At 44.4% G+C, this 60,948-nt stretch overlaps 9 protein-coding genes across 14 annotated transcripts; 3 read left to right on the top strand and 6 right to left on the bottom strand.

The window, feature by feature from the left end:
• Positions 1-1,651: 1,651 nt before the first annotated feature.
• Positions 1,652-5,072, bottom strand: LOC120895985 (esterase B1-like). Its single transcript, XM_040299756.1, has 3 exons — positions 4,935-5,072; positions 3,286-3,789; positions 1,652-3,213 (listed from the first exon to the last, which is right to left on the bottom strand). Exons 1-3 carry the CDS (start codon positions 5,013-5,015, stop codon positions 1,981-1,983), a joined length of 1,818 nt encoding a protein of 605 aa, XP_040155690.1. The 5' UTR covers positions 5,016-5,072; the 3' UTR covers positions 1,652-1,980.
• Positions 5,073-5,754: 682 nt separating this feature from the next.
• Positions 5,755-15,264, bottom strand: LOC120894713. The gene is made up of 11 exons (XM_040297477.1): positions 15,146-15,264; positions 14,378-14,748; positions 13,313-14,302; positions 12,932-13,239; positions 9,703-10,500; positions 9,155-9,623; positions 8,844-9,087; positions 7,834-8,148; positions 6,900-7,731; positions 6,341-6,809; positions 5,755-6,257 (listed from the first exon to the last, which is right to left on the bottom strand). Exons 1-11 carry the CDS (start codon positions 15,221-15,223, stop codon positions 5,846-5,848), a joined length of 5,286 nt encoding a protein of 1,761 aa, XP_040153411.1. The 5' UTR covers positions 15,224-15,264; the 3' UTR covers positions 5,755-5,845.
• On the bottom strand, positions 8,312-15,370 carry LOC120897782 (cholinesterase 1-like). Of its 4 annotated transcripts, none has more exons than XM_040302872.1 (4): positions 15,034-15,121; positions 9,703-10,500; positions 9,155-9,623; positions 8,312-9,087 (listed from the first exon to the last, which is right to left on the bottom strand). In XM_040302872.1, exons 2-4 carry the CDS (start codon positions 10,490-10,492, stop codon positions 8,652-8,654), a joined length of 1,695 nt encoding a protein of 564 aa, XP_040158806.1. In that variant the 5' UTR covers positions 10,493-10,500; positions 15,034-15,121; the 3' UTR covers positions 8,312-8,651. The 4 variants fall into 4 exon arrangements, with proteins under 4 accessions (XP_040158806.1, XP_040158804.1, XP_040158807.1 ...); XM_040302870.1 differs by lacking the exon at positions 15,034-15,121 and adding an exon at positions 10,655-10,776; XM_040302873.1 differs by lacking the exon at positions 15,034-15,121 and adding an exon at positions 10,685-10,747.
• On the top strand, positions 10,963-12,904 carry LOC120897783 (esterase B1-like). The gene is made up of 3 exons (XM_040302874.1): positions 10,963-12,208; positions 12,289-12,411; positions 12,498-12,904. The coding sequence occupies exons 1-3, from the start codon at positions 10,989-10,991 to the stop codon at positions 12,799-12,801; spliced, it is 1,647 nt and encodes a 548-aa protein (XP_040158808.1). The 5' UTR covers positions 10,963-10,988; the 3' UTR covers positions 12,802-12,904.
• A 627-nt stretch (positions 15,371-15,997) lies between the features above and the next one.
• Positions 15,998-18,110, top strand: LOC120897781 (acetylcholinesterase-like). The gene is made up of 4 exons (XM_040302868.1): positions 15,998-16,206; positions 16,276-16,643; positions 16,715-17,698; positions 17,770-18,110. The coding sequence occupies exons 1-4, from the start codon at positions 16,135-16,137 to the stop codon at positions 18,080-18,082; spliced, it is 1,737 nt and encodes a 578-aa protein (XP_040158802.1). The 5' UTR covers positions 15,998-16,134; the 3' UTR covers positions 18,083-18,110.
• On the bottom strand, positions 18,073-20,125 carry LOC120897784 (ester hydrolase C11orf54 homolog). Its single transcript, XM_040302875.1, has 3 exons — positions 19,544-20,125; positions 19,376-19,474; positions 18,073-19,310 (listed from the first exon to the last, which is right to left on the bottom strand). Exons 1-3 carry the CDS (start codon positions 19,620-19,622, stop codon positions 18,523-18,525), a joined length of 966 nt encoding a protein of 321 aa, XP_040158809.1. The 5' UTR covers positions 19,623-20,125; the 3' UTR covers positions 18,073-18,522.
• Positions 20,126-21,616: 1,491 nt separating this feature from the next.
• LOC120897780 (dentin sialophosphoprotein) lies at positions 21,617-26,110 on the bottom strand. Its single transcript, XM_040302867.1, has 5 exons — positions 25,405-26,110; positions 25,086-25,319; positions 23,386-25,018; positions 23,172-23,311; positions 21,617-23,100 (listed from the first exon to the last, which is right to left on the bottom strand). The coding sequence occupies exons 1-5, from the start codon at positions 25,640-25,642 to the stop codon at positions 22,925-22,927; spliced, it is 2,421 nt and encodes an 806-aa protein (XP_040158801.1). The 5' UTR covers positions 25,643-26,110; the 3' UTR covers positions 21,617-22,924.
• A 3,156-nt stretch (positions 26,111-29,266) lies between these two features.
• Positions 29,267-37,470, bottom strand: LOC120896172 (DE-cadherin-like). Of its 3 annotated transcripts, none has more exons than XR_005738404.1 (3): positions 37,397-37,470; positions 30,719-35,239; positions 29,267-30,613 (listed from the first exon to the last, which is right to left on the bottom strand). XR_005738404.1 is itself a non-coding variant. In XM_040300117.1 (3 exons), exons 2-3 carry the CDS (start codon positions 35,194-35,196, stop codon positions 31,765-31,767), a joined length of 3,366 nt encoding a protein of 1,121 aa, XP_040156051.1. In that variant the 5' UTR covers positions 35,197-35,239; positions 37,397-37,470; the 3' UTR covers positions 29,267-31,764. The 3 variants fall into 3 exon arrangements, 2 of the variants coding, with proteins under 2 accessions (XP_040156051.1, XP_040156050.1); XM_040300117.1 differs by having other exon boundaries at positions 29,267-34,886; positions 34,953-35,239; XM_040300116.1 differs by having other exon boundaries at positions 29,267-35,239.
• A 7,833-nt stretch (positions 37,471-45,303) lies between these two features.
• Positions 45,304-55,245, top strand: LOC120896173 (DE-cadherin-like). Its single transcript, XM_040300119.1, has 2 exons — positions 45,304-45,446; positions 51,526-55,245. The coding sequence occupies exon 2, from the start codon at positions 51,571-51,573 to the stop codon at positions 54,679-54,681; it is 3,111 nt and encodes a 1,036-aa protein (XP_040156053.1). The 5' UTR covers positions 45,304-45,446; positions 51,526-51,570; the 3' UTR covers positions 54,682-55,245.
• Positions 55,246-60,948: the final 5,703 nt, after the last annotated feature.

The following is a 60,948-nucleotide window of genomic DNA, read 5'->3' as shown; positions in this document are numbered from 1 at the left end:
GATATTACTTTGTTCACAGTTTGAGTTAAACTTAACAGCAACTACAACAGAACAGGAGAAAAAAAACCAACAAATTGACTAAAAGGCTTCCCACTAGCTGCACTCAATCCTGCTGATGGTTCCAATATCCACTCAAGCGTTAAAGGTTTGCACACACAGAAAAGACACGCACCCAAACCCTCCCCCGGGGGACAGTATCTAACGAGCCCCGGAGCCGCTGGAATCATTGAAGCAGCAAAACAAATCAATTATTACTCGAAACTTTGTGCATTATTTAACGCCGGATAAGACGCTTCCAGACCGGGAGCGTCTCCGCCTTTCCGTTTCACTCAAGCTCGCTCAAGTCTTGTATGAATCCGTAATTAGTTCCGCTGCGGAAGCGGCCAGAACAGCCGCTTCATTACTTCGCACGGGCCGCACCGTCGTCGGCATGAGTTTGAGTTTCGATGCTTTCGCTAATTCACTGAACCGTAATTGTGTTTGTCCGCTATTTGCTCAATCGAGTGAGGATGCTTGGTGTAGTGGGGCGAGTCCAGCTGCGAGATGCATTAGGAATCAAAGTGTGGGCATAAAATTTGATGCGCTATTTTGTTGGTTCATTAAGCTAAAGATTTCCCCCCACTCTACCACGACTTCACATTCGGGGTTTGTTTCTAACCCATGCAGAGACGTGAGGCCAGACTAAAAATTAAGTCATTTACACTCCTGTTCGTTCGTAAGCAGCAGCGGCGTTCAACGAGCACCTGCCACCGTTGTAAAGCCAGGTGGAAGCAGTCGTGTACGCAACGACCGCCACACACCTGCCAATGACATGTTAATTATTTAGCCTCCACCAAGCGGCCCGAATGCGTTTGAGCCCCGTTTCACTCTAATAACTGCTCGGTCCACAGTGGAAAGCAACAGTTGAAAGTGCAACAGCATGGGGTTCGTCCACTGTTTTTTTTACACAATTTGTCGTGCAATAATAACAGAAGACTAAAGTGGAACAAATAGTGAGTATGAAGAAAAGGATCATCTAATCATGGTCTCATTAATCATTAATACTAATAATAATACTAGTATCAATGAAAAATAAAAAAGACAATAGTTTGCTATAATAATAATAATAATAATAATAATAACAATAATAATAATAATAATAATAATAATAATAATAATAATAATAATAATAATAATAATAATAATAATAATAATAATAATAAAAATAATAATAATAATAATAATAATAATAATCATAATAATAATAATAATAATAATAATAATAATAATAATAATAATAATACAAATAATTATAATAATAATAATAATAATATTAATTATTATTATTAATAATAATAATAATAATAATAATAATAATAATAATAATAACTATCATAATAATAATAATAATAATGATTTTATTAATACGATCAGTGCCCCTTAAGATAAGTGTTTATGAGGTATAATTTTATAGAAATTGACAGATTGATATATAAAGATTTTAAAAAGTTTGTACATCATACTCCAGAAAAAAAAAACAAAGAAAGAGCAACAAAAAGGAGAAGAAAAAGAATAAGAATACGAATAAGAAGAAAAACCAAGAACACTTAAATAACAGCAACAATATGAGTAATAATGAAACATTATTTTAAAAACGCATTATTTTTTTAAATGTGTTTGGTCCTTCGAGACGGATTTATTTTTGCTAACACGTCAAATGTTGGACATTAGTCTACATTCTAGTGATATCCAACAAATGAAATGAAATTTACACTCCATTCATACCATTTGGGGGGCATAATTTGCTGCTCGACTGCTATAGCAATTACAGTTTATTTGAATGCCTACCTTCTACTGCATGAACAAAGCACAATTCCATCTCATTTCGTTTCCTACAGTGACCCACTGCATCACACCGGGCCACGAACTGTGTATTAATTATAAATTTATTACACCATTTCAATTGCGGAAGTGCAAACGCGGTACAAAATTAATCAAACATTAACCAATCGACTGCTGCTTTTCCCGCCCACCGGTTGTTGGCCGAGAATCGATGCGCGGTATGACGAAGTTATCGATCGTACCGTTGCACCGTTTTGTCACCTCCAGAAACTTGCCCATTCGCTCCAGCTCCGGCAGCGTACTCATCGTTAGCTCCTTGCCTATCGAAAACACGGTATAGTTTGTCGGCTGTCCATCCGTCCCCGGGACCGCTCGCATCGGTTCCCACTGGCATGGAAGAACGGGTTCATCCTCGGTCGGTGGCGTTGGGTTCGAATGCTTTGCAAAGTTTGTCCACATGCGTACCATGCGCTGCCGCATGCGGTAAGCCGGATCGGACGGTGGGATCTCCGTGCGCAGCAGTGGTGAGCTGAACAGGTAGTACACCTCATCGATATGACACGCGCCCGGCAGGTGTTGAAACTTGAGCAACTCCTTGCCCTTGTTGAGCGATCCCTCGTAAGCGAAGCGGTACGAGTACAGTGGTGTCGCTGTCTGATGTTCGCTCCACAGCATGCACAGCACATAGTACCCGACCACGAACCGATCGGTAAGCAGATCGACCAATCGGTCCAGGTTGGCACGACTAATCGACGCTTCGCCAAAGTAATGCCGCCTCATCTCTTCACCCAGCGCCCGTGCGGCCGGACTAAAGTAGTCGACGTCAAACGAGCGGCAGATAAACTTCTCCGGCCGTGCGTTGTACACCGAAAGGTTCTTTATCATATCCACCAGCTCCAGCATGCCCTCCTTATCGTTGTACCCACACAGCACCGGCACGCGCATTCGATTCGGCTCGCGCAGATATTCCATGGGCGTTTTCACCAGCACCGGATCGGTCGACTGTTCCCGCTCGATGACGGCCGTGAAGGGAAACTGGAAGATCTGTTCGTACTCGCGCTCGCGATCGGAAAGCACCAGGAACTGAGCTTCGTACAGACGCCTCGCCGGGACGTCCCGTAGCGTCGCGAGGACGCCCTCATCCGAGGTGCCCTCGTAGCCGAAGATGCGTGCCAGCGAGCGGGCCCGCTCTTCCGGCTCCGTTTGGTAGATTAGATCCGCAAAGATGGTGGCGCTCTGGGCGATCGCCTTGTGGAAGTACGGTTGTGAGAGATGGGAAAAGCAATGCATCAGAACGTTGCTGCCACCGGAGCTTGCACCGAACAGTGTGACATTGTTCGGATCGCCACCAAATGTGGAAACATTCTGACGGATCCACTGAAGTGCTAAGCGCTGGGAATGAGAAACAAAGATAGCCCGCACGATTTAAGATAACTACACAATTGCTTCAAAATTGCATCCTACCTGATCCTTCAATCCAGCATTTCCTTCTATACCCGCTTGCGGTAAACAGAGGAATCCAAGCACACCGAGTCGATAGTTCACCGTGGCCACCACGACCCCTTCCTGCACGAGATAGTCCGGCAGGTACATGCTACTATCCCCATTGCCCCCGGTCATGCCACCACCGTGAAAGAACACCATCACCGGCGCGAGTGGTGTCCCCGTCGAGCTGACCTCTCTGCCCAGGGCCGGCGTGTACACGTTCACAAACAGTCCATCCTCGGAGCCGGTGATCTCGCGCGTGATCACATCCCTTCCCAGGCAGCTGCTCCGCTCGCGGCTACAGTCCAGATAGGACACCGGGTAGCGATCGATCGGCTCGGGAGAGGCGAAGCGTAGCTTCCCTACCGGTGGCTTAGCGTACGGTATGCCTTTGAAGCAGTAGTATGGCTTCCCGTTCGGTAAACGATCCTTGGTGCCGTAGATTGAACCCTGCAGCACTTTTACCATAATGCGGGCGGAGGGCTGCAAATGATGGATTCGTTAGGGATTGTGTGACTGATGGTTGACGCTTGGTATCGGAACTACCCGATTCTGATTCCGTGTTCAGAATCGATTCCGATTTTGGAGTCAATTTCGCAATCGATTATGAAACTGATTCCGGAATCGACTTTGCAACTGATTTCGAAATCGATTCTGGAACAGATTTTAGAATTGATTCTGGAACTGACTTTGAAATCGATTCCGGAAATGACCCCAGAATCGAATCCGGAGCTGGTTTGTTTCAGGTATCGATTCTGAAATTCTACAACCCATGCCGGAAACAATTATGGAATAAATTCCCATTCCTATATATAATCAGCTTCGATTTGATTCGATTCGATGGACTCGGTTCAAAAATTGACTCTGTAGTCGGTCCCGAGATCTAAAAGGTTCGGCAATTGTTTCCATACTGGATTAATTGTGGACACAATTTGGTAAATTAATCGAAATTGTTTCCATACTGGGTATAAATAAGTACCCAGCGTACTTGCAAACGTTCCATTTTCCTAAAGATCTACTGACTTATGATTCAAAGAAAATTCACAATTCTACGCAAATCTCCAATTTCTTTCAACTATTTTTAATCTATTTGATAGAAGCTGGACATTTATTTTCCACAGCTTCCGATCAACTTCAAAGCGGGCATCTGTTGCATAAAAGTGTTTTGTTACGTTAAGTGTTACGATATGAAATTGATTCTGATTCCGGAATCGTTTACCATTCCAGTTCCGATTTCGACTCCGAAACCTGATTCCGGACCTACTCCGTAAACGATTTCGATTCCGATTTCAGAATTGATTACAGTTCCAACTCCGGAATTATTTCCAGCACCGATACCGTGGCAGATTTCATTTCCAAAATCAGATTCCGGACCTACTCTCAGTAAATAATTCCGACTCCGATTCCAAAATCCATAACAATTCCAACTCCGGAACTATTTCCAAAACCGATACCGTGGTTGATTTGAGTCCAAGAATCTGTTTTCGGAACTACTCTCAGTAAACAAACCGACTCCAATTTCCATTCTGAAATCGTTTCCAAATCTGATTCCGGAACATCCCCCTGGAATCGATTCCCACCAAAACTACAATTTCCCCCTTCACTACTTCCACCGTCCTCTTACTTACGTCATAATCTTGAGCGGCCTGTCCCCTGCCCAAACCGGCCTGAGACATTGCCGGATACTTGCGAACATTTCGCATCACCATGTTTGAACGCGATCACTAAACTTACTGCGGCCGTGCGCACAACTGTACTGTCCCAAGTGAGCAGTAGGAATCTTTTTATAAAAATGTCCCCAGCACGCAAACCAAACAAGAACAAAACGGCCAGACACACCCCCTCTCTGGCACCTCATTAGAAGGGTCGATGACGTGCTAGCAGCGATTAGTTTGCGATGCAACTGCACACGATCATTAGCATACGATTATTGCTGCTTAGCGCGTACTTCGCCGTGTATGCCCCGCTGGCCGGGGCTGGCTGACGAAACATGAAGAAGAACCAAGAACCAAGACGCAGTATGTGCTAATGTCACCTAACCCAACGGGCCCGGCTTTGCCAAAGTGCAAGCGATTACGAAGCTGATTTTGTTGGAGCCGCCGGTGACTACACCGATTGCTTAAGCCCCAGCTCGCTTTTATAGGCCGATGACGCAGAGTTCGAACGGGTTGGGCATGAATTGATTCTACGAACACCTGCCTTGTTTTACGCTTTGGGTGTAGAGCTGGTTGGCATTAACCGAAGCGACAACCAAACCGACGGCTTACGATTAAGATGTACACATACCCAAAAAAAACAAAGGCAAACTTCCCTGTGTGTTTTACCCCTTTGCTGGCTTATCTATATGACCACCTGCAATGTCTGCTGCCATTTCGGATATCGTGCTAGGAGATACGCACAAACACACACACACACACACACACACACACACACATACCCGTTGCAGAATGTTATCTTACAGTAACCCTTTGCGCGAAAGGTCTATGCATTTCTAAGCTCTATGAATGAAGATATGATATTGGTAGTAATCCGTCCGCCCTCACGCCACCAGATTGGGATTGAAGCGTTCGGCCAGCGACCTCCAAAACTGTATCCGCTCCTGCATCGGATTCTCCACCACCTGCACCTGCTCGTTCAGGTCGAGGGCGCGCAGCACGAACGGTTCCCCGGCAGCGGTCGGTGGCAGCGGGTCCCACTGGAAGCCAACATCGTCACCCTCCGGCGTAGGCTGGCCGAACTTGGCAAAGTTGGTCCACAGACGGCAGAGCAACGTTCGAGCCCGATCCGCCACCGAGCCAGCCTCGACCGGGACAGTAATTTGACTGCCATTGAACAGATAGGATAGCTCGTCGGCATGGGCCGCTCCCGGTGTACCGTCCGGTACGCTGAACTGCTTGCGCAGCTGGTTCAGCTCGCTCTCGTACGAGAAGCGGTAGAAGTACAGTGGTGCCCTGGAAGCATACAGACAAAATAATAATATTTTAATAAGCTCAGCAAACAACAAATCGCCCCCCATGAGCGCTGCACTACATACTCCTGCTGGAAGCGCGAATGCAGCTCCGCCGCTGCGTACACCGGGAAGTAAAAGCCAACGTCTCCCACCAGATCGAGCAGGTGGCCCAGTCCATCCCGCTCGATCGGTTTGTCCTGGAAGTAGAACTGGCGTATCTCCTCGATCACGGCCGGCGCAAAGTCACGCGGTATGCCGAGATCGAGCGGCAGCAGGCTGGCCAGATTGGTCGTAACCTCGTCGAACCGCTGCTGCAGCAGTCCATAAAACACCAAACCCTCCCCACTGGTGACACCGTGAATCAGCGGCACATTGGTCACGTTCGGTTGCTTCAGCAGCTCCTCGCCACGCTGCGGAATGATTGCGTCCTCCGAGCTGGGATCCTCAATGCACGGAATGAACGGCGAAATGCAGTAGAGGCTGTTCTCCCACTCTTCGAACGCTTTCGTGGAGTTGGACACCAACTCTTCGGCCGATGCGTTTTGCAGCGTTGCTGAAAAAGCAAAACAAAACAAAAAAAAGGGAATATAAGCCACACTTTCTATAAGAGTCAACATTTTACAAAAGTGTCTCCCAAACTTACCCAAAACACCTGCATCGTCCTCGCCTTCGTAGCCCAACACGGCGGCCAGCTTGCGCGCCCTACCCTCCGGCTGGTACTGCAACCCCCAGGGACAAAACACCGATCCCGACTGGCAAATCGCTTTGTGGAAGTATTGGCGCGACTTCGGGCACAGATAGTGCCAGTTAACCGACGCACTGCCAGCACTCTCCCCAAACAGGGTCACGTTCGAGGGATCACCACCGAACCGTGCAATGTTCTCCTGCACCCAGCGCAGCGCCAACTGTTGATCCTTCAGCCCCTGGTTACCATGGATACCGACCGACGGTAGGGCAAGAAATCCAAGCGGCCCTAGCCGATAGTTCAGCGTCACCAAGACGACACCGTGCTGCAGCAGATAGTCCGGCCCGAAGAAGTCCGTATTGCCGCTGCCGGTGTAGTAGCCACCGCCGTGTATCCACACCATCACAGGTTTCAGCATGCCGAGCGCTTCGCCCGGACCGCTCGTCGTGTACACGTTCAGGTACAGACAGTCTTCAACGCCCGCGGGCCCCTCGGGAAGTGCCATAATCGCCAGACAGTGGCCACGCTCCGACCCGCACTGAAGCGGCTGCTCGTCGAACTGGTCCAGCGGAACGGGCGGCTTAAAGCGCAGCTCACCGACCGGCGGCTTGGCGTACGGGATGCCCTGGTAAGAGTAGTACTCCGATCCGTTCGGGAGTGGCTTCCGGCGGCCAACAATTTTCCCCGCCACTACATCCAACTCCACTGCGTCGGCAAACACTAGCGGTGGTCCGTTCGAGGCACCGCTTCCTTCCGGCTCGACGATGATCGGCACATCTTCTGCTGGAGGCTGTGAAAACACACAGAGCAGGCAAGTTATCAATGGTTACGTAATTGTGTTTGCTTTCTTTCGCTCTCTTCTCACACCGATTGTGGAGGCGGCGCGCCTTACCTGATAAGCGGTAGCCGGTGGCATACCGTTCGGATCCACAACCGACGGTGCCATAAAGTTCGGATCCACGACCGACGGTGCCATGAAGTTCGGATCCACGACCGACGGTGCCATGAAGCTCGGATCCACGACCGGCGGCTGGGCCGGATTCGTCTTGGCGACCGTCGGCGGAACGTACAGCTTGCGGATAACCATCCTGATCGGAAGTTTGCTGCGGACTGAGCCGGCCCACCCCAAACGGGCGCGCGCGTAGGCGATTAAAGCGTTTAGCGGTGGTTTGCTATCATCGAGCGCCGGGAGATAAGATTGCTGCAGTTATTTCTAGATTTAAACAAACGGCAAACACCGAAACTTCGCTCCACGCAGCTTTGAAGATGTTCCGCCCAAAGACCGCGGGACCAAACAATATCTAAACATTGGACAGGTAATGTTCATCGAAGAGTTGCAAAGAGTTCCCTGCAAGGACAACACTTATCTCTGAACGCTCGTTTTTTTTTATTAATATACAGTTACCTACATGTTTTGACTATAATTTTAGGAATCTCTGTCTCTACACCGTAAATGGCATTGCTATCAATTACGATAAAAGTTCTTATCGAAGGCGTTCGAAGAGTACGCTTACAGGCAGATTAACCAATCAAAAAATCTGATTACAGGGACATTAAATAATAACTGAGGTCGGTTCAGTAAGGTTTCAACACATTTCGGGTGTGGCCCTGATGATGTCTTTCTTCATCGCCTCACACTCTAATTGCTGGCAATCAGAATGTTTTCATAAATTTGATGATAAATCAGATCGGAATTGCTGTTCAATGATTTTATGGCATATCTACGGGTTTCACCCCCCTTCCGAGCAGGTCCCCATTATACTTTTTAAACAGGTCTCTCCAAAAACCGACACGATCAGCGAGGTGATTCGACATCATCCTCATGCCGCACTGGTGGTCTATGTTTAGTGCCGTTAAATTAAATGTTTCCGTGGTCGGTTGCTCCAACGGTGTCCATAACACCTCCTCAGAGTTCAACCGTGGCACTCCCCGGCGGGCAAAGCTAGTCCACAGGCGGCACATTGCCTTTCGTAACTTCCAGGCCGGCGAATCCTGCTCCACCGCATCCGTATGGAAGAAGCTCGCGCTGAACAGGTAGCACACGTCATCCGCATGGCTTGCGCCACGATATTCCGCTGGCACTTTCCACTGCTGGCGAAACTTGTTCAGCTCCGTCTCGGCGCCAAAATGGTAGAAAAAGATATCGCTGAGGAATGAATGTGTACGAAAGTGTCGAGTTAATCAATTTGAGCAGCGAGATAGCAATGTCTTACCTTTTGCTACGACGAAGATGCAGCTCTGCCGCCTGTACGGTCGGAATTAGGTACATGGTGTCGGTAAAAATGCGACTCAGCTCGAACTCTTTCTCCAGCGTCACCTCGGTCGTACCGCAGTAGAACGCTAAAATGCGATTGGCCACCTCCGATCGCTCGCCTGCCGGGACGTTCAGCAAATCCGGAATGAAGCGATCCTTATCGTCCCTGTACCGTTGCAGGTGCTGCCGGAAGGTGTTGATCTTGTACAGTGCCTCCTCGCTGACCACTCCCAGTATCATCGGCTTGCCCGGCCGGTTGAAGCTGCGCAGCAAATCAAACGCATTTTCCGTAACGATCGGATCGATCGCATCGGACGGCTCCACCACCGGCCGAAAGGCGTACACCGAGTCGAGCGTTTTCTCGTGTGCCGAGAGAGCCTCCTTTTGCGATTTGGCCAACTGCTCGGGTGCAACATTCAAAAGAGTATCTGTTAAAATGCAATTATAACGAGAAAAAAAGGTTTTAGTTAATAAGAAAGCTCAAATTAAATATCAAATCAATCATACTCAACACTTGGCGATCGGAAGCATCGGGCGGACACCCGAAATGCTCCGCCAGACGGCGCGCTTTCTGCTCCGGATGCTTCTGAAAGGTGATCGACGCAGTCGCCACCCCGGACTGGCATATGAGCTTGTGGAACAGCTGGTACGTTCCCACCGAAAGGTAATGTAGATGGGCCGAAACGCCACCGGCACTCTCCCCGAACAGTGTCACATTGTGCGCGTCCCCTCCGAACCGGCCAATGTTTGCCCTCACCCACTGCAACGCCAGCCGCTGATCCTTCAGTCCCATATTGCCGTAAATGCCTGCCGACGGTAGGCACAGGAATCCGGCCGGTCCGAGCCGATAGTTTACCGTCACGACGACGGCGGGCCCCATCGCCACCAACCACTCGGGATGGTAAATGGACGAGTCGCCACTACCGGTGCAGAAGGCGCCACCGTGCAGCCACACCATTACGGGCAGATCGGAGGAACCGTCCAAAGGGGTTGGGTTTTTCGGTGTGTAAACATTCAAATACAAACAGTCTTCGGAGGCGAGGGGCGGGTTCGGTGGAAGGTAGCTGCTGGCCAAACTCACCGCACGCTCTCGCGTACAGTCCAGCACGACTTGCCCGTCGTCCGAGTGGTGTGTTAGCGGCTGTGGCGGTTGAAAGCGTAACGGTCCGACGGGCGGGACAGCATACGGGATGCCTTTGAAGGTGTAGCATGGGCCGGAACCATCGGGAAGGGGTGTTACCGTGCCACGGATGGGGCCGGATGTTATATTCACGTTGCAGGAGGATGCTTCAGCCATTTGGTTAACTGTAAAAGAAAAGAAAGAGAGCGAAAAGAGACAGACATTAGGAATTTGCAAATAAACGGCCAAACGTCCAGCGTTCAATCTTGCTCTGTGGATGCAGCAAATTTTCGGGAGGTCAAGCACAAGGTTACGGCGAAGGCTCGTCGAACAAATTACCGCCAATCGCAGTTCGTTAGCGATGCTGACCGGCCGAAAATCACGGTCACACACAGAAGATGCAAGCGCCGTGCTCGCTGTATGCCGTCCGTTCCGATTATCTCGCAAATTCATTCCAGTTTCTCTACATGCGTGTGTATGTGTGAGTACCAACCGCTCGAGCTTCATCGGACAGCCGTGGTGGGGAGATACATCTTCTGCCGATAAGCGCACCAAGCTCAGTTTGCATTGCGTTATTGCACGATCAACACATCGCTGCACAGTAAACAGTACTCCCTCTACCACCCACCACCAGAGCAAACGGCGTTATCGGACACCGACCACAGATCACAGCATGACAGAGAGCAAGATAACCGTCTCGATTCGTCCCGGCAACATTGTGGGCCTGAAGCGCGCCCTACCCAACGGGACCGATTGGTACGTTTTCAAGGGAATCCCGTACGCCCAGCCTCCGGTCGGATCGCTCCGTTTCAAGCCCCCGGTACCGCTGGACACTCTCCCGACGAGCCCGCTGGAATGCTTCGTCGACGGGCCGAGCTGCTACTCGGAAGATGTGCGCTTCCAGCGGATGTCCGAAGACTGTCTCTACCTGAACGTGTACAGCCCACAGCTGCAGCCGAAAACCCCCCTGCCGGTCATGGTGTGGATACACGGCGGTGGGTTCTACACCGGAACTGGTGATTCCTCCCTCTACGAACCACCGTACCTGGTGCAGCAGGGTGCCGTTGTCGTGTGCATCAACTATCGGCTCGGGCCGCTCGGATTTCTCTCCCTCCCATCGGTCGGTATCGAGGGCAACATGGGCCTGAAGGACCAGCGGATGAGTCTGCGCTGGGTGCGGGACAACATTGCCCAGTTCGGGGGCGATCCGCACAATGTGACGCTGTTTGGCGAAAGTGCCGGCGGTGCCTCGGTCCATCTGCACTATCTGAGTGAGGCGTCGCGGGCGTATTTCCATCGTGCGATCGCTCAAAGTGGTACCGCGTTTAACGAGTGGCTGTGGCAGCGCGAACCGGCCGACCGGGCACGCAAACTGGCCCGCCTGCTCGGTGGCGAGGAGTCCGACACGGACGAAGCGGTGCTTGCCACGCTGATGGGTGCGAATGCGGAACGGATGACGGCACTGCAGAACCAGTGCATGAGCGATCGGGACCAAACGATGTTGGTACGGTTCCCCTTCACGCCCGTGATTGAGCGGGTGGGTGCGGTCGATGCGATCATTACGGAACATCCGGCCCGTGCGGCGGAGAAGACGTTCGCGAAGCCGATTCCGCTCATGCTGGGAAGTACCAACGACGAGGGATTAGTGCTGTGGGAGTTTGTGAAGGAAAAGCTGCCCCTGTTCCAAACCGACCCGACGAGGCTGATCCCAGCCACGCTCGCTGTGGGCAGCGAGGACCAGGAGCGGAGCGCGTGTGAAGCGATTCAGAAGTTTTTCTTCCAACATCGCCCAATTGCGGAGGAAACCATGCGCACGATTACCACGGCATTGGGTGACAATTTTAACACGCTGCCGGGATACATTGCGGCGGAACTGCACGCCCGATTCCAGAGGTAAAACGGGACCGGCCGGCTGTAAGCTCCCTTGATTGATTTAAATTGATCGTTTGCGTTTTGCGTCTTCCCAATTCTAGCGCTCCACTGTACATGTACATCTTTTCGCACATGGGCGCGCTGAACAAGTATCGTGAGGAATACAAGGTCCCGCCGGAGGAGGTCGGTGCGTGCCATGCGGATGAGCTGTACTATCTGTTCAGGTTCGCTGTTTGATGTGCCCTTTTTTTTGTTTTCGCGCAAAATTTGTTCTCAATTAAGCGTTTTTTTTCTTCTTCTTTTGCTGTAGCTCTTCCCTGTACAACACGGCCGCAGTGCAGGACCACACCGAGAGCGGCAGGTTCCGGGAGTACTGCTGCAACCTGTGGGTTAACTTTGCCCGCTTTGGCAATCCACACGCAACGCTCGTCGACTGGACGCCGGTCGAACGGCCGGCAGAGGGAGCCGAGGACAGTTTCTATCCAGCGGCAATGAATTTGAAGAACATTGGGGATTGTACAATGACCACCGAGTTCTTCTACGAGCGGTTCCAGTTTTGGAAGGACCTTTACCGCAAGTACAACGGTTCGCATCTGCTGCCAAAGGTGGAGTAACGGCTTCGGATCGTGGCGCCTTCTTCGACGATGATGAATTCATGTAAACTGTCCCGCTTTTTATTAAACTGTGCAATGATGTATTCCCTCAACCGAGCAATAAGTCCAGCGTGTGTGTGTGGTGCGCTTTATAGCTTCACTTTGAGGAAATCATCATTCCATCGCTTGTAAACAGTGCGCCAAAAATCGATTCGCTCCTTTGCCGGGTCGGTGATAATTTTCGGGTCTGCCGCTATATCTAAACACTGCAACCGGAACGATTCGCTGGCAGCGCTTGGGGCGATTTTGTCTACCGGCTGCCAGCGGAAGGGAAGACTCTCATCGTTGGCCGGTGTCGGATGGCCATGCTTGGCAAAGTTGGTCCACAGCCGACACATGAGCTGCCGAACGCGACCCGCCTCCGTGTCCGGTTTGACGTCATAATTTGCCAGTCTCATCCTACAAATGCAGAAAACACAAAATGCCTGTTATCTTTCAGTGGTTCGGCGGAATAAGCTAGCTTCGAACTTACAGGAACAGGTACGACAGCTCGTCCGCATGGCACGCGCCGGGAATGGACAGCTGCAGCAGCTTTTTGTACATATTGAGCTCGCCGTCATAACTAAACTGGTAGTAAAACATGGGCGAGTTCGGTTGATAGCGCGCGTGCAGCTCCGCACACGTGTTCGCCAGTATCCCGAAGTGATAATCCGTCATCAAATCGGCCAGCTGGTTCGCCGTTTCCTTCGTAACGCCCTGCGCACCACAGTAGAACTGTTTCACCTCGCTCGCCAGCTGCTCGCAGGCGGCACTGCCCGGCGCCACGTTAACCGTGCGCGGAATCATCCGTGCCATATCGTTATCATACAGGTCGAGCTTTTTGATCGCATCCATCATCATGATGGTGCCCTCGCGGTCATTGTTTCCGAAAATGATTGGCATCGTGCCGGTACGATCGCGCTGCTGCATCGCCACGAACGGATGCACCGGCACGACAGTGTCCGGACCCGGTTCACCCTCCTCCACCACCGGTTTAAAAGGCATTGGCAGACCACGCCGTTTCTCGTCGGCCGACAGTGTGTGCAGCATTAGCCCCATCAGCTGGGCCTTGTCCGCGGCCAACAGCGTCCGGTACACCTGCTCGTCCGTCTTTGCGTCGGGATCGATGTGCCGGGCCAGCGACCGGGTACGGTTGATCGAATCGCGCTGCATCACCCACTCCATGACGGAGGCCCCACTCTGACAGATCGCCCGGTGGAAGTACTGCCGCGAAACGGGCGACAGCATGTGCAGATGGACGGAGGCAGCACCGGCACTCTCGCCGAACAGGGTCACATTGTGCGGATCGCCGTTAAATGCGGCAATGTTCTGCTGCACCCAGCGCAGCACCGCCAGCTGATCCTTGAGGCCCGCGTTGCCCTCAATGCCCTGGCTGGGCAGATGCAGAAAGCCAAGCGCACCGAGCCGATAGTTTAGCGTGACCACAATCACCTCCTCCTGGAGCAGGTATTCGGGCGAGTAGCTAAAAGTAAATCGATTATCTGTTAGTGGGCTTACGCGAGACGGCGTTGATCAGTCAATCGTAGCGTAATCCTACCAATCGCCATTGCCACTGCCAAACAGAAACGCTCCACCGTGAATGAATACCATCACCGGCAGCGGTTGGCCAGCCTTTTCCCCGGCTCCGGGCGTGTACACGTTCAGATGCAGACAGTCTTCCGATCCTTCCAGCTCCTGGGTGAACATGTTTCTGCTAAAGCAAACGTCCCGCTCGACACTGCAGTCCAGCACCGGGTAGGGGAATCGGTCCAGCGGCTGCGGGGCCCGGAAGCGCAGCTCACCGACCGGTGGCTTCGCGTACGGGATGCCCCGGAAGGCACAGAAAACGCCCCCATTCGGGAGCTGCTCCTTCACGCCACTCACCGTACCTTGGTGGACCTTTACGTTCACCCGATCGATGTTACGCATCTGTGAATTTTAGCAAATAATTGTGCGGTAAGAGCAAATGAGCCGGATTAGTGAAAAACTATTCAATTTGGAACAAGCAATGTGCCGCGTTTCGTACTGTTGACTTGACTTATTGACGCACGCAAGTACCACAAGCTGCTGAACTGCCGATTTGCCACAAACAACAGTCCGCAGGGGTGCCAACAACCCGTCCTATCGGACAATAAACCACGCAACCCGCAGATAAAGCCACGGACGATTAAATGTGCCAACTCATGAACTGTAGCTTCTAATCGACAATCTTACCCACTCGTGATATGTTAACGCGCTACATTAGCGGGGTGGGAGGCAGCTACATGTACGAAGGTCAAAAATGAAAAGAAGGGATGGAGGTCTCACACACGCACGCAATACTTGCCCATCGGACGCTGGAAGCGAGAGGAACTTGGGCCGAGCATAGACGTTTGGAGCCGAATAGTTGTGCACACTTGAGCATGATTATGTTTACAAGCTAAAACTATTACTATTAGCTCACACTTTTCTCTTGTCCTTCCTTGTGCAGCGAACCCGGTGGCGTTTGTGGGGAATTTATCTACTTAAAATGCGATCGTAAATTAGCTAAAAATAATGAAAACAGCTGCTTTGTGCACCAGGCACGATGTAAACAAACCTGCGAACTGTCAAACTGATAACGAATGTCAAAGTCATCGAGCAAAGCAGGGGCAGTGGGATTTTTGAATATTCCAATTGGAATTTCAATGGTGCATTTTATTCGTTTTGGCGGTTGGTTTAAACTTTGAATTCTTGAGTCGGTTTGCTGTAATATTCGTTTATTTCCTAAAAATAATATATATAATAAAATTGATTTCAAATGTAAGTGTTAACAAATGCGATAGAGTAATCATAAGTTATTTATAGAGTTATCCTAAATTGAAAAAAATACGATTCAAGCCTATGTAAGCCTAGCCACGTGGTTCCGCACGTGTCTCCCGAAGACCTAGATAATATGTGCAATGGCGGCCGTGCAAGGAGAAGAAGCACGACCAAATTGCTAGTTTTAGTGTTGGACCAAGATCAGAAACACTAGGAACCTACAAAGGTGTTAAAATATACTTCGAATCAACCAAAAAGATAACTTAAACCTGATTTACATGTTTCCAATGTTTGCAATCTGCAGCACGAATGAACTGCAATCAATGGATCGTGCAATCACACACACACGCACGAATGATGAATAAATGCACCAATGCATGATTTTGTTCACGCATCGAACTTAGAAGGATACCGCGTGCAGACATCTTCCATGGTCGATCATGCAAGGTAAAATAAAGCCAGAATTGATACAAAACCAACCAAAGCAGGCTGGTTTAACATGTGCTCATACTCACCCCGTGCGGTACCGTTGCTATGTGGTCCATTCTGAAGCTATCCTCCAGTCTACCACTTGTTGGCAGTGTTCTACCCTGTTTGAGGAGACGCGTGAGTATCCCACACGATACTAAAACCTTATTCTAAATCTGTTATTAATCTTTATCCTTTTACTTACAGCTAAGCAGCATAAACCGTTTGAATGTTGACCTGCACTGTGGAACCGTGTGTGGGATTGTTGAGAAGCTGCCGGATGGGAATGATTTCTACGCGTTCCGTGGAATACCGTACGCCGAGTCCCCGGTCGGTGAGAATCGCTTCCAGCCTCCAGTTCCGGTGACGAAGTTCGTAACGCCCGTGCTGGACTGCAGCACGGAACGGGACACCTGTGTGGCGAAAAATCCCTTCAACCAGCAATGGCAAGGCTCGGAAAACTGTCTACATCTGAACGTGTACACGCCGCAGATGAACCGGCCCGATGCACCCCTTCCGGTGATGGTATTTATCCACGGCGGAGCGTTCAAGTATGGCAGTGGAAATAGCGATTGGTAAGAACTTCGCTTCGCGGGGCCCTTTGCATCGCAGTTTACTTTGATTGGGAACGGTTTTTATTTCTCAGTTACTCACCAGAATATTTGCTCGAGCAAAATGTGGTCGTCGTAACGTTCAACTATCGGCTCGGTCCGCTCGGCTTTCTGCATCTGCCGTCGCAGGGCATCGAGGGTAATGCGGCGCTTCACGATCAGCTGCTCGTCCTACGCTGGGTTGCTGACAACATCGCTCACTTCAACGGTGATCCGCACAATGTGACGCTGTTTGGTGAAAGTGCCGGCGCCGTATCGGTCCACCTGCATCTTCTGTCGCCCCTGTCCACACCGTTCTTCCACAAAGCGATCTGCGAGAGCAGCGTGGCGCTAGCAGATTATGCCGTACCGAACGATACGCTTGGGAATTCGCGACGCCTTGCGCAGCTGCTCAATCCTTCCGCCCACAGTGATGCAGAGATGGTGGAAACGTTGCGATCGGCACCAGCACAGCGGTTGGCCGAGCTTTGCGATCAAACGGCAATCGGGGAGGAAAAGCGTGGGTCCATCATAATGCCATTCCGACCGGTGGTGGACCAGTCGGCGAAGGAACCAATCGTTCCGTTGCATCCTATTAAAGCGTTGGGCATTGATGGTCGCATTCCTGCCATACCGCTGCTGCTCGGTTACAACAACCGGGAAGGAGGTTCGTTTCTAACGCACATCCTAAAGCACCCCGAGCTCTACCGAGCAGACCTGGAGCGGATCATTCCGCGCACGATCGGTGTAACGCATGGCACGCCGGAAGCGAAAGAGCTGGCCCGTGCGATCGAAGCGTTCTACTTCGGCCCGGAAGGCCTCTCACATCGCAAGGTAAACGAATGTGCCGATCTGATGTCGGACTTTAGCTTTACGATCCTGATGAGGGTGACGGCGGAGATGCATGCCCGGTACCAGCACCGGTCGCAACTGTTCTTCTATCGGTTCGAGTACGATGGAGAGTTGAACCAGTACAAGAAGTTTCTGCCCTTCCCGATTGCCGGAGCCTACCATGCCGACGAGCTGGGATATCTGTTTCGGTAAGTGTTGTTTTGGATTGTTTGCAAACATGTTCAAGTATTTACCTTCCGGTCACTTTCTGATGCGGTAGTATGCGAATGCGGCCGAAAGAGGTACAGCCACAGTCGGTCGAAGCACGTGTACGCCGGTTCATGTGCCGGATGTGGACCAACTTTGCCCGGTACGGCAATCCGACACCGCCGCACGATGAGTCGCTCCGTTTCGGCTGGACGCCAGTGCCAACGCTCGAACCGGACTCCACTGCACCGTTCCACCTGCCGTACCTGCGCATCAACGGCGAACCGGAGATGGCGCTCGATCCGGACAAGGAAAGGATAGACTTTTGGCGGCAAATTTATGACAAATTCAATGGAGGATTCCATAAACCCGTCGCTAAGCTTTAGAATCGTTTATTCCAGCCCTTATTTATGACTTAACCCCCCGATTTGTTCTGCCTAATTTGCTTATCAGCAATTTGTCAACACTTCAAAACAATTACTCTACCCCGCACGGAACAAAAAATCCAATTTTCGGGCCTGTCAAACAAAGGGTAACCAACCGTAACGCTTCCGCTGGTGCGCACTATCGCTCCGTGCCGTCCGCGGTCAAGTGCGCTCGCGTGCCCCAGTCCGGGCGCTTATCAGTACGAGCCCTCACGTTGCCCTACATTTGTTGCGCGAATGTGTGCGAAAAGTAAACGCAAATCGAACTCTAACGGTGTTAGTGGTGGTAGTGTTGTTGTTTGTGACCGTCTTACTGCTGCCCTCTATCATGGTTTTGTTTATTCTGCTCGCCCCACATGCCGCTTCACTTCCTTCGATGCACTTTAGTCGCTTCCTACTACTTAATCGCGGCCGAACTTGTGCGTGTTGACCGGCTTGTCTACACGCACGATCCGCTCGCCTGCCACAAAGTACCCCTCGTACTCGACCGTCTCGGGCGTCGTGTCGATATGGTAGTGGCCACCATGGCCGTGCGTGGAAAAGCTGTGGAAATGCTGCAGCCGCAGATCCAGCTCGCACTCGTTCGTGACCAGCGTGCCGACGTTCACGAGCGGCGCCGGCATGTCGTAAAAGTTGAGCCACTCGTTCAGCTGCTCCTCCGTGTGGATCGGCTTGGTTGAGAACGGTGACATGACGTGCTGCTTCGCTTTGCCCTCCCGCAGCAGAAAGACACCGCCCAGCCCTACCGCCCGTTCGCCGTACCGATCGTCCAGACAGGTGCGAATGCTCGCAATGAAGTCCTTGTTGCCGGTGCGCTTTGTGCAGCTTACCTTCAGCACGGGCCCAGCGTTTCCCTCCGCAACGAGCAGATTGGCCAGCAGCGCACAGCGCGTCTCGGTGCTGGGGATTTTGCGCACCACAACCTCCCGCTCGGCCGTCACCATTGCCAGGTGGCTTTCACTCACGACCGTGCCCGGGGGGCTGTAGCGCAGGTTGAACATGCCCTCGCAGTTCGAGCTGACCAGCGGGAACGGGCCGGCACCGGCACCGATGACAATGAACGGCTTCTCTTCGCCATGCAGGGCGCGTTTGGTGACGGACACGAGATCGTACAGCTTGGTACGATCGACCACGGGCAGTAGGTACGGTGGTCCACCGATTTCAATCAGCGCGGGCGTTCCGTTTAAACCTAAAAGAGTAGGAAATTGTAGCAAAATGCTGCCCGGGCAGGCTGAGCTGCAAAAGTGAACGTACCAGATCCGGCCAGATGGAAGGGCGCCTTGCTTAAATCCGGACACTCTACCACTTCCACGCTAACCGTTGCGAAACAGGAGCCGAGTCCAGCGGCAAGCACTGAAAGAAAGAAAAAAGTTGCTCGTCAGATTGTTAATGTATTGCTTTGTAGCTCCACTCCACACTTACCATCGCGCAATTCCGTCAGGGACGGTGTGTGCAGCGGCTTCTCTTCGAACAGTAGCTTGGCCGTATCGAGACTCTCCATCGTGCAATGCGAGCGAAATGTCTTTCCGTGTCCGTGCTGTGCAACCGATCGTTGCGGAATGTGACCTCCCACCCAGTGTTGGTTTGGGACCAAGTGGCCTGCCCGCGAGGAAACCGCGGACGCGATCGCGAGCGCGTGTTTATTCACTCGTTCTGCTTCTTATTCCAATTCCCCTCATACACATGCACCAACCGCGAATGACCTGACGACGACATTGCCCGACATGGGGTGGCAAACCCACAACCCCTTCCAACTGCACCGCCTGTATCAGTGTGTGTAAACAATCACAACAATCCTCAGCAAAGTAGCAAAGCGGGTTTTATCTTCCAGTGCCCCTTCCCCTAGGGTGAAAAAGGGCCTTATCGCGTACCGCAAATATTGGAAGTACCGCGATAAACTGACACTGACCACAGTGGACAAGAGATAAATGACTTTACACTTTAGTGGAGTGGTGTTTCAATAAGACCGTGTCTGAGAACGAACCATTCCCTGCCGATCAGATGGTTTTTATGTTTGTGTTGCGCTTTCACCGTACGCAACATAAGCGCAGGTGCGAACGGTGGCGCGAAACGCAATGAAAGGCACAGGCGAGTGTGCCCGTTGCCCGTACACCAATACACAGGCAAGCGATGGAGGGTTTTAAAATGTTTCAATGAGAAGCATTCTCACCTGAGAGGGAGCGGGAGAGTAGAAATGCAACGGATGTGATCGCACACCAGGGGTGCTGTAGCTACGGTGAACTAACACTACAATTAGAATTATAAAAATATTTAAAAACATGTTATAAAGGCAATTTTATTTTGGATTTAGTGCTATTAAACGTGTTTTAATAATTTTTGTTTTTTTTTATGATTATTCGGATCATTCCAAGAACATTGCGCAAAATACAAAGTGGAAAGAGAAAGGTAAACAGCAATAGAGAAAGAAGACAAAATTTACCTTAGCTACGATTACAAACACGAGAGAGCGCAATCTAGAGCGTAAGGTATGAGAGAGTTAGTGAAAATAATGCTCTCAAAATGCGGCTAAGTGACGAGCATTACATTTTCATAGCCAAAAGTAAGTGACTTCAATACAAAAACGAGTAAAAAACGAGTAATAATAATAAAAATTATTTAAAAAAAAATAGATACATTTATACGAGTAGCAGGTTCTGTAAAAGGATAAGCACAAAATTAGAATCCGATGACGATAATCTGATCAGTTTTTTTTTTTTAATTAAATTAGGAATGGGAAAAAATGAAGTTTTCGTCGGGATCGATTCCGGCTGGCTCCAAAGTTCTCTGGAACCGATTCCGGATAGTAGGTCCGTAATCAGTTTCCGGAATCGGCTCGGGAACTAGCTCTGGAAGCTCGGTTCCGGAATAGGAATTTGCTCTGAAATCAGAATCGGCTTCGAAACCGGAGTTGGTTTTGGCATCTCCATAAGAATAAGCGCTTGGGTCCAATGATGCTACTTAGCCGCATAGAATCAAAATTTACTTGTAGACGATCCATTCAAATGGACATTCCCGAACTGATTTCACTTCTGATATTTCTTCTTTCGATTCAAGAACTGATTCTCATCCTTCTCATCATATTTCATTTCTGGAGACAATCCTGATTCCGTTACCGGAGCAAATTACAATACCCAGATCGATTCAGATTTCGCAGCCGATTCTGATTCCAGATGCGACTCCGGAATCGGATACGGATTCAACTCCGAAATCGGATACGAAATTGGAATCGATTCCAGCATCGGAATCGGCTCCGGAATTGAATTCAAACACGAAATCGGAATCGAGTAGGTCCGATTCCGGGCTCCCACCAATACATTAAATCATAAAGAGGTGTATTGATTACGGTAAATTGGAATCCAAAAAAAAAGATTAAACGATCGAACATCACTAAAATGCCGTATTGTGTTGGAAACTACTTCTACAAAGTGGCATACATTACTGGTAGTCTTCGGATCAGTTCTAGCGTACCAATTATTCTGACCATTTTTTATGCCATTTTAGCAGTTTATTGTTACGGTACTTTCATGCTTAGATGCAATTGGAATTCATTAACCCTTTTTGTTTTGTTTTTTTTGTGTTTTTGTTTTTCGCGTTGCGCTCGCTTACGTTACGTTGTCAACAATTGAAAGTCTAATGGAAAGAATGGGAAATCGAACGATTAATAGTAGTAATTAGATTGATTGCGTTGTTTTTTTTTCTTTTTCATCACGCGTGTTGTCCTTTAACAAATGTGGCGCAGTGCCCAGTGCGGGCAACTGCTGCGGGGAGAGAGGTTTGATAGGTTGGTGGTTGTATAGGAACAGCATCAGGTGGCACGCACCCCGCGCTCACACTAGGGAGTAGGGGAGGAAGTAAAAGGTTTGTCTTTTACGCGCAACGGAACATAATTACACCCGTGACGGCACACGTGAACGGTTCCACACTTTACATCACCGAACGCGTGTGCCCAGAGCACGTGCACATTTTCCTTCCTGTTTTTTTAATGCTTTGTTAGGAATGGCCATTTCGAGACATTAATTACACATTCAACACATTCGATCCGGTCCCGTACCCAATCGCGCTACACCGAAAACACCGGACTAGCAGTGTATATCGCAGACTCTTGTTTCTTTTGCTACAATTTTGTGTCCTTTTGTGTCCCCCCATACCGAGCATCTCGGTACTCTGAAGGGTGTTCCCTATACATACTGTTGCTGCTGCTGCTGCAGTCCTTTACCCTCTACTACGACCGATTTTGACTGATTAAGCAAGGATTACTTGTGGGACAGGCCGATCAGTTCGGTTGCAGTACTACTGCGCTTTGCTGGCGCATTTTATCCTAGATTAACTAGATCACATTATTTTTCGTTTTTTCGCTCAGAGTATGAGTGTGTGTGTGTGTCTATGATGTTGCGGGGATTTTTTGTTCTATAGTGTCTTAATGTTTACTATTATTTGTCAAATTGCGTGTACACACACCTTCGCCAGGTTTTGCCTTCAACGGCACCAGGGCGTAACCAAGACAGCGATAAACAAATACTCATATCATAGATGTGTATGTTGTACAACTACCATAAAATACCTCTTTCAATCAGGACAAGAAAGGAAGAAGGGAAAGCGTTGTTTAAAACATAATAAATAGCTAACCAAAAACAAAATAATAAACACACTTTGGTGTAGGTGTACGAGAAGCTGTAAGAGAAATTAAAACTCGAAAGTTAAATCAGCTGCCCCATTGGAACCATTTGGCCTAACCAAATACCCTGAGACGATTTTCGGGACGAGGTGTCTCTGTGTGTGTGTGTGAGTGTGGCAAACCCGCATTTAGGCTCGGAAGAATCGCACCACCCGCACTATATACTGGCGGCAAATGGGACACTCGCTCAGCACCTTGCCGCACGCGGTACAGGTCGTCATGTGGCCGCACTCCAGTATCACACACTCGATGGGTGCATCCATGCAAATTTTGCACAAATCGTCCGATGGAAGTTTTTCGATTGCTGCAATAGTAGGAAAGGGGTTGTATAGAGTACCGAGCAAAGGCACCGCCAAAGTCAGCCATCGGACTTACATGGGATTGATTTATAATCACGCCACAACCGTAGCACCCGTTCCTTTAGTTCGGCCTTCTCGCAGCATCCCTTAAAGTCGACCCGGTTTACCATTAGGATGCCCTTGAGCTGCTTCACCGACAGCACGTCCAGATCCGCACTGAAATTGTGGCAAAAGGAACATGATTTTCGTTACTAATCAGTTCAAATGTTTATTGTCCGTTATCAGCTTACCTTTCCTTAATGTCGCTCAGCTTGATCTGCTTCATGTTGACCAGATCGAGGTTGCCGGACGAGTACAGGTTGGTACAGAGGGGCAAATCTTCCGGTGGTTTCGGGATGCTCTGTCCCGCCTGTATCCCGTGCGCACCAGTTCGCGATCCGGACGCCGCCCCTTCGCCGGCCGCCTCGTCGCCCATGCTAACGCTAGCCTCCTCGGTGATGGACTCGGAATCGGTCAGATCGAACGAGCCCTTGCTCCGCCGCTCAAGATAGTTCAGGAACGCTTCCAGCTTGCGGCGCTTTTCCACCTCCGAAACGGTGGCCGCATCGAGCTGCTTGCGGAACTTTTTCAACTTTCTGCGGATGCCGTTGCGCCGCTTGCCGCAGCGGAAACACATACCGTGCGTCGTGCCAGTGTGGTTGGCCGGGTGACTAGAGGTTGGAATTGCATCGCTGCTGACCGTGGCGGCACGCAGAGCCGCCGTCTGCCGATCGTTGGTCGGTTCCGGACGCGACGGCACGCGACACTCCGCCAGTAGGTAGCTGTCCGAGCGACAGCGCGTTATGGCCGGCCCGACCGTTGAGCCGGCGGAAGGACTGTGGCCGAGGACGGGCACCGAGGGCAGCGGGTTTGGTTTAGTTTCCACCGAATGGCTGATACTGTCGCTGCTCTCCTCGTCCGCTTCGTTGGTCGTAACCGTGGTGGTTTCGTTCGTTGCATCGGTCATCGGCAGATCGCTGTGGGTGGCCGCTTCCAGTGTACCGCCCGCACCATCACCACCGCCACCTTCCCCAGCGTCACCATCAGCACCAGCACAGTTCGCTTCTGAGGTATTGATGATTTGCCACTGGTCGGTGTCGTCGGTAGACGCTACCGTCGTGCCCAGTGCATCAGTCTCGGTCGTGGCCGCTAGCGTGGCATCCTGCGCAATCGCATGGTCCGCATTGCTGCTGCTACCCTCCCCGTCGGCCAGCAGATCGTCGAACGACGACGAGGGCGTTTGGCTGCGCGTGACCACCTTCGGGGGCGTACCGGCCGACGTGTCTGCGCTTGGTCCAGCCTGCACGGGCGACAGCAGATTGGAATGGGAATGGTTTCGGCGGGCCTGCTTCGACCGCTGCGGCACATCTGGTTCGCTCTCTCCACCTGCCTCCTGCTGCTTCGTCACTGCACCGTCCCTTTCCTCGTCCTCGTCGTCGGTGCAGCACTCGCACCCGTTTTCGCCCGGTTCCAGCGCCAGTATGCTCTCGATGCGATCGTCCAGCGTGGCCAGCGTTTGCCCCTGCACGGCTGACGGTTGCTGTTCGGCAAGCAGCGGCGCGGACGCTTCCCGGCTGGGCGTTGAAAACGAAGACGAAGCGGCACTGGTATCGGCCCCACCGGTGGTTCCACTGCTGGCGCTGCTAAAGTGTGCCGACCGTTCCATCGAACCCGAATCGTACTGCTCGGGTTCCGCCCTTCGGTGGCCGTTCTCGTTGGAGGGAGAGGGATGGGTATGGTAGCCGGTGCCGCCGTTCGACGGCCGCTCACTAGGATCGACGGAATGGTACACATTGTTGCTGCCGAACCGTGGCTGGGTAAAGATGTGCCGCTGCTCTTCCTGCGTTGCGAACCCGCTGCTTGCCCGGCCCGCTTCCGGAGCGTCTGCGAAACGACAGAAACAACCCGTCGGTGTCATATTGCAGTGCTAGCATACGCCTGACGCACTTACCTCCGTTGATTTTCTCCGAAAAGGTAGAGAACAAATTCTGGCAGGTGTTTTTGATCTGATCGAACGTGTTGGTACAGTTTTTGGTGCCATTCCGATAGAAGCTGCCGTACCGGGATGAGCCACCGGATGCCGACTCCGTGTTGGACGAGGTGGCACTGAAGCTGCCGGGCGTGCGGGGCGAGCTGCCGCCAGAGTTTACATGAGCAATCACCAGATTTATCAGGTCGTCTTTTTCTGAAACAAAGAAATCAAATAAATGCGTCATTGAATGCAATATCAGAGGTACGCAGTTGCTGCAGCCCGTGCCCTGCCTGCTTACCGACGCAACCGGACGTGGAAATGTGCTTCGACTGCAGGTAAAAGATAAGATCCTTCACTTTTAGCTGGGCCAGATCGATGCGCGATAGAGGCCGCTTGGTGAAGATGGTACAGTTCGGGCAGAGGAACCGCTCCTGCCGCTTCGACAGGCAGTTCCGGCAGAACAGTCGGTGACACTCATAGCAGGACTTTTTGCGCGTTATGATGCCGAACTTCACATTGCACTTTTCGCAGGGCATCGCGTGTTCGGGTGCGCGGCACCGTCGTTGCCAGCGGTCGCGGTGCTTTTCCTTCGCTCGATCGGCAGCAAACGACGGCTAGTGCGACGACGGAAGGAAACGGAAACGAACGCCACCATTGACGCACGGGCAAGCTGGAGAGATTGCGACTACTTCCCTCGAGCCCTGCTGCCACACACTTGCTGGCACCACGGGCACAGAGAGTGTGTGTGTGTGTGTGCGCCGTGTGGAGAATGATTTGCGGGACGGGATGGTTCTGGGCGTAGTGTTTACGAGGGGAATGCAGCCTTTCCCTTCTCGACGGAACAAGCGATTGTGGCACGGGCACTACTGAGGTGGTAGTGTGATGAGGCAAACATCGCTAAATATTTCACAATGCCATACGCAGGGGGCAGAGCTATTCGCTGACCAATCTTTATTTTTTTCGCTAACTTTTGTTTTGTTGACAGTTCCTCAGATAAGGCAAGTTTGTGTTTGTGTTGGATTGCGTTTGACCATTGGACCAGTGTGGCCAGATTATTTTGGCGGTTTTCGGTAGGCGCATCAAAATTTTATCGGTAGTTTTCGGTAGGTTAAAACTCGAAACTTTCATCTCACGAGAACATGCATGTTTAGGATATTTATTAGTTCAGCGGTTACACAAATGACGATTTTGACGAAGTGCCACAAATCCACTAAACGACCACTAAACGCCTACTAAACGACTCAAGCTCTCTACCTAAACGGAATATAGAAAGACTTCGTTGAGCAGACGGCAAACGACTCATGCATTCTAAAAATAGCGAAAAAGCTGGTGGCGCTCTCTGTTGGTGGGATACCCCAACCAGTTGAGCTTCATCGCTTGGAGGAGAGCTTTCTCATTTCCTCTGTACTGTTGTATGGTTTCGCATTGAAGTTATGCATCGCTAGAACTAGAATGGCGATACAATTGTTTAAATACTAAACTCCAACGGAAACCACCAGCACTGAAGCAAGTGAGATTTGAGTAATGGTCGTTGGTGTTGATACCCACGTATCTGACCACACGACCATTCATATAGATTTTTGCTCAGAAAGTTAGAAGACTATATAGGTCATGATAAGATGAAACTTGTCGAAACACATTTCAAGAAAAGGATAGCAATATAATGATGAGTTGTAATACGCCATCTATTGATGAAACCAATGAAGCTGTGGAGCTTTCATTTTTTTTTCTATGGATATTCAATTTTCCAGTCTTTTAAGCTTCATCTGTGGCGCTTGGGATATGAAAAATCGGTAGGAATACAGATAAATCGGTATTTCTGGTCACTCTGCATTGGACACATGTCGCACCGCGCAGGACAACGGAATTTGACATTTGAAGAGAAATATTCGTCGAATGCGGAACAAATTGAACTGGCTCGACAAGTTTGCGCTCTTTATTACGGAGTTAACCACGAAAGCATCTTTTATTACGTGAATAAATGGTTTTATTGTATGCGGGACAATATTAGCGTTTAAATTGCATCATGTAAGTATCTAATTTAAACAAACTATTCAGTACGTTCGATACACTTTGTCACTACTAAGCAGCGCTTGTGCAGCTTCTTGACGTTGCTTTTTGAACAAAGACAACTAGTGATGGGTCTGAACTAGTGATGGACGGGTGGATCGGATCTACCGGGTCGCAGCCATCCTTAAGCGACCAGAACTCGCTGCACCAACGGGTCGGAGTCGCTTATGTTTTGAACTCGTAGCACCCGCGGGTCAGATTGGATTCCGACTCCAATTTAGCGCACTCGCTACACCCACGGGTTGGAATCGATTCTGGGTCTATTCTATCTCTATCTATTGAAGTTAAAAATCTTCACAACATACATGATTTGCAATAATGATATGTTTTTGCATTTATTTAATATTCATTGTAAGCTCTTGTTACTTTGTTACTTTGCAATTGAAATAAAATGTCTACCGCTAAGGCGTGTTTGAGCGATGCATCATCCAACTTTGGCGGTGTGTTCGAGCAGAGAGAGAAAGAAAGAGAAACAGAGAGAGAAAGAGAGAGAGAGAGAGAGAGAGAGAGAGAGAGAGAGAGATCATCCTTACAGGGTTTCTCAAGACCGCGGGATCCTTCCCAAACCTTTGAAACTACTCTTTTAAAATCTTTAAACTTACTTTAGTTGTTAAACAATCATTTCATTGAATTGACTTACAGTAGAACGTCGATTATCCGGGGGCGGATTAACCGGCGGGCGGCTTAACCGTGCGCATAAATGTGACAGCTGTTCAAATGTACGGCTAACATTTGCAGCGATAGTCAAGTGGGCAACCAGTTTTTTGTGCAGCTCTGTAGTGTCTAGTGGTGTATTCGAAATTTATTTTTGTTCATGAACATTTGTTAAACCTGTAGTTATAAATTAAAATAATATTCTACTAACGATCTTTCGATGGATTCAAGGTGAATTTATCATAAAACTAGTGGATTATTTAATTTTTATATGAATTTGACATTTCTTGGACCATTATCCGTGCAAATCGATTAACCGGCAAACGCCCGGTCCCGAGCTGCCCGGATAATCGACGTTCCACTGTATTTGATAAAAACACGAAAATAATAATGGACGTTTCTAGAACACTGTTGTACACAAGGGTTGTACGTTCACATTTAGTCGACTTGTCTCCCTTTCTCTCTCTCTCTCCCTCTCTCTCTCTCTCTCTCTCTTTCTCTCTCTCTCTCTATCTCTCTCTCTATCTCTATCTCTCCCTCTCTCACTTTCACTTTCTCTCACTCATCTCTTCGGATCTGCCGATTTCGTTGCATAATGTTTCTTGGTGAATAGGTTGTGCGTAGGGATCTCGGCACTTCTGGAGGATCTGCCGAACAGTAAACATTTGTTTCGGTGGTGTACTTGCCTCCAACAAACCCTGCTTGGTAGCAACGCAATCTTTAGCAATGAGCGCATGTCTGCAGAACAGGATCTGGGCCAGGATGTTATAGGTAGCTGTAAACACAGTTTGAGTGCGAGAGCGAACAGCCACAAGGCGAAAGTTTTAGTTTTAACTATATTTTAGATTCTTTAATTGTTTTGCAACCGTAGTGTCGGTAATTTAGCTCAGTCATCCAGTGATGCCACGTTTATTTGTTTTTTTTTGTTGCATAGCTCCTTGATAATTGCAATTAGTTCTGTATTTTTTCTCATATTTTGATCGTTGCTTTTCATAAAAAATCCTGGCTTTATCTACTTTTTTGAGCTCTATGGATATGTTAACCGTCAGATTTTAAATATTGTTCTTTTTTGTTTTTTTTTTTAATTATTACATTGCAGGGTATAATTTTTGCAACCTTGTTTATGTTTTGATGTATTTTTTAAAAAGTCAGTTACGCTAACAAAGTTTCATTTTAGGTCGCTAATTAATGATGAGTCATCCATAGATTCGAGAGAGTCGGAGCTATCGTTAGATGTTTTGTGTGTATCATTGTTATTTTTAGTAATGAAAAATTAGTTTATATAATAAACAAGAACTTGACTAAAGAATCCGAGCAAAAAATTTCCTATTATATCTTGTTTAGGCATTTATTCAAACTTCACAATACGCGCGCGTGTCTCGAATCTATGAAGACTCTCACTGTTAATTTTATCTTGTTTCAAAGCTAACATTAATTTTCACAATATTAAGTTGTTTGTAAGGCAGAGGGGGTTAAAGCAAAGCCTGTAGAAGCTGCACAAGATTATTCTGGCTCATTTTCGTCGTACAGAATAATCTATAAAGTACCTCAACCAGTTTTTAGTATCAAATCGCATGTTATTTTAAAAATATTGAGAGTGCATAGATGATCATTGTAGAAATACATTGTCAACTATTTTCTTATTCAGACGTCCAACGTGCATACACATGTTCATTGTGTTCATGTGCTGTTTAATCAACACTTTTGATTACTTCTTTTCCATAGGAAAAAAAATTATTGTAAAAGACTATGAAATATTCATAATAATTCTGTACAATTGCATTACATTGCACTTTTGTGCATGCAATGCTGTTTCAAACTATTCAACATTAAGCTAAAATCTTCATTATATTATGAATCAAATCAAATTATGATCAAATATAGTACCTTATCAAAAGTAGGGTTTTGCCAAGTGATAAAAAACCTTAATCATTAATTTCTATCTTTAGAATGTATGTATATCTGTTAAATGCAAGTCTTAGGGGTCATACGTTCTGTAACGCTCGCCCTCCGTAGAATCATACAATCGAAGTTCAATTGGAGAGTAACCTTCCTGTATTACAGGGTTTACAAGTCAGATTATGGATTTTCAAAATTATTTTCTTAAAAAGTGCTCGGTGCGTTTTCCATAAAATAATATTATTTTTGAAATATATTGTTTAGTATCACGATCAAATGCATAAACAATCTTATCAACCATAGTCCGTGTTTAAATATAACAAAAACGAATCCAGACCATTTGATAAATCATATAGAACCTTTTAAAATATCTAAGGTATGGCGAAAAAATCAACGGTTAACAGCCAGAGTGAATTTATAGCTTGTGAAAATGCACTGGCAGTGAAAATGGAAAATTCTTCTTCTATTTGGCGTAACGTCCTACGCGGACATCCCGGCCTATACAGGCTTTCGAGACTTAATTCATTACCACGCTACCGGATAGTTAATACTTGCTACGGGGGGACGGTCCTTTCTAGGCTTGAACCCATGTACCACGGGACCGCCCCCCCTTTATTTATGACTTGCAAAACCCTGAGAAAAAAAATAAAGTTTTGAATTACTTTCTTCTTCTTCTTCTTCTTTTTCGCATAACTTCCTACACGCACATGCCTGCCTGTAAACGGCTTTCGAGACTTATTCGGGTTCCACGCAGCCAGATAGTCAGTCCTTGCTAGGGGGCGATTGTCCATTCAAGGCTTGAAGCAGTAACGTGCATGCTTTTGAGTCACTCGAGTTGAACTTTACCACGGTTTCGCCCAAAACACCAAGAATGATAAAAAATACTAAATGGCGGGGGGAGGTTAGTTCATCGTCATAAATAAATAAATTTTGTTTTTAAACGTTCCTTCAATTAGCTCCTTTCTCCTTAGAAAAGTTTCAAAAGTTACCCTTATTTATGTTTCTTCATTCGTACATGACCCCTTAATACCATGCATCTTTTGGACATCAATCTCGTTTGGGTGACTGATTTACGACTGATTTGACTTGAGTCACAGCTCGGAGGCTTGAGCTTATGGACGGAGGCATGTATCCACCAATTACAGCAGTAATTCAAGTAGAAGATCCTGAAAAAATAGTAATAAATAATATTTGTAGTAAAATTGATTGCTACTAGTATATGCCTTGATGGTAATCGCCATGGGGTTGTTTGCTGAAAAATATAAGAAAAATGTTAAATTAATTTTATTTCAGCAACGTGCATAAACATGACATGATCATGATGACCCAAGAAGAAATCCAATGATTAGTTGTTATGATTTTACTCCAGCGTTTTATCTGACAGTGTGCACTTGTATGTCGCGTAGCGTCCTTGGTGGATGCGTGATAGAATAACAATGTTGTTATTATCATTGGACGTTTAAGATAATCGTTATGAAATGAAGAAATGGAGTGGGTTTCTTACGAGTAACGTGGGGTTTCAACTAGTAATTAGACACGACAAGCAGTTACCGAATAAGATCTCTTTTAAAGGTTGTACTGTTACTGTTGGATTGTATTATGCTTATAGAATTCAATATTTTGTTAATTCATTTATGTTACGAAGTATTAATGAGGTAGCACCAGAATGCGAGATTGCTAAACTAGCCTGAGAGAGATTATCGGTTGAGAAATGTAAGAACTTCAAAAAAATGGGAAGGTGTATGGAAAAGAGCATTGGACCGAGATCTGTATACTCTTAACCTACCAACCCTTTATTTTTGATTTACAGTTCTGCATATAAAAAGTTAAAAGTATTATTGTTACAAGATAATTATCTTAAAATTAGTATGAACTAGCTAAAATGATTATCCTTTGATGATCTAATATTTTGTTCAACATATTTTCTGTCTCTCTGTCCTATGATGTCGAACGGTCACTGTTATACTATAAAATTAAAAGATATTGCTACTCTAACCACGAGATTATGCAACCACTAAAAAATATCAAAATTGATTTAACGAGTTGACACACCACTCAACAATCCGACACTTCTTTCATCGACTTCGGTAAAAAATGATAATTGTTCAGGTGCAGGATGCAATTCTACCATCATGTTCATTGATTCTGTTTGCAGTTTTCTGATTAATATCTTAATCCATGTTTTTAAGTAGTCCTTTAATCGTATAGCGATTAGTATCGACATCACCATTATCGCTAAACTTAAAATTACAATCCATACCAAAAACGTTTGTTCTCCTATTGCTGTGAATCCTTGGGAATTGAATAAAACATTATGTTTGTGACTCGTTTGGGTAAAGTCTATCGTGCGCCCGTTTATTGTAAGATTGCGTAGACAACCATCAAAACTCTTCGTAAATGGTACATATTTCCAGCTGTATAGCGATCCCAGCTTATCGAGACTAATTGATGAAACTCCTAGTTGAAAAGACACATTACCTGAAAGAAACCCACTCCAATCCTTATTTTCATAATGACTCCTACTGCTCACCATCTTATTGTTCACCGTTTTTATCTCAATCCTATATGGCTGTAAAATAACCTGAACTTTAATAATCTCGTGTAAAACTATTTGTTGATGCTCGAAACGGCTCGTCCCAGTACCATAGTCCAATAGTAAGACCAACATACCATCGTTGATTTCCAATGCCAGAAAAGGTGATGCCTTCAAAGATGGGTCATACTTCAGAGGACCCATGTAGAATACCAACCCGTCTTTTTTTCGAGGCAATAATTCAATGCTAATGTGGTTTACGTTACCACTGTTGATCGATGGATAGATTGCATACCCACTTCCATCAAAACAGATGTCCAATTTCTCACACTGGGGACCTTCGAACCCCGTGGGACATTTACATTTATCATTCTGGAAAGTGCCACCATTCAAGCATGCTACCAAAGAAGATTCTATCTGTGGGATGCACTCTGCTTGCACCAAGGTGGTCATTCCCACAAACGAGCTAGTGTTGGTGTGCACTACGATTGGTTTTGCTGTTTTAAGGACCTGGTTCTTGCATGTCTGTGTACATGTATGTCCTTTCTCGAGGCAATCATCGATACCAACCGTCACAATTCGATACCCGACGTCTTTCTCCAATTTGCGTAGATGCAAACTTAACACTGCATTTAAGACCTCTGACGATGTGTAAATAGTATCATCTACTGCAAAGAACACGTCCAAGAATGCACCCCGGGCAAGCTTACGATTGTTGATCGTGAATATGTCCACCTTATCTGGGCTGGTATCCAGAATGCTTGCAATGCTTTGCTGAAGTCGATACATGGGTGTGTTGAGCTCACTCAGTGTCTGAGATATGAATGTCTCAGCCGTTACATTGTAAAAGCAAATCGATCCACTCTGGTTGACTGTTTTCGCCGAGATGTTCTTCACTGTCACCGTCACTCGAGCAGATACGTTGTGCCGTGGAAAATAGGATGATTCTTCAATCACAGTGAACTCTAAATTGTATATACCTTCGGGTGTACCTTTTCTCAACGTGATGATACCGGTATTGATGTTGAGTTTGAAGAGCTTCCTATTCGTCTCGGGCGTCATCTCATCCCAAAGAAACATCTTGTCTGATACATCCCAATCATCTGGATCGCTGACATACACTCGACCTATCTGCGTATCTGCTAGCTTGCCTTCGTAATTGTTGACGAGAATGTGGCTCTGGCCCATTTGCATTTCGTTGTCATTTTTGTCACCAATCACCACCAACAGTTTGCTGACGGCGCTCATCGGTTTGTGACCCGAGTCTCGAATCAGTATTGGTACCAAGTATTGTTTCTGCTGCTCGCGATCAAACTCCAGCAATGAATACAGCTCATCACCTATAGTCTGGAAGCGATTTTTAATCTCGGTTGGGGCGTCGGGATCGACACTGTAGAAGAACGGCGGTCCATTGTGCTCTCCGTCAGCGTCTTCTGCAGTCAGCTTCGTGATCATGGCTGAAGGGCGGTTCTCGATCCACACAACTGGCATTCTATTGGTAAGCTGGGGCGCGTTGTCGTTAATGTCTTCAACGAAGATGTAAACTGTTTCCATCGCCGTTCTTCCCTTACCGTTTTCATCTGTAATGGTAACATTGATTTGTAACACTTCATGGCCATGTGGAGGATCACGATCAAGAGGCTGGAGCAGTTTAAGACATCCTTTGTCGTCGATGCTTAAGAGGTGCTGGTGTTCTGTGGGAAGTGCATATTGTATGTTTTGTGGGAACTCGAAATTCTCGATGTCTGGATCATAGGCCCACAAATTTGCTATACAATCCGAGGGAATAGTATTTTCCTTTATCGTGACGTTTGTTAAGGTCAAAATTTGCGGTGCAAGGTCATTCAGATTTTTTATTTGAATCCGTACGTTGGTTGTGCTTTTAAAAAGTCCGTCATGGGCCTGCACGACTAAATCGTATTCATGAATCGATTCGTAGTCGAGCTTTTTGTTAACTGAAATAAGACCGGTGTCCTCATCGATCTTAAATGCCTTTCCAATGTTATTCTCTATTATGCTGTATTTAATCTTGGGATCTTTGTCCAGATCCGTTGCCTTCACCTTGATAACACTTGTATTGATGTCAGCGTCTTCTGGTATGTTGTTCACCTCGTAGTTTTGTTCATCGAACTGTGGCGGATGATCGTTTTTGTCCAAAACTCTTATGAACAACTGTTTTACCGCACTGTTTGGCTTTCCATTATTGAACAGCACGGACGGTGAGTTATCTTCGGCAACCACAGTTACAGGATAAATATCCTTCGCCTCACGATCGAACTCCACCAAAGACGTAATGTTGCCAGTTTTACTGTCAATGTGGAAATACTGTCGAGCAGTTCCTTCGAGCCGGTATGATACAATGTTGTGGGCCGATGTTCCGTCATTATCATGTGCCTTTACTTGCATCACGAACGTGCCTACTGGCTCGTGCTCCAGTATAACTCCATTAAGGTTTCCTGTGATCTCTGGAATGTTATCGTTCTCGTCCAGGATCTGGATTAGAACCACTGCTTCTGCCTTCAAGCCCTTTACATTCATTGCTCGTACCGTGATTCTATATTCTTGCACTTTTTCATAGTCAAGTTTGCCTCCCAGCTTTATGTATGCGGTGTTATTAACCTGCTCTAAGATAAATGTATTTTGTATGTTAGATGTGGCATCATTATCTAGAGCGAGATCAAATATAATACTTGTTCCATCATTTAAATTCGTGTTTGCCTCAAGTTCGGCTATTGCTGTATTGAATTGGTCGTATGTTTCATTGAGTGCGATGGGGGCTGATGGAATCTTGGTAAACGAGGGAATATAATTCGAATCGACGGTGACACTTGTTGTGTCATTTGCAGCTTCATTTTTGGCTTGAATATTTGCTGCATGCACATTGATGCAGAATGATAAAATCATGAAGATGACAATCAGTCTAAACGGTTCCATTTTTTTGTTGGTTTTGTTTGAATTCCGTTTGCGTTATGCCTTTCTGAAATTAAATAAGATAAGTTCGTAGTCGTTTGTTTAACCTCTATCAATGTTTTGTTGTTATAATTTAATGTAATGGCAATGATCCCTCATTTGAAGAAGCAAACGTGAAAACACAACACCTACATCCTACATACCCTATTCCTCCCCATGAGATCTACCAGTAAATCATAAAACGACACAACAAACACAAACATTGGTAGACCAAATCCAAGACTATACTCGGCCATAGTTTGCCTACCTTTTTCTTATCCTTTGACAAAACAACCGATGTTGGTCTAGGCATGCCTGTGCCACTAATGGAGCTAGCGATCAGTGACTCATTGCCTGCGCCCAAAAGTGAAGTCCAAAACAGCAGAAGTCATAAAAAACATAATAAAGTCTGCTTCCTTGCGTTCAGGCGTTCACCCGACGTTTATCGAGCCGAACCGAATAGTTGTGTTCGTTAAACATTTGTGCGTAACAGGTAGCCGCAGTTGTACTGCGTGCCTGCAGTATGCCGATGTGATACCGAGCGAGACGCATAGACAACGCGTCTAAAGGACATGTTTCTGTGTCCCTTTTGCCTTGTCCTTGCCTTTAGAACCTGATGAGTGAAGCATGCATATCTTTTGGGTACGTTCGTAGTAAAAGCCTATCCCTCTTACGTTAATGGCGAAGATATAATCGTATGCTATCAGCTCTACAATCAAGCATGGGCAGGCCCATGGGCGTCGTGTGTACGCGGGCATTAAGTCCCCACAGCAGGATAACCAATATTACGTAAGGATGAGTACATCCATAATCACACAAAGCAGCAACTGCACTGTATTCAGTAAAACTACGTCACTTCACATTACACATTACTTAACACTGTTTTGACTACTAATTTTAAATATTATTTAACAAAACATTGAATAACTTGCACCTGGCAAATGTATGTGGTAAATGTACAAATGTAAAGAGTGAGTCATAGAGTAGGATAGTGATTCAGCAGTTCTGCAGGTGCTTTTATCATCCTACTTACTCACAGCTGAACTCGAGACGCCTTTGTTTTAATCGTAACCGTTTAATCTTCCTAAAGATTGCGAAACCTTGCGATATTTTGCGTCGCATTATCTCCTTCTTGGAAAATCATATAACGTAAGCACATACAGTAAACTAGTGTTTTTTTTTTTATGTTCAAGCCGACAACAGTATGGTAACAATACATTACTGCTAAGGGAATGGTTTCGAATCGTCTAGAACAGCGACAGGCAAACTCTGCAAACCTAAAGCCAAGATCCAATTTCATAAAACATGTTCGCATAGCTCTACGTGCAGAGCCAATTAGTGAACCGATGAGTTGAAATGTTTGTTAAAATGTTCAAATGAAAAGGTTTGCAAAGATAATTTTAGCATCGTTGTAAATAATGGGAACCTTTCTCTCAATCTAAATATCCAATATGTCTTAACAGCGCCATAAAAAAGTTCATTTATTTATTTATCATTTATTTTCATTAAATAGCATTGAAATACACGTAAACTCTAATGGGTGCAGTCCAGTGATCTGTTTGATACACGCGATGTGTGCTACAACTACGATGCGGGAGGAAACGGATATTTGGACCACTCTACCCGTAGCTAAGATATGCGTATACGGTTGTGTGGTACTAAATTACGTGTTCACAAGATTTTTATGTATTTTTTGTCATATGCTTCGTATTTCTTCCATAGTAAATATTTATAGTGAAGAAAGTTCATTTTCAGTAATCTGATCAAAATTGAATTTAAAAAATTGAATATTAATAGTCCTTTTGGAAGTCGATTTTGGATACTTTAAAAGATAAATTTGATAGTTCTCTAAACAATATTGTTTACCAATATTGCTGTTAAGTGGCAAGCAGTCGTTTTAAAATAATCGTACTTGGCGTTTTGCAGGTCAGTTAACTGTTTCTTGATCAATTTTTTCTCTAGTGATGTAGTGTAGTGCAGTGCCGCTTTTCTCTGTTGAATCTTGACTGTTTTGCAATAGAACAGCTTTATTTATGAAGATCACTCAAGTCTCAATAATGGTGATAACCAATTCGTAATATTTAAAAATCACATTTTAGTCAAAGTCAGCCTTTGCACATTTTCCTATTGTAACACACTGATTTGTAAATCCATATTATATCACTGTTCGCTATTGATAACTTACCGGAAATTGATTATCCGATGCATCTACATTGAATCACTAGTAACACTTTAACACAATGCATTGGGATACTCTGTCGAACTGAGAAGCTTTCGTCAATTTTTTGAGTTTTTATATCTCTTATCAGTAACATGTTGTTATCACAGATAACTAAGTTAGCTAAATTGGAAACGATGAATAAGCTGCGCGATACGATAGAAGGCCGCACTGATTCGATTACTTTACGAGGCGACACTCCATTCTAACAGTCGGTTGCATAATTGAATACGTTTAATGAACCTGTACTTGTTGGTCTTTAAGCCAAACGTCTAATGTAGTTGCTGGGAGCTTTGTTGCGTGCGTTAAGTATTATTTCATTTACTACGCATGGGAAACCCCCCCCCTTCCCCCTCCGCCAGCAAATATTTTAGGGCTTGTGACTGATGATCGAGGAGCCCCTTCGACAGCATGTCAAGTTTACTGTTCAATCTCCCAACAGCTAGTTCCGTATCTGTACCAAACCCTCCCACCATCCCCCCCCCCCACGGAAACACCATTCACCATTTACAGGGGGCCTCAACTCGTCTTACCGCCTAGGGCCCCCAACACCCATAATCCGCCACTGCCTGATGTATGTGAAAAAATATCAACTGTTTCTCTAAATTGAAACTTCCTTGAACCTTGAAAAAACTTGATGATGCCCTAGCCACACTGAGCATGGACCTCGTAGCTCTACAAGAGATTCGGTGGCTAGGGAACGGTGTGCAGAACAGGCGTGGTAAGCATTGCTACGACATATACTACAGCTGCCACGACCGCCACCGCGTGCTCGGAACGGGTTTCGCCGTAGGTCCCCGGTTGAAACCCGCAATCTTGGATTTCAAGGCTATAAACGAAAGGCTATGCACCCTGCGCATGCGAGGCAAATTCTTTAATATAAGCCTCATAAACGTTCACGCCCCTACCGAAGAGAAAGAGGAAGAGGAGAAGGACCTGTTTTACGGCCGCCTCGCTAGAACCATAGATGCGTGTCCCAGGCATGATCTCATAATCATCCTGGGGGACTTCAACGCAAAAGTCGGTAGGGAGCCAATGTACCGCCAATACACTGGCTGTCACAGTCTGCATGAGCACAGTAACGATAATGGTAGTAGATTGGTCCAGTTCGCCGCAGCGAACAATCTGGTTGTAGGAAGTACCAAATTTGCGCGCAAGAAAATCCACAAGATTACATGGGCGCACTCGGGTGGAGAATCCTTCAACCAGATCGACCACGTGTTAATAAGCCGCCGACGATAGTCGAGTCTGTTAAATGTCAGAACATATCGAGGAGCCAATATCGATTCCGATCACTACTTGGTTGGCTTAGTGATACGTTGTAGAATCGCCCGCCCCCGCGCCAATGGCGGTGGAGAAAACACGCAGTCTCGGCTCAACACGGACTCTCTAAGGGACATTACTGTCCAACAGGAATTCAAAGCCGCTTTAGACGAGTCTCTACTACCAGAAAACAGTTATGAAACTACGAGCAAAAGGTGGAACGCTCTAAAAACAAAAAGAAATGCAAGAAGATGATGATGATGAGAAGATGTGCAAGAAATATACTCCTACCACGTCGTGGCAACACCAAATCTGGCTGGTTCGACGATGAATGCAGACAAGTGGCCGAACGTAAGAATACTGCATACCGAGCAATGCAGCAACGGCATAGAACGCGGGCATGCGCAGAGGAATATTCACGGCTCAGACGCGAAGAGAAAAGAGTTCACCGCTCCAAGAAGCATGCTTTGGGAGAGCAAAACATGCGGGAACTCGAGCAAACCAGAGAGGCGTACGGACCGACACGAAAGTTTTACCAAGCGATAGCAGGTCACCGAAACAACGTTGTACCTAAGGTAACCTGCAGTCGCAACAAGGATGGAGATCTGGTTAGTAACCAGCCAGAGGTCCTCTCGCGGTGGGCTCAGTACTTTGATGAATTACTCAATGACCAGTTTAGCGAACAGCTAGAAGCGCCACTAGCAGATAGTGTCATGCTACTGCCACCTAGCATAGAAGAAACACGAAAGGCTATCCGTCGGCTGAAAAATAACAAGGCACCCGGAACCGACGGAATTGCAGCCGAACTGGTCAAGAATGGAGGTGCACGACTAGAAAACGAGATTCATCAAATTGTTACTGAGGTGTGGGATAGCGAATCGATGTCTTGTGATTGGAATCTCGGCATCATCTACCCCGTATACAAGAAGAGAGACAAGTTGGACTGCAACAACTACAGGAGTATTACGGTGTTGAATACCGCATATAATATATTTTCCCTGATCCTTCAGGATCGCCTTGTCCCGCACGTCGAAGAGATAGTCGGAAACTATCAAAGAGGATTCCAAAACGGAAAATCTACCACTGATCAGATCTTCACCATGCGGCAGATCTTGGAGAAGATGGCTGAATACAGACACGACACATACCATCTCTTCATTGACTTCAAAGCCGCATATGAATGATAGCATAGCCAGGGTAAAACTGTATGACGCTATGAGCTCTTTTTGAATCCCGGCCAAACTGATAAGGCTAGTAAGAATGACTATGACCAACGTCACATGCCATGTGAGGGTGGATGGAAAACTCTCAGGACCTTTTGCTACCACCAAAGGTCTGCGCCAGGGGGACGGGCTTGCTTGTCTCTTATTCAACCTGGCGCTAGAGAGGGCCATCCGTGACTCGAGGGTGGAGACTACGGGAACCAACTTCTATAAGTCAACCCAGATCCTGGCATACGCTGATGATATAGACATCATTGGTCTGCGGCTCTCCTATGTAGCAGAAGCCTACCAAGAGATCGAGCAGGCGGCAGAGAGCCTCGGATTGCAGATAAACGAGGCAAAGACCAAACTGATGGTGGCAACATCAGCGGGCCCACCAACAAATAATCAGAATCTACGTAGGCGTGACGTGCAGATAGGTGAACGCACTTTTGAAGTCGTCCCACAATTCACCTATCTGGGATCAAAGGTCAGCAACGACAATAGCATGGAAGCTGAGTTGCGCGCAAGGATGCTGGCTGCCAACCGGTCATTCTACAGGCTGAAAAAGCAGTTCACCTCAAAGAACCTGTCGCGACGGACGAAGCTGGGACTATATAGTACCTTTATAGAAACGGGTTCTCACATACATCTCTGAGGCATGGATACTGTCCAAATCTGACGAAACCCTCTTAGCCGCGTTCTAGAGGAAGATGTTCAGAAGGATACTTGGCCCCGTATGTGTGGAAGGACAAATGAGGAGCCGCTATAATGACGAACTATACGAGATGTACGGCGACCTCACTGTCGTACAGCGTATAAAGCTCACCAGGCTCCGGTGGGCTGGCCATGTTATACGCATGGAAATGGACGACCCAGCTCGTAAAGTCTTTTTAGGCCGTCCACAAGGACAGAGGAGACGTGGTAGGCCCAAATTGAGGTGGCAAGATGGCGTGGAGGCGTCCGCCATCAAAGCCGAGATAACGGACTGGCAGACGAACGCGCGAGACCGTGAGCGGTTTCGGACACTCCTGAGGCAGCGCCGGATAAGTAAATAAGAGACTATCACCAGAACATACCGTTCACCGGCGCCCGTCCTCCGCAACACTAAAGCTCCAATCTCAATCTCAATTAAATAATCTATTCTTGTTTTTTGGCGCAGATTCTTGTGATGTACGCTAATTTTCAAATGAGTGCCGAGCAAATGTCGGGGTCCATGCGTTGGCCGTATGTTTGTGACGTAGGAGCTTAAATGATTCCTCATCGAATCAACATGAGAACTACGCGACCCAACTTGTGAGAAAATGTTGTATTGCTACTTAGTCAGACCTCAGTAATCAAATATACCTCAGTTATCTGGTGGCCTACTGCCTAATTGACGGCAGAATTAGAGCTATCGAATCCATGCCTCGGAGAGCCACTCTCTATGCTTTACGCTGACTTGAGTCCCTTGAAGAACGCCACCGTAATGCACAAAGAGCTTTTATAGTCAACCTGGTAAACCATCGCATTGATATAATATTGTAAATTTTTTTAAAAATGTTTGAGTTTCGTGGGTTTAGCAGTGGTTTAGCATATTAGTTTGTCGAATTAATTGCCTCCGGTATGGGAACGGGATCATTTTCAGGAACGGTATGGGACCGGATTCAATTTGATGACCGATGTAGGGTAGGAATCAATTTAATGGCCGGATTAAGGGTAGGATCAGTTCCAGGGCCAGTGTAGATTCATGATCAATGCTAAGATCTGTATTAGTTTAGGAATCAATTTCACAACCAATTACCAATTACTAGTTACACATCCACAAGCCCAGCAAAGGGCGTTGTAGAAGTTATAGGATGGATATGGACGATCAATCATTTTTTTCTTAATATGACCGTTGAAATTAATAGTAATCTGGGGACGACATTGTTTAAAAAAACCTTTGTTATCCTAAAATAAATCCAAAGCTAATAAATACCCCTAAATTATATTCTCTAGCCCAGTGATCGGCAAACGTTTGAAGTAAAGGGCCAAATTGTAAATATCATCAATACCCGCGGGCCAGGTAATTTTGCACTTAAATCATTACATTATAAAAAAAAAACAAAATAAATGGTTTATTGACGTGGTTAATCATGGCAATAGGATTGGTGATATTATTTTTTTTTCTGCGATAAGCTCATCCAAGCAAGGTTAAAGATTGGTAATTTATATTAATAATACAAAATTGTAATAGTAGAAGGGTAGTTAGATCTCGGTTGCTGCTGAAACCGCACGCTACCCACAACATTATATTTTAGATGATTGGATTGCAATAGAGGTAGGTGTGAACAAGCAAACTGATAGTATTTATGGAGTATATTTTTATAACACAGCATTTGACGGCTTTCTGATATATAAGCAGTTGAACGATATCAAAATTCATCACCTGAATTGGTTTGGGGGGAATTGCCAACAAAAGGGAAATTGCCATTCTTTTTCATTATCACAAGCCATTTAATGCCTACAATAATTTTTGGAAAAGACAGTTTTTGCTTTCAACAGGATTAAATTCCAGTCCATATGGCTTCAACGAAGTTTTACGTGCGGCTTGCAATGACTTTGAAAAGCGGTTATGGGCGTTTACATGCTGAAGAGTCCACTTCTAGACACATGAACTTCTATTTCCGTAAGAAAGAGTCAAAAAAGTGTCCCAAAATTAAGTGAACTCCTGAAAAGCCCTGTACTAATTAGTCCGTCAACCCATATTACTTAATTCAAAGATGGAATAATACGACGGAATATATGCTAATAGTGGTTCAGTATTTTTTATACGGGCGGTTTTTTTTAGTGGGGCGGTCCCGTGGTACAGTCGTCAACTCGAATGACTCAATAACATGCCCGTCATGGGTTCAAGCCTAGAATAATGAATTCTGTCTCGAAAGCCTGTATAGGCCGGCATGTCCGCGTAGGACGTTACGCCAAATAGAAGATTTATTATACGTATAGTTTCTTCCCATCTTCTACAATCAGTCAAATTCTTTTGCGGGCCAGATTTAATGTTGCGGCGGGCCGCATTTTCGCGGGCCGGACTTAGACGAATGCTGCTCAAGCCTTATAACTGCATAATGAAATTTACTTTTCGTTTTCTGTACAAAAATTAGAATATCTCCAAGCATTTAATGGTTTTATTGAACTTGATATATTCAAGTTACAAGTTGCACATTACACAACCGTTATTTTGACGTTAGAAGCTAAAAAACTGAAAAATAAATTTCACTCAGATACAGGGAGATCCAATTGAATAAATATCGTTTGCTATTGATCTCAACATCTTTGATTTCGATGTCAATATGTTCCACGGCATAATGCATGCATCCATATTGTCAACCCATTTTCATTCGATACCAACATTGTCTGCTTCGCTCAAGGTTCATAAATTACTACAGGTCGGTCCATCCAGTGTACTTTGATAAATTGTCATTTGACAGCTAGGGAGTTCCAATTTACTTAGCAACTCATACAAAGTCCTTAGAAACCCATACTCCCAATCTGACAATCTCCATAGAAATTGCCATCCATCATGGCTACCAAAATCAGAGCTTAGGACCCACCTGTAGTCTATCTAGGCACCAAGACTTCGATGTGATAAAAGTCATTTGTTTTTTGGCGGCCTGCAAGCAGTATGTGTCGTGCCACAATTTTTTGTTGAAAAGTTATTGTTACAAGCACTAGATACATAATGAAGGGAATTTTTACAACATCTGGCAAAGAAACATATAAAGTTAGCAAAACAACCTACACTGCTTGCAGTTCGCTACAAAACATTCAAAATTAGAATTTTATCACATCTAAGCAGATAATTTTGACAATTTTGTAAGCGCCTGTTTTATCTTATCTTACCTGAAAATAAGATTCATGGTAAACATTGTTTCTAAATCGTATCCCTCATGAAATTAAAACACATTAAATCCATTCTGTTCCCCGTAGCTTTAATGCCACATAGCTTAGAAATGCGTGGTTGTAATCTTTTCTCTGAATTCTGCTTTCTGTTATTGATTAATCTGTTTCTTTTAAAATAAACTATAACTGAAGATAACATATCACCTGCGATAACATATAAGGTTTTTTCAGTGCGGAAGAAAAAGAAAGTACGTTCTGGTCGTTGCAGGTCCATGACAGACGTTTTAAAAGCCAGTTAAAAAAACAGTTAACGACTGCTCGATATCGCATGTAGGCAAACACAGGGAAACAATTTGAGCAGTATAATTAAACGACTCTTAATTTGTATTGCACATGACGATCTTGAGCTCTTGACGATCGTTTGTTGAACGACGGCATAGGACACGTTGTTAAAATTAACAAATGAACTCAATGCGTTAGCGATGACACAGTCGAGCAGTTTTTAACGACTTTGGCTAATTTTAACGACTGTTAATTTTTAACCATTAACCATTCTTTCACGATGCCTGCTACCATTTCATCGGGCTATGTTGCAAATGTGTATGTGTATGCCTGTGAGCCAGATATCGAGAAGTTAGAGTTAGAAACCATCAACACATGCAATATGGGCTTCCGGAGGAACACGGCATTAGAGTAAAAGCAGATAATTGGATAAACTTTCCGATAACGCCAACTCGAACTCATCTTGTTCCCCTTCACGCACAGTGTTATTAAGCATTTTGTTTTAATTTTTGTTTAGCTTTCCAATCCTATGATAAGCTGTAAAATTATCGTCAAAAGTCTGTCATTCAGTCTCAAAATATGCTACGCTCCAATACGCAGCCAGCTTTTGGACAGGTCGCTTTAGAATACTTTTTGTCATTAAATAATTTGTACATCCACCAAACACTCACTAAACATTGCATACTTATGGCTCTTATATTCGTTACTTCAATCTATAAGTTGTTACTGTTTTTTGTTCTTGTTTGTAATATTATAAATTGACCGGCGATTTTAATGGAATAATTTTATTTAATTCATCTTTTCAATTCGAACCATCGAATTCGAACCAATCTCACCCATATGTATGTGAGTTGGTATTTTGCAAAATTTTGCAGTATCCTGAAAAACAGACCTTCTTTTGGCTCAACAACCGTTGTCGGTCAAGGCCTGCCTGTACCACTTTGTGGGGTGGGTTTCAGTGACTTATGGATCACCCCCGATATCAGAATAGTCAGTCCCATAGTTAGTCCCAACCCATGACGAGCATGTTGTTAAGTCGTACGAGTCGACAACTGTATCAAGAGACCGGTTGCTTTGACCGGAAGAGACCGGGTCTACTTTGAAGCTGGTTTGATAAGCGAAACTGATTAGCTACGACGCTTTGAATTATCGGCGAACAGAGCAAAGCACCTTGCTGGGAACTGATAGCGTTGTACCAAAGCGTTAGATCAAAGTATATAGCTTCCACTCAGTGTACAAATGTAAACAGTATGTTGTGTTTACTGGTCATAACATGTCTTCATCCAAAAAGTAACAATGTGATGAACAAATAAATCAAATTCTAATCTAACAAGTGAAAAGTTGTGAACTAATAATTGTAATTGTGTCATGTAGTAAGGAATATTCACAATTGACCGTTATGCAAAGTGAGTAATGAAATATATACCAGCGTTGTTTAGGAACTGAATATTACTTGTGAAAAATAGTGTAACAAAAAGTTTAATGTAAAGGAAAAGCCTTTCAATACATTGTAAACATCATATGGAAAGTTGAAAATCAGATGAAATTGAAAGTAATACAGAAATTATAATTATATACAATATATACAGAAATTATAAAAGTTTGATGCAGTTTAAGATTCTGCGCAATGCATTGGATATTGTTTTGTTGGTGATGTGTAGATGATGCAGTTATTCGTAGCCAAAGACAAATAATGATGGACTATGAAAGTGTTTCGAGATATTTCCTTCTTTCAGATATTATTGTGTTGCACTAAATGCGCGGTGTTAATTAGATTAATTTTGTGTACGAACATGAACATTGCGTTAATGGTGACGTGCAACATTATATCTGATACAGATAAGGTGCTGCTGTGTGGTTCGGTAACAACGCTGATTTGAAATAAAGTTATGTTGTGTGTAAAACGATGTGTCTGATTTGATATCGGTTTGCCTTTTTAGTAACAGATACGACTTAAGAAAGTGTGATACAAGTGCGAAATAGATTTTAGATAGATAGTTTTATGTATAACATTGAATCGTATTAAATTATCTTGTCCGCGCCCAGATAAACTATAGTTCATTTACAAGCTACACCACAATCTATCAAGCGGGGCAACAAGAGCTAAGCAGTGATGATAAATGTCATCATCTCTATTATAAAATTCTAGTAAAAGCTGATCAGCGTTACTTTCCAGCGGTAGCTTGGATGTTTTTTGCTTAGTTTACATCCATACAATGGCAACCACATCGACTACAGAAAACGCAACGCTGACTTAGTTTTTGGTATTTTGAAACGTATGGAGAACAATGATACAAATTACAGTCAGAATTGAATAATTGAACTTTTTTCCGTGGTCTTTTTCTATGCATGGGCCTAATTTTTGGTTTAAGCAAAGCTAAAGAATGTCTTCTACTACATGTAAGTAAAATGTTCCAATCAGTGGTCCAAAGAACTGGATCCGGATGTATGAAAACGTTGCGAAAACATTTATACTAAAAAGTAACTGAAATACAGTGAACCCTCTCTTATTTGACACCTCTCCAATTTGAGAAACCTCTCTTATTTGAACATTTTTTACAGTCCCTTGATTTCCAGTACATTTTTGTACCTCTAATTTGGAAAACCTCTGAAATCTCTATCCCTCTTATTTGTGTATGGTGTTGCCATGGTTATTGAATGATGTATAGTCAAATTGGCGATTTTGTTCGCAGTTTGCTATAGCAACAGTTAGGGCTGCATACTAAATGTTCTGTTTCTTTCTAATTTGTATGGACCTTTCATTCACTTTCCACCTCTGTAATTTGAAAACCCCTCTTATTTGACAGTCCCATCGCCTCTCAAATAAGAGAGAGTTGACTGTAAATAACCTTCTTTTAGGAGTAACAGGACATGCCGGTCTATACAGGCTTTCGATACTAAGTACCACTTAGCCGGATAGTTAATCCTTGATTAGGGCGACGGTCCATGGGACGGGCATGTTATTAAAATGTCCGAGTTGACGATAGTACCGCGGGACCCCTCGATGCAACAAGAGATAAAAATAGGAAAATTGGACTGGGTGGTTCGATTAGTGAATCAGATTCAGGTACTATTCAGGTCCCGAAATATATAAGGAAGCAGTATCTGGGCTAGGAATCAGGATCTGTTCCATGACAGACATGGAATCTTAATCATTTCAAGGATCAGTAGGGGGTTCTGTTCCAGTACCGAAATGTATATGTTGCAAGATCTGCATGGAGTCAGAATCAGTTCCAGGACCGTTATGGGTTCAGTGTAGGTTCTGGTGTGGGTTTGGGATCAATTCCAAGGCCGGTACGGTTTTTGATCCAAGGCCGGTACGGCTGTTATACCGATATATATATACAATTTAAGTACCGGTAGGGTAAAAATATCAATGTAAGGGTACAAATGTACTTTAATAGATTTAAAGTGTCAGGAAGGTAAATTTATGAATATTTTAACAGAAAGCAATGGGAATATGTTGTATCTTCGCAATCACAAGCATTTTAACCATCAAACACAACAAATTTACGAAAAAAAGTATATTTTTGTGACTGCTTCGTTGTACCTATAATGGTGGTATGGTTCCTATAGTCGTAGTATTGTGTTACTATCGTGTTGGTAAACAAAGATACCTAAAAACTGTGTATAATACACACGGAACTTAGTTTGAAGCTGTTTTCAAATGAATAGTAAGAATCACATCCATAATATTGTTTTCTTACATAATTTGATCGTAAAAATGTATTAAGTGTGATAAGTGATTGAAATATTAACTAAAAAACTTTATAACTGTAGTCTTTAAAAACCAGTAAGAGTAAGCTTGATTCGAAGTCGGTTATTCACTCAGTTGAATATACGAATTTAAGACTTTTTTGGTAAATTACTTACAGGAAACTCATTTCCGTTGCTTATTTTAGTATAAACATTACGAAATGTTAACAATATCGTGGAAAAAATCTAAAATGTTCGGTTTTTACTAATTTTATAATTATGACCACTATAGCAACATGGCTGTTTTTTGTACCTATAATGGCACTATGGTAAAAAAAAAACAAATAAAAATGCGAAAATATGGTCAAAAGGCAATAAATATTAGTAAATCAATAACATTTCACGAAAGTTGTGTTAAAAAAATAATAATTGCATTGTTATGTGGTCATTTAAAACGTTAGCAAAAATATGATTTTTGAAATCCTAGGGATTTTGGAAGAATGTTGACACATTTCACAAAATATGTTGTGTTTCTATCACTGCAATGGAATGGCCCAATTTAACTTTTATAGCCTTTTTTAAAAGAACAGAGAACATTAAACAATGAAATAAATAAGTTAATTGTTCTTAATAATCTTATTATCACATTTTAGAGCCATACTGCCACTATTGTTACTACACCACTATAGGTACATTTACCCTATAGGGTCAAGATATTTTTCAGATCCGGCATGGAAATGGGATCAACTTCCCGACCGAAATGGATCAGGATCAGTAAAAAGGATCAGTAAGGGGTTAGAATCAGTTCCACGATCAGGTTCATGACTAATTATAATACCTATACGGGAATGGAATCAGTTCCAGCACCAGAATAAGTTCTATAAAATTTCAGGATTACATGGGTTTGGGATTAATGCATCACTTGGAATTAAAAACCACATGGAATTTGCGTTGTATTTTAAGAAATCCGTTGCCTGCAGGTTGTTATATACCCCAGAAATTATCTTGCATAACCCTGTAACCGGGCCAAATTAACTAGTCACTGTTATAAAATTCTAGGCAAGGCTGATCAGCGTTATTTTCCAGCGGTAGCTTGGATGATTTTTGTTTAGTTTACATCCATACAATGGCAACCACATCGACTGTAGAAAACGCAACGCCGAATTAGTTTTTAGTGTTTTGTAAGGTATGGAGAAGAATGATACAAATTACAGTCAGAATTGAATAATTGAACGTTTTTCCGTGGTCTTCTACGACGTGTAAGTAAAGTTTTCCAATAAGAAGTCCAATGATAGGTGGCTTACTTTAGGTGGCCACTACTGTAAATGCGAATGTATGAAAACGTATCAAAAACATTCATACGAAAAAGTGACTGAAACAAATATCCTTCTTTTATGAATACAGTATATGCTCGGTAATCCGAACTTGATTGAGTGCAGATTATCAAATGACGTTTTGACGTGATTTCTTATTTTTGTCGCGGTTCATGAGTTAATTGTTACATTACATACATTTTCATGTTCTTCAAATAAGTTTATTATTTAAAAAATAGAAAGATATTTATATTTTTAATCATAGTTCATTACTTTTGACCGAACACTGTTCATCTCATAAATTTGATTGTCAAACATGCGGATTATTGAGTTGCGGATTATAGAGCGTGCGGATTAAAAAGGTGCGGATTACCAAGCGTATACTGTGACGGGTCATGCCTATAAAGGCTTTCGATAGTTCAGTCGATCCTTGCCGGATAGTCAATCCTTGCTTAGGGCGACTGTCCATGGGATGGGCATGTTGTTAAGATGTCCGAGTTGACGATAGTACCGCGGGACCCCTCGATGCAACAAGAAATAAAAATAGAAAAACTGGATTGATATGTAATCTTAAACAATTCAAGGATCAGTATGGGGTTCAGTTCCAGTACCGAAAGGTATATGTTACAGGATCTGCATGGGGTCAGAATCCGTACCAGAACCGATATGGGTTCAGTGTGTGGATTCGGGATCCATTCCAAGGGCGGTACGGGTTTTGGAGCCGTTATACCGGTATATATACAATTTCAGTACCGGTAGGGAAAATGTACCAATAGCGGTGCAATTTGTAGGTGTACGGATGTGATTTAGTAGATTTAAATTGTCAGGAAGGTAAATTTATGAATATTTAGCCACATTGCAATTGGAATATGTTTTATCTTCGCAATCACAACCATTTTTACCATCAAACACAACAAATTTACGAAAAAAAGTATATTTTTATGACGACTTCGTTGTACCTGTAATGGTGGTATGGTTCATATAGTCGTCGTATTGTGTTACTATAGTTTTGGTAAATAAATATATCTGATAAACTGTGTATAATATACATGGAACTTAGTTTTCAAGCTGTTTTTATATGAATGGTGTTGTTTTCAATATGAAAAAATACATCCATAATATTGATTTCTTACATAATTTGACATGTAAAAGCTGTATAAATTTGAGCGATGAAAATATTAACTAAAAACAGTATAACGACTGTAGTACCCAAGCTGGGAAAAGTGTGCTTGATTCGAAGTCGATTTTTCACTCAGTTGGATATGCAAATTTTGGCCTTTTTGAGTAAATTACTTACAGGAAACTCATTTCTGTTGCTTTTTTGTTTTGAAAACAATACGAAATGTTAACAATATCCCGAAAAAAATCTAAAATGTCCTATTTTTACTAATTTTATAACTATGACCACTATAGTAACATGCCTGTTTTGTGTATCTGTAATGGCAATATTGTAAAAAAATACATAAAAATGAGAAAAATGGTCAAAGCCAATGAATTTTTGTAAATCAATAACATTTCATGAAAGCTATGTCTAAACAATAATATTTGCGTTATTCTTCTTCTTCTTCTTTGGCTCAACAACCGATGTCGGTCAAGGCCTGCCTGTACCCACTTGTGGGCTTTGGCTTTCAGTGACTAATTGATTCCCCCCCAAAGTAGGATAGTCAGTCCTACGTATGGCGGCGCGGTCTATTTGGGGATTGAACCCATGACGGGCATGTTGTTAAGTCGTACGAGTTGACGACTGTACTACGAGACCGGCTATTTGCGTTATTATGTTGTCAATTAATGCGTTAACAAAAATATGAGTTTCGTTATGAAATCCTAATGATTTTGGGTGAATGTTGACACATTTCACAAAATATGGAATTTTTCTGTCACTGTACATTCCATTACCCATTTTAACTTATATAGCATTTTTAAAAGACCAGAGAACATTTAAAAACAAAATAACTTAATCATAAATAACTTAATTGCTCTTAAATTATTGTATGGAGCGCATTTTAGTGCAATACCACCACTGTAGGTACTATCACCGCTATAAATACGTTTACCCTATAGGGTCAAGATATATTTCAGATCCAGTATGGGAATGGGATCAACTTCACGACCGGTATGGTATCAGGATATGTTAAAGGACCAGTAAGGGGTTAGGATCAGCTCCAAGATCAGATTCATAACTAATTATAACATCTATTCGGGAATGGAATCAGTTCCAGCACAAGAATAAGTTATATAAAATTTCAGTATGAATAAGCATTAATTATAAATCATTTGGCTCTTAATGAAATTTGGCATAAAACTTAAATTGGCATAAACTTGGAATTGAAAATCACATGGAATTTGTGTTGTCTTTTAAGAAATCCGTTGCGCACAGGTTATTATATATCGTAGAAATTATTTTGCATAACATAACCCTGTAACCGGGCCAAATTAACTAGTTATAATAAAAACGGTTACGTTTGCTCTATTTCAGAACTACTCCCATTTCTCATCTGTGTGAAACGAATAAGCTGATAAAATGACGAGACGAATAGGTTTCGTCCTATTGCTGATTTCATCAAACTGGATTCATTGCCACTGTTTTGCTGCACCGGATTTAAATGCACCTGTAAATCATAAACCAAACTTTCACAATTGTGGAGAATACAAGCCGACATTAAAAGAAGAACAAGAACCTGGGACATCTGTACTCCGCGTGACCGCCACTGATCGAGACCAATCTCAAACGATAAAGTACAGTATTGCAAATGAAACGAGACAAGAACAGCGTTTCGCCATCAATAAACATACTGGCGAGCTCTCTTCGGCATACATCTTCGATCGAGATCCTCCGCATCGGGATACCGAGTTTTACATCACGGTACGAGCGACCGATAACGGTCAGCCCAGTCTGGATGATGTGTGCACGATCAAAGTGACAATTCTAGACATCAATGACAACCCACCAGTGTTTGATAAAGACTTTTATGAAGCGTTTGTCTCCATGAATACGACACTTCGCCAGCTAGTGACCATCATCACAGCAAAGGATATCGACGACGAAACAAATAACGTTGTTAATTTCGAAATTGTACAGGAATATAAAGATGGCAGTTACTTCGAGATTGACCAACACACTGGCGTGCTAGCACTGGTTAAGCGCATCGATCGCAAACCAGGAGAGTATTATGCGCTTCGTGTTCGCGCTTACAATCAAGGTTATATAGAAAACGAATCAGAAAACCCAGAAGTTGATGTGAAGGTACACATAATTGACGCTGAGAAACGCTTACCATATTTCACCAAAGTGCCAGAAGTTCCTGTCATATTACACGAAAATTTCACTGCATTTGATCAGGTATTGGCAGTGTTTGAAGCGAATTCAAATATAAACAACGATAGCAACGTTATTTTTAAATTAGTGCGAGGTAAATTTGAACAGACTAACTCAATGAATACATTCCTATTGGAGCAGATTAATAATACAGCCCACATTAAGCTGGCAAGAGCGCTCGATTATGAAAGCGTCACCGAATACACGATAACGGTGAGAGCTACAAACAGGCACGATTTAGCGGCGGAGGCTGTGGTGAAGATCATTATCCTGGACGTGAATGATAATGTTCCGGTGATCATTAAAGATGTATCATGTGTGCAGTATGAACTCATCGATACTTCACCGGTATTTCAAATACACGCGTACGATTTGGACGGTACGTCAGCTAACAATATCATTTCGTATAGCATTGCTGAACATAATCAACAGCATTTTGCAATTGAAACTCATTCGGGAACCATAACGAAACGGAATAAGCTGTTTGATGATGAAAAGGACATTTATTTTATCAAAATATCTGTTGAAGACAACGCACCATCTGACTTACTCCGAAATGGTAAACCAAACGTGCATTCACACACGTTAATAGTTAAAATTATCAACAGAAACACTAACAGCATTCCACAGATTGCATTAGCTAACATTCAAGGACAAGAACAGCGTTGCAGTAATGGTAACAAGTTTCAAGAAGTTCTAAGTTATGAGCAGAGTAATTATACCAACGAAAAGTTCATCATTGTACACAATTATGATAGCAAGTTTACAGATAAACTGATAGGAAGTGTGTACGTCGATCATGATATTGAAGTTCTTTCAAATAAGATGTTCTTTTGGAATGAAAGGATGAGTACAGAAACAAAGAAATATTTCAGGTTCAATTTCAAAAACGGTATGATCACGATGATAAAAGGTACACCTGAAGGAATATACAATCTAGAATTTACAGTGATTGAAGAATCATCCTATGTTTCACAACACAAAGTATCTGCTCGTGTAACGGTGACAGTGAAGAACATCTCGGCAAAAACAGTCAACCAGAGTGGATCGATTCGCTTCTACAATGTAACGGCTGGGACATTCATATCTCAGACACTGGGTGAGCTCTACACACCCATGTATCGACTTCAGCAAAGCATTGCAAGCATTCTGGCTACCAGCCCAGATCAGGTGGTCATATTCACGATCAACAATCGTAAGCTTGCCCGGGGTGCATTCTTGGACGTGTTCTTTGCAGTAGATGATACTATTTACACATCGTCAGAGGTCTTAAATGCAGTGTTAAGTTTGCATCTACGCCAATTGGAGGAAGACGTCGGTTATCGGATTGTGATGGTTGGCATAGATGAATGCATTGCAAAGGGTCATATGTGTAAGCAGGCATGTAAGAACAAGGTCCTTAAAACAGCAAAACCAATCGTAGTGCACACCAACACTAGCTCGTTTGTGGGAATGACCACATTGGTGCAAGCAGAGTGCATCCCACAGATAGAATCTTCACTAGTAGCATGCTTCAACGGTGGCACTTTCCAGAATGATCGATGTAAATGTCCCATGGGGTTCGAAGGTTCCCAGTGTGAAAAATTGGACATCTGTTTTAATGGAAGTGGGTATGCAATCTATCCATCGATCAACAGTGGTAACTTAAACCACATTAGCATTGAGTTATTGCCCCGACTAAAAGACGGGTTGGTATTCTACATGGGTCCTCTGAAGTATGACCCATCTTTGAAGGCATCACCTTTTCTGGCATTGGAAATCAACGATGATATGTTGGTCTTACTTTTGGACTATGGAACTGGGACGAGCCGTTTCGAGCATCAACAAATAGTTTTACACGAGATTACTAAAGTTCAGATTATTTTACAGCCATATAAGATTGAGATAAAAACAGTGAACAATAAGATGGGAAGCAGTAGGAGTCATTATGAAAATAAGGATTGGAACGGGTTTCTTCCAGGTAATGTGTCCCTTCAACTAGGAGTTTCATCAATTAGTCTCGATAAGCTGGGATCGCTATACAGCTGGAAACATGTACCATTTACGAAGAGTTTCGATGGTTGTCTACGCAATCTTACAATAAACGGGCGCACGATGGACTTTACCCAAACGAGTCACAAACATAATGTTTTATTCAATTCCCAGGGATTCACAGCAATAGGAGAACAAACGTTTTCGGTATGGATTGTAACTTCAAGTATAGCGATAATGGCGATGTCGATACTAATCGTTATACGATTAAAGGACTTCTTAAAATCATGGATTAAGATATTAATCAGAGCACCACAAACAGAATCAATGGAAATGATGATATAATTGCATCTTACACCTGAACAATTACCATCCTTTACCGAAGGCGATGAAAGAAGATGCGGATTGTTGAGTGGTATGTCAACTCCTTAAAATGATTCTGATATTTGTATTGGACTCTTAATCTCTTAGGGCAGCTGTGCCAAACTCGTTGCATCAGAAGGCTGCAGGTACAGATTTTCAGTGATTCGCGGGTCGCAAAGTTGAGAATAAAAAATGTACCCCAATTTTTATATAACATACTCTTTTAGTTCAGTATTGTTAAATAAACTCACTTTTTTGTACTCCTCGCTTAAAATCAGGATTCGTTTTATATTCACAAATTTACGATTTTATTTTTCTTTGTGATCTTTTTTATGTGAGAAAAATGTATGTACTTTTAAAGTCACATACAATTTCTTTTATCCTTATTATAAGCCGCGTTTGGACACGGCATATTCTGATAGAAAATATCTTTCAAACACACTTTTTCACTGAGGTAGGAGAAGTCTGGTGCCGGTCTGGTGGTACAGTCCCTAACTTGTACGACTTAACAACATGCCCGATATGGGTTCAAGCCCCTAATAAACCGTGCCCCCATACGTAGGACTGACTATCCTGCTATGGTAACAATAAGTCACTGAAAGCCAAGCTCACTTCACCAGTGGGTACAGGCCAAGGTGGAATATAGAGGAGGTGTCTTCTTAGCGTTTGGCATGTTGCCATTTTGAGATTCAGTTTGACAACAGCCGTCGATATTTGTTTACAGGCAGCAGCTGCATTATAACGTGTAAAATGCCGATTTATGGAGTGTGGATGCAAAATACAATTTTTGATTGCTAAACAAATGTTAATTAAACGAAAACAATTCATTTATCCTATTCAAATACCAGCAACATTCGTCGCATTTGACAACTGCCGTCGATCCTGGTTTTGTGCTTTTTTCTAAAGCCTCGATGCCCAATTGTTCTACATGACGACACCTCCTTTCTACCCACTTTGGGTACAGGCAGGCCTTGACCGACAACGGTCGTTGTGCCAAAGAAGAAGAAGGGGAAGTCTAGCAGCCTGTGGCGAATCTTTTTCGAGCAATCTAAGGCGGCGCTCTGGCACCAATCGAACACGACATCCCACTCGAACAAACCCTTATAATCATATGGTGGTGCACTGTCAGACACAAACAAACAAACAAGACAAACATGTCAAATCCGATACATTTTTCATCTTCGATGTCGTGTTCGATTGCTGCTAGAGCGCCGGTTAAGCTATCCATCGCTGGATGTATAAGGCCGAAAATACGCGGACCGGAATTTCGCGGCTGCGGAATTCCGCTTGCTCAAATATGTATGGATATGACAGTTCGGGAAAGAAGCCGTTGACATTTTGTATATGGATTTGACAGCAGGCGGAATTCCGCGGCCGCGAAATTCCGGTCCGTGTATTTTCGGCCTAGCAAAAATATTGCAATCTTTTGACAGGCCGAAAGAAATATCGTTTAATTTCTACACTAAACGTTAGTTATCGATTATTTCCAAGTCCTAAATGTTCTAACGGTTGTATATTATGCATTTTTTACAACAAGAATCCGTGTTTTATGAATTATTAAATAGTATCCTGCTAAGATTCGTGGTGTGTTTCACATTGGCAAATCTTTTTTGACACTTGAAGGGAAATAATTTGGAAATTAAGATATGGACTGTGAGAGCTAACCTATTAATAAGCTATGTATTGCAGGACTTCGGCATTTCGATTATTGTATTCCTTTTTCTAAATTCTTTTAACTTAAACGTAATCATTTCATTTTGGTTTTGATTTTTGGGGAGGTTGGAAAGTACATTAATTCGTCTTGTAGAATGTGGGGTGCAAATAATTTCAACTTGTCTATACCCAAGCGCCACAGATTAAGCTTAAACGACTGGAAAATTGAATATCCATAGACAAAAAATGAATGTTCCACAGTTTCATTGGTTTGATCAATAGATGGCGTATTACAACTCATCATTATATTGCTAACCTTTTCTTGCAATGTGTTTCGACAAGTTTCATCTTTGACCTATATAGCTTTCTAACTTTCTGAGCAAAAATCTAAAGTAATGGCCGTGTGATCAGATACGTGGGTATCAACACCAATGACCATTACTCAAATCTCACTTGCTTCAGTGCTGGTGGTATCCGTTGGTACATTGCTGACGATTTTGCTATATCGTCCTCAGCCCGTTACCCTAGGACTATATTACAAAACTTAAATCATGGCATTAAACAATACGTGAGTTATTGCACTAAATGGAAACTAAAACTAAATGAAAATAAGACAGAGGCTATATACTTTACCCGTTTCACAAGTGCCAGGAAAAAACCTAATACAAACCTAAAAATAAACAACTTTTAAATTGCATGGAGCAACAATGTAAAGTACTTAGGTATAAATCTTGATAAAAGGCTAACCTTCAAATACCACATTGAGCAAAAACAAATAAGTGGTGAAAAAGCAATGAAAGTATTGTACTGTTTTATAAACAGAAAATCAAAACTTAGCAGAAAGAACCAGTTTTTACTCTACAAAACAATCATTAGACCAATTATTGTGTACGCATCCCCAGTGTGGGGAAACTGTGCTAATTCTCATATAACGAAGCTGCAAATATTTCAGAACAAATGTCTAAAACGGATCCTTAATTTACCACCTTGGCATAGAACAACAGATGTACACAGACTAGCAAATTTACCAAGTTTGTTTGAATACATAAAAAATACTATGGCTAAATATAATGACAGACAACTAAGACTAAGGGAAACACAATGAACTACTTTAGACGTAAATAAAATAAGTTAGTATAAGTATTAATTAGAGAATAGTTAAATACCTAAGAACGTAGAATAATTCGTTAGTTACGTAAGAAGGAAATTTAAAAATAATAGAAAAAATAAACAGGTACCAGGGTTTTTTGTCAATTTTTCCCAAAGATTGGATCATCCTCCATAATCATCACATAATAATTAATTTCAAAATGGCATAGCACAAGAAAGGAAATAGCTAGTATTGAGTTAAGGTGCGAATAATGGAATTAAGCGACCAGAACCTTTGTAATGAATTGTGAAGAAAATTAAGTTTATGTATAAATAAATTCTACTACTACTACTACTACTACATGCGTACAGCGGACGCAAGTGGAAACAAAACTTGAATTGAATTCATACAAAAGAGGATTCTGGATTTGTTTTTTACGGTGCGCGTATGGTGCTGCACCTGTCCGTCCAGAATCTGGCGGCTTGTTGGTTTGTAGTCGTTATCCTGACGCCGATTGCCGGCAATGCCTTGGAATGAGTTCGGATCGGTAGGTTCATGTTTTGGTCGACTGCATTCCGTTGATTTGTCGCGCCACAGCAGTAGACCCGGCAGCACCAAAGTCAAAACAAAAACCTTCCCCGAGTGTGGACTGCTATGCTAAGTTCTTCTTATTATTATAATAATTATTATTGGCGTAATGGCCTACGCAATCATGCCGGCTTTTTCAGGACTTGAGTACAGTCTTTCCCCGAGTTACGCGAATAATGCGTTCCGGAGACATTCGCGTAAGTCGAATATCACATGTTACAGCAAAAATATACTTTATTTATCATAATTTTTGATTGAATTTAGTTCATTTATGTAATTTAATACTTATTTGATACAATTGGTGTAGAAAATTTGGTTATTTATCGGTAATTATTTTTGACAATTGATGGAGAAAATTGTACTGATTTGACATCTGAACTGTCAAAAATAAAAATTCGCGTAACTCGAATTCGCGTAACTCGAGTGTCGCGTAACTCGGGGAAAGACTGTACCACGTAGCCGGCACCTCTTGCTACGGCGGACGGTTCATACGCGGTTAGAACCCACGACGGGCATGCAGATGTGAGGAATGATGGCGGTGTCGCGGGCCCGCTCCTATCCAGCGTGCATCTTGCATACTGCCACACTGTCTCCTGCTCGATGCATACGCTGCAGGCAGGGGGAAGGATGCACCTCCACGATAAAAAAAACACCGTCATGAACCAGCGGTGGACCTAACGGTAGGCGGACTAGGCGGTCGCCGAAGATCTCTAGTCTGTAGTATGCCGTATGTTTACAAGTGGACAGAGTATTAGCGACAAGGGCCCCCGGAAAGATGGTCGTTAGGGCCCAGTGGCTTGAGAATCATTTACACCTCCCCTCCCCCCATGGCGACAACAATTACAATAACAGGGGCCTCAATTCGTCTTTTCGCCTTTCATGAACACTTTCCTTTCTTTGACCGATGGATCATATCATTCCGGAAGAAAACACATTTGGCGAAAGTGTTGCACACACACGCACGCTCACACCCACGCGCAGATGGCTCAGGATATCTATGTAATCTACAGCATACGAAATCAAAAGCTTAGTGTAACAAAGTTATGCTTAATGCTTAACACGTTCAGCACGATGACATGTCCTAGGGACTACCAGTGAACTTTCCAGGATGCTGGTTTCACAATCAGCTTGCGTTCTTGATGCTGGCGGAACGGAAAGTTTATGAAAATCAGCGCCGGGCTGAACGTGTCAATGCGAATTAGGGTTCAGCGCGTTGCACTGCAAACCCTTCAGCGTAAACTAGCGATTCCTTAGTCATTTTTATATTGCAGTGTTTGAACTCATTGCGATTTTTTGGTTTGATTTGTGAAAATGCAACTTCATCGCCGCAATGTTTGTTAACGGCATTTTTAGGCGAAACAACAGCTCGCGAGCATTGACCACACGCGAGAAAGAGATGGCGCTATGGAGGGAAAAAGCACGGACGACGGCTGACAGCGATTGGCCGTCTGACGCACCAACACATCCAAACCTTCGACAGCGCGCTCAGGCGAGGGGTATGAGGCAGAGCCAGGGACGGGAAGCTCGACGAGCTGCTCGACAAATTTGCCGTTGGAGAGAAAAAGAAGGCATGATAAAATTCTCAGAACGCCATAACGCCTTCCGTCGCTTTGCGCAGCGGGCGGTTGTGTATTGTTATTGGTGGGTGTTAGCATTTATTAATTCGTGTGTGACCTTGAGACGCTGTGGGAGAAGCTGGATTGGGATTCAAAGTGTTATCGGTGTAGTGATGGTTTATATTATTTCGTGCCGCTGCTGATGAGACCATTCGATGCCCCTGCCAATTGAGGGTGAAGTAGCCTATTTAAAACAAGCGTAGGAGAACGTCTAACACTAATCTAATATTTTTTTATTTGAACATGTTTGATGCTTCAACGACCTTCTAAGCATCATGTAGCACAATGTATAGTGGCTATAATTATTTTTTTTAATGTGTCGAAATCTGTCTCGAGTTTTTCTGGCCACGACACACACACACGGACACACACACAGCGCGTAGACAGTGACCGTTCACTCTATCATGCCGCGATCCCCCACCCCGCCCGGCGCTTTGAATGAGGATGCGCTACAAGATAGCTGAACCAGCCGTTCTACCGATAAGGTAGCCGTACTCGCTCGTGCGGGAAGGGGGGGGGGTTCTGGTGGGGGTGCGTGCTTGCGTTCGCGCTTTCGCGGGTGCGTGCCCGCGTGCACGCGTACGTGCATGTGTGCGTGCGTGCGAGCGTGTGTGTGTGTGCGTGCGTGAGTGCGTGCGTGCTGGCGTGCGCGCGTTCATGCATGTGTGCGTGTGTGTGTGTGTGTGAGTTTGCGCGCGCGTGTTTGTGTGTGTGCGTGCGTTTGGAAACCCCAAAACTATTTGATTCTGATGCGTACATTTTCATCCGCTGCGGCTACAACGTTCATGCATTTTCGATCTCGCTACCTGAGAGACAACACAACAATTGGCATTGGCATCTTTGCGATCGGTTCTGGTGTTGGGGGTATTAAAAAGACACACGATCGAAGCAAACGTGCGTGTGATATATTGCACATTTATTTCTAATTCAGCTAGCGGACGCAAGTGGAAACAATATTTTGAATTGAATTCATACAAAAGAGGATCCTGGATTTGTTTATTACGGTGCGCGTATGGTGCTGCACCTGTCCGTCCAGAATCTGATGGCTTGTTGGTTTGGAGTATTATCAATGCCGGCAATAATCGCGGTTCATGTTTTGGTCGAGTGCATTCCGTGCATTTGTCGCGCCACAGCAGTAGACCCGGCAGCACCAAAGTCAAAACAAAAACCTTCCCTAGAACTTGCTATGCTAAGTTCTTCTTCTTATTATTGGAGTAATGGCCTACGCGATCATGCCGGTCTTTTCAGGATTGAGTACCACGTAGCCGGATAGTCAGCCCTTGCTATGGCGGACGGTTCATA

The sequence above is a fragment of the Anopheles arabiensis genome, chromosome 2, assembly GCF_016920715.1.
Source record: "Anopheles arabiensis isolate DONGOLA chromosome 2, AaraD3, whole genome shotgun sequence".
Taxonomy (NCBI): Eukaryota; Metazoa; Arthropoda; class Insecta; order Diptera; family Culicidae; genus Anopheles; species Anopheles arabiensis.
Note: the sequence above shows the minus strand (reverse complement) of the source record. Positions and strands in the feature narration are given on the sequence as shown.

What these genes read in the sequence shown, in the direction of transcription:
- LOC120895985 (XM_040299756.1), bottom strand. Translation starts at nt 5,015, where the DNA reads ATGGTGATGCGAAATGTTCGCAAGTATCCGGCAATGTCTCAGGCCGGT. An exon ending in AGGCCGCTCAAGATTATGAC is followed by an intron (nt 3,790 to 4,934) that starts GTAAGTAAGAGG and finishes CATCATTTGCAG; the next exon opens with CCCTCCGCCCGCATTATGGT. An exon ending in ATGCTGGATTGAAGGATCAG is followed by an intron (nt 3,214 to 3,285) that starts GTAGGATGCAAT and finishes TCTCATTCCCAG; the next exon opens with CGCTTAGCACTTCAGTGGAT.
- LOC120897782 (XM_040302871.1), bottom strand. Translation starts at nt 10,492, where the DNA reads ATGGCTGAAGCATCCTCCTGCAACGTGAATATAACATCCGGCCCCATC. An exon ending in TTCCGATCGCCAAGTGTTGA is followed by an intron (nt 9,624 to 9,702) that starts GTATGATTGATT and finishes GCATTTTAACAG; the next exon opens with ATACTCTTTTGAATGTTGCA. An exon ending in CATCTTCGTCGTAGCAAAAG is followed by an intron (nt 9,088 to 9,154) that starts GTAAGACATTGC and finishes TTCATTCCTCAG; the next exon opens with CGATATCTTTTTCTACCATT.
- LOC120897783 (XM_040302874.1), top strand. Translation starts at nt 10,989, where the DNA reads ATGACAGAGAGCAAGATAACCGTCTCGATTCGTCCCGGCAACATTGTG. An exon ending in CTGCACGCCCGATTCCAGAG is followed by an intron (nt 12,209 to 12,288) that starts GTAAAACGGGAC and finishes TCCCAATTCTAG; the next exon opens with CGCTCCACTGTACATGTACA. An exon ending in GAGCTGTACTATCTGTTCAG is followed by an intron (nt 12,412 to 12,497) that starts GTTCGCTGTTTG and finishes CTTTTGCTGTAG; the next exon opens with CTCTTCCCTGTACAACACGG.
- LOC120894713 (XM_040297477.1), bottom strand. Translation starts at nt 15,223, where the DNA reads ATGCTCAAGTGTGCACAACTATTCGGCTCCAAACGTCTATGCTCGGCC. An exon ending in CACGGTTGAACTCTGAGGAG is followed by an intron (nt 8,149 to 8,843) that starts GTGTTATGGACA and finishes ATCTAGAAATAA; the next exon opens with CTGCAGCAATCTTATCTCCC. An exon ending in GGACGATGCAGGTGTTTTGG is followed by an intron (nt 6,810 to 6,899) that starts GTAAGTTTGGGA and finishes TTGCTTTTTCAG; the next exon opens with CAACGCTGCAAAACGCATCG.
- LOC120897781 (XM_040302868.1), top strand. Translation starts at nt 16,135, where the DNA reads ATGTGGTCCATTCTGAAGCTATCCTCCAGTCTACCACTTGTTGGCAGT. An exon ending in GGCAGTGGAAATAGCGATTG is followed by an intron (nt 16,644 to 16,714) that starts GTAAGAACTTCG and finishes TTTATTTCTCAG; the next exon opens with TTACTCACCAGAATATTTGC. An exon ending in GAGCTGGGATATCTGTTTCG is followed by an intron (nt 17,699 to 17,769) that starts GTAAGTGTTGTT and finishes CTGATGCGGTAG; the next exon opens with TATGCGAATGCGGCCGAAAG.
- LOC120897784 (XM_040302875.1), bottom strand. Translation starts at nt 19,622, where the DNA reads ATGGAGAGTCTCGATACGGCCAAGCTACTGTTCGAAGAGAAGCCGCTG. An exon ending in CCTGACGGAATTGCGCGATG is followed by an intron (nt 19,475 to 19,543) that starts GTAAGTGTGGAG and finishes TCTTTCTTTCAG; the next exon opens with TGCTTGCCGCTGGACTCGGC. An exon ending in CTTCCATCTGGCCGGATCTG is followed by an intron (nt 19,311 to 19,375) that starts GTACGTTCACTT and finishes CTACTCTTTTAG; the next exon opens with GTTTAAACGGAACGCCCGCG.
- LOC120897780 (XM_040302867.1), bottom strand. Translation starts at nt 25,642, where the DNA reads ATGCCCTGCGAAAAGTGCAATGTGAAGTTCGGCATCATAACGCGCAAA. An exon ending in TTCGGAGAAAATCAACGGAG is followed by an intron (nt 25,019 to 25,085) that starts GTAAGTGCGTCA and finishes GTCGTTTCGCAG; the next exon opens with ACGCTCCGGAAGCGGGCCGG. An exon ending in TGATTATAAATCAATCCCAT is followed by an intron (nt 23,101 to 23,171) that starts GTAAGTCCGATG and finishes CTACTATTGCAG; the next exon opens with CAATCGAAAAACTTCCATCG.
- LOC120896172 (XM_040300116.1), bottom strand. Translation starts at nt 35,196, where the DNA reads ATGGAACCGTTTAGACTGATTGTCATCTTCATGATTTTATCATTCTGC.
- LOC120896173 (XM_040300119.1), top strand. Translation starts at nt 51,571, where the DNA reads ATGACGAGACGAATAGGTTTCGTCCTATTGCTGATTTCATCAAACTGG.